This window comes from Lemur catta, chromosome 13, assembly GCF_020740605.2.
Source record: "Lemur catta isolate mLemCat1 chromosome 13, mLemCat1.pri, whole genome shotgun sequence".
Classification (NCBI taxonomy): Eukaryota; Metazoa; Chordata; class Mammalia; order Primates; family Lemuridae; genus Lemur; species Lemur catta.
The window spans coordinates 24,460,926-24,533,014 of NC_059140.1; the positions used below are offsets into that span (position 1 = coordinate 24,460,926).

Sequence of the window (72,089 nt, forward strand, 5' to 3'; positions counted from 1 at the left end):
AAAGAAACTGAAAATAACTTGTGTGAGGATGGCAGTGGTAGAAAAGTCTGGAAGGATAGCCACCAAATGTTAATATGGTTATTTCTGAGTCGTGGGTTTCACTATTCTGTTTTCAGATAACCAAAAAGGCTTATCTGAATGATTTTTAAAATGAAAATATATTTTAAAAGTGAAGACCGATGTTCATTGAAACAGTATTCACAATAGCCAAGATATAGAAACAACCTTTGTGTCCATTAATGGCTGAATGGATAAACAAAATACGATATTATACACAATGGAATATTATTGAGCCTGAAAAAACAAGGAGATTCTGCCATTTTTGACAGCCTGCATGAACCTGGGGGACATTATGCTAAGTGAAATAAGCCAGGCACAGAAAGACAAATACTGCATGACTTCAGTGATATGTGAAGCCTAAAAAAGTAAAATTCTTAGAAGCAGAGTAGCATGTGTTTGGCAGGGACTGGGGAAGGGGAAAACAGGGAGGTGTGTTCAAAGGCTACAAAGTTTCAGCTCTGCAGGATGAGTAAGTTCTGGAGATCTAATGTAAAGCTTCGTGGCTATAGTTAACGATAATGTACTATATACTTGAAATTTGCTTAGAGAATAGATCCTAATTGTTCACAAACACACAAAAAGGTAATACATGAGGTGATGGATATGTTAATTAGGTTGGTTGTGGTAATCATTTTACAATGTACACACATATTAAATCATGTCATATACCTTAAATACATGCAATTTTTATTTGTCAATTATACCTCAGTAAAGCTGGGCAGTAGACTGGGAAGCTCGGCTGAGCTTTGGGTTAGAGCACAGTGGGGGTGCAGTCGTCCCCCACGGAGAGGGTGAGGGTCGGAACACAGGGTGGCTGGAGTCGTAAGGCGGGGTCCATTTAATATCCTTCATGTCTCAGACTTGAGGGTAGATCTGGGAGTCAAATGATTTCTAACTTCATTTTTTGCTTCCAGTGTAAAATTGACGTGCTGTTTAGGCCACTGATGGTGCACTTTGCTTATTTGTCCAATAAGAATCTAGAGATGTTTTGTGTTTAAAGTTAGGCAGCTAATTCATGGAGCCAGTCTGGCTTTTGGACATCCTGCAGACAACATTACTCTCTCTGTGTACTGCCATCAACAGCCAGTGTTTGGTGCTTCAGAGGGAAAAAATATATATACTCCCTTGCTCCTTTTACTGCTTCTTTATGCTTTCAGTTTTCTTTATGCTAAATGCTTACACTAAATTTTATTCAGGAGAGTGAATGCTCAGCTCCTGTCATAGTTCAGGCTGCTTTAACAAATGACCATAGACTGAGTGGCTTAAACAACAAATACCGATTTCTCACACCTCTGTCTGGAGGCTGGAAGTTGAGATCAGGGTGCCAGCAGGGCAGGTTCCTGGTAAAGGCTTTCTTCCTGGTTTACAGAGGGCCATCTTCCCCCCCCCCCCCCAGGAAAATAAGTTGGTTCCCTAGCATTCTCCAAAGGTGGTCAATAATTTTTGTTTATTTAGCATCATTATAAACTCTTGGTTTTAACATGTTTTAACTCATTCGTGCCAATGTTTGAATTGACCCATATTTGGTCCCTGGGAGCCCCTTCCAATTGGCTTCTCTGCATTTTGTTGTCATGACCCAGTAGTTTTTATAGCTTCCTTGCCTTCTAATATGACAAGGTGTTCTGGGCTTGTCATAATCGTTTCCTGCCCAAGCTAATTAGCCATTTTCCTGAGCAGCCCAGTTTCCTTTTGGTGGGAAATTGTATTTAGAGACCACAGCTAGGATAGATCACTGATACTGCATTTATCATTCTTTCTAGGCCTTTACAGTAGACACAGCTAGGGAATGTCAGAGGGTCATCTTCTTGCTGTATCCTCGTATGGCAGAAGGAGAGCTAGCTCTCTGGCCTCTTCTTATAAGGGTACTAATCCCACTCATGAGGGCTCCAGCCTCTTGACCTAATCATCTGCTAAAGGACCCGCTTCCTAATACCACCCTATTGGATCAGGACTTCAACATGAATTTGAGACAGTAACGGGGACACAAACATTCAGTCCATAGCAGCTGCGAAAGGTTTCCTGCTCAGTTCTGATTTGTTTCTATTTCTTTGACAATTTTAACTGTGGATTGAATAGAAAAATCTGCAAAGTCCCTCCCATCATGGGAGGGACTTGCTTTCCTTGGTTGACCTGCTTTCCCTCACTGATGGGTTAAGCAGGGCACTTAGTCCAGTGGGGCTCCTCGCGTATTTTATCTGCATGTAGCCCTTGATATGCCAACTTTAGGGGTCTGATCCTTCCAAGATTATTTCCTTCCTGGGGGAAAGGAGACCTGTGATTCTTACTTTGTCCTTGATTCTGAATTTGCTTCCTGAGGACAGTGGCTCTTCTTTAAGCCTCCAAAAGGTAGCCTTCTTCTTTTAATTTGAGAATATCCTCCACTGAAAAGCACAGAGCAGGTATATTAGTCAAGGTTCTCCAGGGAAACAGAACCAGTAGGGTGTATACAAATATACACACATACACACACACTCACACACACATGTACCTTGTTACATATATAGAGAGAGAGACAGAGATTTATTTTAAGGAATTGGCTCTCTTGGTCATGGAGGCTGCAGAGCGGGCCAGCGGGCTGGAGGCCCAGGGAAGAGCCGCAGTTCAGGTCTGAAAGCAGGCTGCTGGCAGAACTGCCTCTAGCTCGGTGGAGGTCAGCCTCTGTTCTAGTCAGGCCTTCAACTGTTGGATGAGGTCAACCCACATTATGCAGGACAATCTGCTTTACTCAGAGTCCAGCGATTTACATGTTAATCTCCTCCAAAAACCACCCTCACAGAAATACCCAGGATAATGTTTAACCGAATGTCTGGGCACCCAGTCAAGTTGACACACAAAATTAACCATCGCAGCGGGTTTCCCAGAGACCAGACTGAAGGACATTAATGAGACACAAACAGGTTCTATTCTCAACGTGTTCTTTGTGGGCTTCTACAGAGGCCCAGGATTTGGGTGAGGATGGCGAGGGGTGCTAAGATGTGCATCCCTCGTGGCCCTCCAAGACCCCAGATGTATTCACAGCCCCCTAGACCAGGCTTCCTAGAGCCCACGGAAGCTGTCTAATACACTTGGCTCTGAAGTCCTGCTATCTAGAAGTGTGCTGCCACCTGCTACTGTGGGTTTCCGTGGTGACCTTTTCCACCCCCATGACGTGCACATCTGCTTCTGAGGCTCACCTGTGATCACGTGGAATGTAGGAGCGGGCTGTGGAAAGGAGTGGGTATTGTCTGAAGGAAGCTGCATTTACTTTACGGTGCTATGGGGGAAGCCACTGTACAATCTCACCCAACTCAAGGAAGCAAACACGTAGAAAGTGGTCCTTGGTCCGAGGGGTTAAACATTTTACTGGGATATCTTAACAATTGCTTTTTTTCCCACTGTGGAAAGAAGAATGAATAATCCCAGTATCGTAAACTCAAAGACTAAAAGTACCACCCCAACTTGCTCTAGAAAACAAGTTGTCCATAGAAACAAAATGACTTAATACATGGGGGAAAAGTGTATTGCAGCAAAAGAGAAGCATGTTGTGTATCAAAGACTTAGAGAATTTGATGTTTCACAAGACTGGAATATTGTCCATCTAAATACAGTATATTATCTGATAGTCTTAGAAATATCCCACAAGACCTACTTTTCTTTTTTTTTTTTTTTTGAGACATGGTCTTGCTCTGTCACCCAGGCTACAGTGCAATGGCATGATCATAGTTCACTGGAAACTCTAACTTCTAAGCTCCAGCAATCCACCTGCCTCAGCCTCCCTAGTAGTTGGGACTACAGGGACATGCCACCACACCTGGCTAATTTTTCTATTTTTCATAGAGACGGGGTCTCGCTCTTGCTCAGGCTGGTCTTGAACTCCTGGCCTCAAGCCATCCTCCACCTTGGCCTCCCAAAGTGCTGGGATTACAGGTGTGAGCCACTGCACTCAGCCAAGACATACTTTAAAAGCTACCAAGTCCTTAAGTTTTTTGCAGAAGAACACATTGCAGTTCATATGGGTATAGTTCGAGGAATTCAGTGGACTGAGCAAGGAAAGACAAAATAAAGATCTTTCTAAATGATGCTTTCATTTTAAATTTATCTAAATTTAGTTTAAGATGTCTGCTTGCAATAGGGGGAAATAAGTATTTTCCCCTGAACTAACCTGATTTAGTATTCACTTTTGACTGTCTATTTCCAGCTAAACAAATAGGAGGCAGAGACATCATGGGGAGAATAGCAAAACACAGGGAGGTTCGTGCCTGTTCTTGGGGCTTGCATAGCAATTGTAAGTGCCTCTACTTAGCATCTACTTGCCATATCACTTTTGCATTGTTTGTCTGTTTTTCTCTGTCATCAGAACTAATACAGCATCTGGCACACAGCAGATTCTCTGTGTTAGTTGAATGAATAAATGAGTGAACAACCAGGAAGAAAGCCAAGGTGCAATCAAGATACAGGATGATGCTCTGCTGAACCCTAAGAAAGAAGAGACTAGACATTCTTTACCTTTCTCCTGGCTGATCAGTTGAGGTTGTGTTGATATCCCACAGCTGCAATGCTGTAGCTTTAGTCACATGATGTCTGCTGGGTTTTCTTAAAAATTTTTTTAAAACAATTACCAAGGTAGAAGAGGACTATCTTGTGGAGAAAATTATCCAAGAAGCATTTTATTAGAAGAATATTGAGAAATAAATGAGGCTAACAATAGGTAAACATGGGTAATGTAAAACTCTATTTGACTCTATTCTTAGGATTATTTTGGTTTTGGGTGATTTCTTTGGGTTCTGGTCGATCTTTCCCAGGGAATCTTCTACCACCTTTGCAAGTATGAATCCTTTTCACAAGGCTTGGGATTTAATTTGTAAAACTTGGGGAACTAGCTCTAACTGGTCCACCCATGTTTTTGTAAATAGTTACCCAACATTTGGCATGAGAGTTTTGGCATTAGCCTGGCATGAGCCTGTCTGGCTGCTCTGGAGTCTTTGGGGCAGGATGATCTGGGATTGACAGGAAACCAACCCGGGATGGTTTTGGCCTATATAGAACCAGTCATTGCATTGAACTGGTGACCTTGGGAAATCTCTGGGCAATAGTAAGTAGCAGGATAACTTTGGTCCTATATTAATAACTGAATGTTGGCCAGGCATGGTGGGTCATGCCTGTAATCATAGCACTTTGGGAGGCCAAGGTGGGAGGATTTCTTGAGGCCAGGAGTTCAAGACCAGCCTGAACAAGAGCGAGACCCTGTCTCTACAAAAAGTAGAAAAATGAGCCAGATGTGCTGGCGGGCACCTATAGTTCCAGCTACTCAGAAGTCTGAGGCAGGAGGATCCCTTGAGCCCAGGAGTAGTTTGAGGTTGCTGTGAGCTATGATGACACCATTGCACTCTAACTGGGGTGACAGAGAGTGACCCTGTCTCAAAAAAAAAAAAAAAGAAGAATGTCAACCAGATTTCACACAATGTCTCAGTTTTAGTGCTTTAGCAGTTTTAAAAAGAGATGTTCAATGTATCCAGTGTAAAATATACCATACATAAATACTTTCTCTCCTTCACATCTCATGTTTATATGGCTTAGCACATCCAAATTATGTCCTTTGCCATCAGTCCATACTTAAAGAAGATCAACAAGATCTGTACATGCCATTGTGAGGTCCCTGAGATGAGCAGAAATGTTGATAACATGTCAGAATCCATTCCAAAACCAACTAGTATAGAATGTACCTCTTGAGTTCTGAGTTGATTAATCTAGATTGCACGTTAGAGGGTTCAGAAAGAGGTCAGAAGATAGGGCTGGGTAACATCAGCATATCATTGAAGATAAATGAATGTTGATGACAGAATGAATAGGGTAGAGAAAGGCAGATGGAAGTGCAATGGGCAACGACCAGAGGCGGGCGGGTGTATTATTCCTTTGTGGGAAGAGCCTGCCATCTAGACTTTCTTTTATGCAACAGACGTAACAGGCAGAGTCAATAGCCCTGCAGAGTAATCTCTGCTTGAATTCTGAGGAGGTACCATATTAAATTATTTATAACCAGATTTAAAAGAAAGTCCTCATAATTGAAATATGAAGTGATCATGTTAAACTTCTTATTACTCCAAAAAGGCTTGTACAGTTAAACTCTGCCTCCTTTTCCCTTTGAAATACTAGGCCTTCTACAATTGTGAAGTGATTAATACAGTTACAGAGAGGGTAACAATTAACATTTGAACAGAAATATTGTAATGTTAGTGTCATGACATCTTCCATAAAGGTCTCATGTTATATTCTTATTTTCTCTTTGAATATTTTCGTCTTACATTTTGACAAGTACTCTCACACCTACTGAAATTTAAACCCTGATGATATGCAGAATGGTTTTTTTTTTAAATTTTGGCTTAAAGATGAAATTATTTCTTGAGGACTCTACTTTTGGGAGTGCAAGTGGGTGCAATCTTTCTGGAGAGCAATTTGGGAACATGTAACAAAAGCACTAAAAATAAAGATGTAGTTTAACAAACAATTCTACTTCTTGGAATTTAACCTATGGAAATGATCAGAGATGAGGGCAAAGATTAATTGACAAGGATGCTTGTTCCAGAATTATTAATATAGGTGAAAAACTATAAACAGTACTACAAGCCCAAGAAAAGGGAAATCAATTATGATGATATCATAATTATTTATTACACAATAAGTTATGTAGTCCTTCAAAATCATATGAGAAAAATGTGCATAATATATTGTTAAATGGAAAAAATTGTAATACAGAATGTAAAGTGATCACAATTTTGTTTAAAATTATATACAGGCACAGAAAAAAGATTAAAAATATAAACATCAACATGTAAGCCGTGGCTAACTATAAATAAAGGAATAATGATGAATTACTTCCTTCTTTGGGCTCTTTAACATTTTAAAAACTTTCTATCATAAAATTAATCATTTCTTCATAATGGGGTAAATTTTATGTTAGTGCTAGGGGAGACCCACAGGAGACCAGATGACAAAGGGGTAAACAAAATTCTACACATTTTTTTCCTAATTTTGCCACTGTGATCATTACAGGTTTGTTGCCAGATGCAGAGACATGGAGTTGAGGTAGAGAGAGAGGTTTAATCATAGGTCCTCTGAGTGAGGAGACAAGAGGAAACCTCAAATCCATCTCCCCAGGAGTTTGGGGCTAGGGATTTTAAAGGATTTGGACAAGCAGGGGGCTGAGCTGTGGGGATCACTGATTGGTGGAAGAGCGCAGGGTGAAGTCATGGGATGGGGAGATGTAAAAACTGCATTCTTATGCTGATTAGGTTCCTCTGGGGGGGAGGTGTCTTCAAACTGGTTGGCATCAGCTGTTCTGCTGGAATTCAGGATCTGAAAAACATCTCAAGCAATTCTTAAACAAAAGATTTATGATTCTAAGGTCAGAGATCCTATCTATAGGAGAGATGGGGGTGCAAATGGTATCCAGGTTAGGAACCAGCAACAAGGGAGTGGGCCAAAGTGCAGCCAGATTCATGCTTAATTATAAGTACCTTTCTGTCCAGCAGCTGCCATGCAATTTTTGTCACCCCTGTGAGGATGGTTTCACTGCAAGAGGGAGAGTAGGTACACAGGAGGAATGAGATAAAGCTGAGAATAGAAAGGGGAGATCAGCAAATAGTATCAATCAGGCATTCTTGAGTAAGACCCTACCTGGGAAATCTCCAAAGACAGAGGGGAAAGTAGTCTCAGGGAATGAGTGAGCCTGATTGCTCCTGAAATACACTTAAAGAGCCCAAATGAAATGATTGAAGGATGGAGATCAGGGAATAAGTGACAAAGAAATCAAAGCAGACCTTTGGGAAGCTGTTTCCTGGGACCTGGCTGGGAGTCAGGATCGGGGAGGCCAACCCCAGGGGGCAGGTGTTAACAACTGTGAGACCTGCAGATCCAGGTGGATTGGGGTGTGGTGGGGGGGAGGATGGTGAGAAGCAGCAGGCGTGAGAACTTGCGGAGTCACAAGTGGGCTGAACACAGGGTTCCTAGAGCTTCTGGTCTTTCAGGATGAGCATGAGATTCAAACTTCTAGGTGGAATCTCCTAATTTTATAGCCTTGGGAATCTTTACAATTTTTTTTTTAAATTAATAGACCTTGTTTTTTAGGACAGTTTTAGGCTTACAGAAAAATTGAGCAAAAAGTAGAAAGAGTTCCCATATACCCTCTCACTCCCCCACCAATTTCCTCTGTTATTGATCCATTATTGTTAACTTAGTCCCATAGTATACATTAGGGTTCATTCTTTGTATTGTACATTCTGTGGGTTTTGACAAATGTATAATGACAAGCATTCACCATTCAGGTGTCATATAGAATCGTTTCACTGCCTTACAAATCCCCTGTGCTCCACCTGTTCATCTTTCCCTTCCTCTCCCCAAGCCCCTGGCAACCATGGATCTTTTTAGTGTCTCCATAGTTTTGCCTTTTCCAGAATATCATATAGTTGACATCACACTGTAAGTAGCCTTTTCAGCCTGGCTTCTTTCACTTAGCAATATCCATCTAGGTCCTTCCATGTAATTTTGTGCAATTTCTCCACCGCTTTGTTGAGGTGTAACTGTCATACAATAAACTGCACACATATCAAGTCTACAATTTGATGACTTTTCATGTAAATACACACCAGTGCAACCATGGCCACAATCAAGATAGTGAATGTATCTATCATATTCCTCGTACCCCTTGGTGATCCCTTCCTCACAGCCCTACCTTCCACCCTGTCCCTGGGCAAATACTCATTTGCTTTCTGTCGCTTGAGATCAGTTTGCTTTTTTTCAGAATTTTATACACATGGAATCATATTGTGTATGCTGTTTTTGTCTGGCTCCTTCCACTCAGCATACGCTTCCCCTGGGTACTTTAGGAGTCTAAACTTTGAGAAGCTGGCAAGTTTCAGGAAGCTAACTAATAATATGGAATCAGAAATTTGCCCTAATATCAAATACCCCCTCATGAAGCATATTAGTTGTGAAAATAGCCAAAAGTGTTCTTTTCTTCAGAGTCATGTTGCAAAGAGTCTCTATTCTCTTGAGTACAAACATGGAGCATTTTCACAATCTGATACAATGAACCTTCCAAGCACAATAAATCCCTTGGACACTGCCCTTCTCTATGACTGCCATGTTTTGATTCGACTGCCATGGTTGTTTTGATGGAGTGAGGGTTTCAGACTTCCTTTGTCCTGTACTTTGACAACTGCAAATGACAACTGCAAATGACAACTGCAAATTATGAAGAAAGCACTTCAGTATATAATTAAATGGACGGGGGTAGAAGTAGATTATGAAAATGTGTGTTCTATCATTCTAATTTGATTTAAAAAAACTAATGAAGGAATGAAATTATAAACATTCAAAGATTAATTAGAATGATTTCTTGATGGTGAGATTATGAGTGATTTAAATTTTCTTCTCTGTACCCCTCTGTGTTTTTCAGATTTTCTGAGATGAATGTGTCTCTTGTTATCAGAAATCATAAAAAATAATTTTATATTAAACCTAAATTTTGGGCTTTTGATTTGGAAGAAGTTATTTGGAATAAGTTCCCATTTCCAACTAATTTAGACCCTAAGATAACTGTCATCATTGCTTAATACTCATGTATTCATTCATTCATTTACATATTCCTCCAACAAACTTTCATTATTCAGTTACTGGTGCTAGGCACTGTGTTAGATGTCGGATAGAAAGATAAACAACACTGTAATCCTCTTTCCTTGGGAAGATCCTTCTATAGCTGAACAGTTATCTGGGTCAATTTATTGATTTGAAAGGGTCAGTCAGGGGGGTGCTTAAGACTTCAACTAGGAAGCAGGCCCTGAAAGAGGAGAAATTGCTCTTGGTTTTCAAAGATGAGGAACACATTCCAGTGACAAATATCGTTCTGCCTGATTCTGTCGGTGCTTCCATCGGAGAACTGCAAGAACCAGGAAGGGCTTGTAAGTGCTTCCATGCAGTGAGGACTGCAGTCATACCAATATGCTTGTTGATTCTGTTATTTGAGAGATTTTTAAAAGTTAACTTTTTACATTATGATAATCGTAGATTCACATGCACTTGTAAGAAACAAGGCAGATCCTGTGTACCCTTTACCCAATTTTGCCCAGTGGTGAGACTTCACAGATTTTAATACATAGAAAAATGAAGAAAAGAGAGCTTCTGCTCCTCCTCATCCTTCTCATGTAGCAGGTAACTTTCCCTTTTTTAGCACTTTAATAAAGACCTCCCTCTCTCATTAAGGAATATGAGACCTCTCTTATTAAGGGAGACCTCCCTCTCTTATTAAGGGAGGTCGTCTCCTCTTTCAAAGCATGTTTACTAGTTGAGGGATATGAGACCTCTCTTACCAGGGGACCTTAAAATATTTAAATGTTGCTTTAAAGGGTTATATGGCAATCACCTTAAATCTGGATCATTTTCTCAATTGTGGTAAGTATGTAAATACGAAGGAACAGTTTCTAATCAAATTATGGGAACTCTGTGAACAGAAGAACTTAACTTATGAACATTAAATATGTTTGTAGGGGTGTGAGGAAGACTGATGGAAGGAATATTCCCGAAGGAGATCATTCAGCAATGCAAGGTGTCAAAGGGCCCTTGACGGGCAGCAGGCAGTGAGTGCCGTCCCCAGGCACAGCTGGAGGACAAGGAAGTGTCCACGTCTCCTGCAAGAGGAGCTGTCACACCAGGAGACTCTAACAAGCTCAGCCCAGGGGGAAAACCTACGAGGGGGAGAGAGGGAAAGTTTTCCCGGAAAGATGCCAACCCACCTTCAACTCAGAAGGAAGCAAAGGGGCTCGCTGGACTCCTGTGTCAGGGATGAAGGGGCAAGTAATTTAAGAGAATAACTGGATATTTCAGTTGAAGAGTTTATCCTTAAAGGCACACTGCTTCCCTGGTCTCATTCCTAAGTTCTTTTAATAAATATTATGGAGCACTTTCTATCTGTCTCAACAGTTAAGTTGAGTTGGCAGAAAGATGAGTTATATGTGAATTTTAGACATGAGATGCTTGAGACGAAGATGAGAGAAAGAAAAACAAGTGTCCATATCAGGAGAGAGATATCTCCTATTTTACTCATGCCTGGTCGCCTACTGTGAGGACAGAGCACTGGGCTAGGAGTCATGAGACTGAGGCCGTGTTACTCACTAGCTCTGTGGTCTTGAGTAAGTTACTCTAGGCTCTGGGGGAGGCTTGGTTTCCTCAACTGAGAGTATTGGTCTAAATGATCTTTAACTTCTCATCCAGATGTAAAAATATTCCATTATTATCAGTTTCTTTCATAATTGAAGGTAAATTAAAACCTCTAGGAAATTATCTTGTTATTTTGTACTATTTTTCAGTTTGTTTTTCTTCTTACACAGGAACGCTTTTTAGAAATAAAAATTCATAACAGCAAAATTTACATTTAGTAGGGAGCTGTCTGCCATGATTTGTAAGAACATGTCTTTTCTGTTGCTTATAAAATCAAATGAAAATTTAGAGGGGCTTCCGGGGGGTCTTTGTGTATATTTGTGTACGTGTGTGTGTACTTGGTCCATTGAAAATAACTTAATTAGTGCAGATGAGATTAAATGAGAAGAGCCATTTTCAAAGAGAATGTCAGACAGACAACATGGGTAGATGCTTTTTGACAGCAGTTATAAAATAATGAGCTTGGTGTAAAACCATCAGATTCAAGTCAAGGATTTTTTGAAGAAGATTTTTTTTCTTATTTTTAGTGATAGAATTTATTTTTGGCAGCTCCTGAAGTTAATAAGAGAGGTCTCATATCTGGTTTGTCCACAGTTTCCGTGGCTTATTCAAGCTCTGTTCTCACATACATTTATTATAATTAATGGTGGAGATTTGTAGTTCCCAGGCTAACAGAATAGCATACCTACAAACAGCATCTCGTCATTTGATTAATTAAGCAGAATCTAAGAAAGAACGGTTAACTTCATTTCTGGACAAGTAATATTACATTATGGGCAAGAATATCCTCTATATGTTGGAGTTAGAAATACTGATTTCATTTCCAGAAGAAAAAAATACTATCAAAAATGCTTATAACTAGATTCTAGGATTAGATGTGTATATATGTATGAATATGTATGTGTGTGTGTATATATTAACTGATAATTCCTAGAATCAAGATTTTCTCATTGGGGAGGATTTCTCAGGATTCTAGTGGGATTTTCCCTACTTCCTGGTTGAAATAGAGGCCATATGGGCTATTGATTAAGAAGATAATGGTTTTCCGAACAATGACGTAATGAATCAGACCAATGGTTTGCCAATGCAGAAATTTGAAGCTGATGGTAGCTTTAATGAATTATTTTATGCAAATAATGATAATTACAGTCACTCTTTGCTGAGTACCTACTGTGTGCCAGGTTCTTCTAGGCAATTTATATATGGTGCCGTATTTAATCCTTACAATTAAACTTTATTAAGTAGACATTATTATCCTGGGTTTACAGATGAGGAAACAGGCTGAGAGAGGATAACCATCTTGTCCAAGGTCATAGAACTAGTAAGTCCTTTGCCTCTCCATATAAACTTTAGAATCCGTAAGTAACTTTCTGGGATTTTGATTGGGGTATGCTCTTTTTACTACTTCCAGGAAATTCTTCTATTTTCATAATGTCATCCCCACAAGTATATATTATTTACAATTTTTTTCAACTTGAAACTTTTTATTAATGAGTTTTTTGAATAAGTACTCTATGTGTGTGGTTCAAAATTCAACATGTACAAAAGTGTAGAATGAAAATAAGTCTCCTTTCCTCTTCTGTTCCCCAGCCCTTTAGGCCTCCTTCCAAGGAGCGGCATGCAACTAGTTTCTTATGTATATTCTGTATGTTTACACACACAGATAGGCAGATAGGCACAGATAAACAACCGACACAGACACACCCCCCACTCCCAGCCCTTCACACATAAATGTTAGCATAAACATAGTGAGTTCATAGTTATGTAATATGTTTTTCCCTTGACAATATATTTTGGCGATCTTTCTAGACTCAGAACAGTCCTTATTGCACAATTATAAACCCTGGTAGATCTGTTAGTACTAAATTTGTCTAGAAAAGTGTACATTTTCTGCCTGTACAACCTCTTACAAATGTATATATAGGTGGTATTCCCTCGTTTTGATCAGAAGTGGGCAGGATTGATTCTCTTCCTTCTGCAGATCTGTATTTTGAAGGAGGAATAGATCTATTACTTACCCAAGTCGGTCATTAAATTGTAGGGGTACACATAAAAAAATTCGAATTGAATACTCATGTACCAGGATGAAGGATATAAAACAAAATGATAAGAATTAGAGTGCACAGTGTGCATAACAAAGAACTGAGATGAATACAAAGATGAGTGATGCAAAATCTGAAATTAGAAAGTGTGTTTGATGCATAAACAGAGCCTTAAGGATAGACTATCAAAAATGCATGCCAGAGGGGAAAAAATGCACTCAATTGAAATGATGGAAACCACACAGTCCATCCCTAACCCTTAATTCCTCTGAAGAACAATTCACACCACCAAGAAAAGAAAAGCTCTTAGATGTAGTAGAAAGCAAAACCCTTATCAGGACAGATGCCCAGCATTTAGGAAACAATGTGGACACAGGAAAGAAAAATAATCTCTCTTCCCCATGATGTGGCAGCAGAGAATGGATTAAAAAAATGATCAGATGGAGCAGTCAGGCAGGTGGCTAAAAAACGGGGAGGATTTTCACATACAGAGGCATGAGAGAAAAGAGGAGGCAACTCAATGACAAGCAGAAGAAAGACACACATGTTTTCTCCGCATTAATCTTAGCCATGGCTCTAAAATATTCACCATCCTCTTCAATTGCTCCCCAGGCTTTGAGCCACTTCTTCCTCCTTTGAACATAAGGAAGGCAGACGCTACAGAACATCTCTTTTCATTCGGAGTCTTGCCTCAACTGTAAAAGGAGAGGGTGAAATGGAATTGCTCTCTAATAATCTAATCTCAGGTTATTTAGCTCTGTGATACACAGTAGCCTCTCTTTACTGGGTTTCAGGACATTCTGTGTAATAGTCCTTGATGTGATGGCTCGCATTGGTCTCAATACACCCACGAGATACCTCTTCCTGGATTCTCCCATTCAGTTTCCAACAAAGACTTTCACTTTTGTAAATAAGGCAATGGTTAATTACAGTCCTGCTTATGATCTGAGGTCTTCTTAGCTTATGCCAACTCATTGGGGAGTCTTCTTGAATTCTTCCCTAAGCCTTGTCTTGCAAACAGCTTGGCTGGGCGTTTATTACCTTTGCACATACACAGAAATATATGTGTGCTTGTGTGTGTGTGTGTGTGTGTGTGTGTGTGTGTGTGTGTGTGTGTGTATTTGCCTCATTTCTCAAAGGATTTGCGACAAGCTAGACAAATACATAAATTTGCAAAAGGATAAAATAAGAATCCCAGAACCCAGAAACATAAGGGAAGAAAAATATCAAACTAGATACTGCATGAATCGGTTGCTTGATGTGGAGCCTGCAAATTTAGCTCTAAGCTTCCTAACTGAGAGAAAGAAACGCCACCCTAAGATTCATATGGTCTCAAAGTCCAGGACAAGCTGCTTGCTGTGAGGAAACACAGCTTTCCTGGACACTGAGCCCTGAAAGAAATCTCTCCTTGGATCTTCATAAAAATCACACTGTGAGATGTATTCGATGCTATAAAAAATACCTTACAACTTTCACATGATGTTTTCTCATCATATGCCTTAATGTTGGCCGATGGCTTGACACCAAAAGGTAATTTAGTTTAATGCAGGGCTAGAAGGAGCCCAACCCTTATTCTCAACTTCAATCAGTCTCCTCTATCAGAATGAGGATTTCTTAATTCTATTCTGATCTGCTTAGGGCTTCCATGTAGGGTAGCAATATTAAAATAATTCATTTAAATTAGAAATACTGAAATTTCAAGCAGCGGTTCCTTGTAATGTACACGAGCTAACAAAAGGCAAGGGAAGCAAGCTGAGCACAGTTACCTGGCCAAGAGGAGGGCATAAAAAATGTAAGTTGCCAGCAGCACCTCAGTGGGAGGCCCTGTGGTGACTCCCCCGGAGAAGGTGGTAAGTTTGGCAACTCAGCGTAGTGAAAAGAACATGACTTTAGAGTCTGGAAAACACAGCTCTGTTGGCAGGGTTTGTTACCCGAGGTCTGGCAGCCTCTGTTTCCTCTTCTGTAAAATTGGGATAATAACTTGTGAATAAATAACTAGAAACATTACGTACCAACCCCCAACCTAGTGCCTGGAGCCCAGCAGTGATTTAACACATTAGGCTGCTTTGTTACCTTTTTTTTTTTCTTTTGTTGAGACAGAGTCTTGCTCTGTCGCCCCAGGTAGAGTGTAGTGGCACCGTTGTAGCTCACTGCGACCTCAAACTCCTGGGCTCAAGTGATCCTCCTGCCTCAGCCTCCTGAGTAAAGTAGCTGGGACTACGAGCACGTACCACAACACCAAGCTAATTTTTCTATTTTTACTAGAGACAAGGTCTTGTTCTTGCTCAGGCTGGTCTTGAACTCCTGAGCTCAAGCAATCCTCCCACCTTGGCCTCCCAGAATGCTAGGATTATAGGCGTGAGCCACCATGCCCAGCCCATATTATCCTGGATGGAGCTTGAGCCCCTCCTTCGAATTGAGGTACCACAAGAATGGAAAACAAGCATTACATGTACTCACCATCAAATTGCTACTAACTGATCAACACTAAGGTGCTCACATGGTTGTAATATTCACTGGGTGCCGGTCAGGTGTGGGGGGGGTGGGGGTGGGTAAACTCACAACTAATGGAGATGGAGCGCACTGTATGGGGGCAGGGCATGCTTGTGGCCCTGGCCTGGGCGAGGCAAAGGCATTGTATGTAACCAAAATGTTTGTACCCCCATGATATTCTGAAATATTAATAAAAAAGAAAAACGAGGACTCAAGTAACACATAGAAACTAAAAAGGACCACAAAACCCAATGACACTGAGCAAATCACAACATATACATAACTTGCAGTTCTAGTCTTCAAAATCCAAAGTAAATTTCTTTATCTTTTCAAAAATCATTCAATCACTTCTTAGCAATTCTGGTCTTGGTCAAATCATCAATAGTCTTTGCCCTTTCTCACCTATCAATGATTAGTATTATTATTCTCCGGCTCATTTTGTTTTCTCTGCTCACTTTCAAGGTGTGGGACCTCAAACTAGGTGTTTCTGTGAGAAAAAGAGTGACTTGCTTTTATCAGGAATGACTTTGAATTTGGGGAGGACACTACAGATGAAGGTTCGTTTATTCAACAAATGTTTTTAAATTGCTTACTATGTGCCAGATGCTATATTTGTGCCTATAGGGTTGCAGCCTCATTTAAGCCTTTTCCATTAAATATTTAAGCCTTTTCTTCTAAGCCCAGGTAAGTACAGGAGAGCTCTGGAGCTCTGCCATTCCAGGAGAAAGGCAGTAAACTGCGTAAGTTCCTCTCCTGTGGACAAGCAGACTGGTGCTAATGGCCATGACACCCTTTGGAAGCACCAATGGTGCCCAGCGTATCTAAGATCTCTCCTAGATTGTACCTGTGCTGAAGTTTCAAGGGCAAGATCACAGATGCATTTGAGAAGCTAACAAAAGCTATGAATCTTCGTCATAGAGAAAGACCCATACTAAATTTCCCATACAATTTCAGGATGTTCAGTGACCCCCCTGAAGTCCATCCTGTGCCTCCATCCCTCAGAGTGAGAGACCTTTGTTTGAGTGGTGTGCCCCAGGGTCCTCCCATGGGCTTTGACTCCATCATTTTCATCAATTACTAGGGTTATGAAGACAGTAAAGGCAGGCCAACCAAATGTGTGGTTAAGACAAAGGCAGGAACGAGAAATCACACTGTTTGGCACATCAATTTAATATGACAACATTTAATAGAGGCAAAAGTAAACTCCTGCATTTATGCCCTGTTATGAGCTGAACTATGCCCCCCAAATTCAAATGTGGAAGTCCTAACCCCCAGCATCCCAGAATGTGACTGTATTTGGAGATAGGGCCTTTAAAGAGGTGATTAAGCCAAAATGAGGCTGTTAGGGTAGGCCCTAACCCTACCTGACTGTTGTCCTTGTAGGAAGAGGAAATTTGGACACACAAGAAGACATCAGGTGCACAGGTGCACGGAGAACAGACCCTGTGAGGAGGCAGTGAGAGGCTGGCCCCCCTGCAAGCCAGGGAGGGTGACCTCAGAAGAATCCAACCCCGCCCACACCTGGACCTTGGACTTTCAGCCTCCAGAACTGTGAGAAAGTAAATTTCTGTTGTTTAAGTCATCCAGTCTACAGTATTTTGTTATGGCAGCCCTAGCAAACTAATACAGAGCCCCAAAAGCGATTCCTTAAGAACAGAAGAGGGGATGGGGGCAGAAGTGGCATCTGACTTTAGAGCAGCCATGGGAAAGCCATATGGAAATGACATAAACACTTAAGCTGGACGCTTTTTTTCCCTCCATCCTTCCATCCTCTCCTCCTCCCTTCCCTTACCCTCTCCTCCCCTCTCTCCTCCTTACCCCTCAAAAAAAAAAAAAAAAAAAAAAGGCTTAAGTTGATTTTAAATGCAGCAGAATTGAAATATTTCCTGACTCTCCCTAAAGAGGCCCTCCTTACAGAGCCCCTGTCTTTGAGAGCAGCTGTCTGGGAGGCCGTGGACTTGCTTTTGCCCACGGACTGTGAGCAGAGGGAGTGAGGTGAACCACTTCCAAGCAGTGGCCCATCTGTCCTCTTCCTGCTACAAAACAAAGATGCCCCTTCACCCTGACTCCTGTCGTGAGCACAGTGGTGTAGATACGTGTGGTGGACACAGAGCGTGTGCAAGCAATAAACATTTCTTTCATAAGCCAGTGAGATTTTGAGCTCTTAACTGCAGCGTGACTTAGACAGCCGATGGATACAAAATTGATGGAGTATTGTAACTGTCAAGCACAGCTCACAAGGCAAGTTTTTCCCCAGTCATCTTTGCTTAGATCATACCAGGAATAATGAATGAAGCTATGGGAAGCATGCATTAAAAGGTCAGATAGAAAACTGGGTTGTGCAGAAAAAGAGAGACCAGGCTGATGGGGGTATTTAAAACTAAGTCCTACGGAGGAAAATTAGAAGGAACTGAAGATATTTAGACTGAAAAAAAAAAAGAGAGAGAAGAAAGGGAGAAATGTCCACAGAAAATGGACTGTACCTATTCTAGGGGGGCCTGAAGGGATTATGAAGGGGTTTTGATGGAAGTATTGGTGGATGAAATTTTTATTAAAAAGCATATGTATTTAAATTTACATTTAAATTATACTTAATATTAAATACTTGTTAAAAAGGAAGAATTTTCCCTCTAGTGAGAACCTCCTCACTAGAGAGGTTTAAGCAGACACTGGTGATATCTTGTCAGAAATATTGGGGAAGGAGTTTGTGGGTGCTGGTGACGTGGGGTCAGGGGTGCAGTGTGGGCTGGGGCCGGTGTCTTCCAAACATTTCTAGCAGTTTAACTAAATCCTACATGGAACTCCCAGTGTAACAGTGATATTTCTTAGTCTAAATTTATTTTACATATTTAAATTCATAGCATTAAATTTGCATAAAGCCAATCACTATAATAATGATGCTCTTCCGATGAACACAAAAATTAGAATTAAGGATATTTATTCCTCAACTATTGCCAAGTAACCTCTACTTGCCAAGCCTTGTTCCAAGCGCCGGGAAAACACAGCGCTGTTAAGCTTGTTGCTCTCCTGGAACTTATGCTCAAGTTGAGACAGACTTTCAGTAAGTAAACCAGTAAGTAGGATGATTTTAAAAAGTGGTAAGTGCTATGAAGAAAATAAAATAATGCGGTGTGGTAGAGAGCAGGTGGCCAGGTGTAGACATGTTACAATGTCAGGGAAGTCCTCTCTCAGGAGGGGAAGATTCTGAGCAAGAACATTCCAGGCAGAGGGAACAGCAGGACAAAGGCCAAGGTGGAAATGAAGGGGGAACATTTGAGAAACAGAGGATTGTTGTGTTCTGTCACTGCTGAACAAAAGAAAGGGAGGGGGGCTAGGGACAGACCATGGAGGATCTTATGATATCTATGGTAAAAGATTTTTATAAAAATTTTCAGCCCCAGACCAACATGCGATCCATGTGCACATGACTAGTTTTTAGTCTGTGCCACATGGTCATCGCCATGCAAGTTTGGCACCTCCTCAACTGGCCTCTACCCTCTTGAATGAGAAGAAGGATCATGTGCTTGAATGTTGTGCCAATGTCAAACTGCTATGAGAGTTTCCCAGTGCTGACCCTTAATTTCTGATCTTACTGTTCTTTATTTTTGAGCCAGAGTCTTGCTCTGTTCCGCAGGTTAGAGTGCCATGGTGTCAGTCTAGCTCACAGCAATCTCACCTCAAACTCCTGGGCTCAAGCAATCCTCCTGCCTCAGCCTCCTGAGTAGCTGGGACAACAGCTGCACACCACCATGCCTGGATAATTTTTTCTATTTTTGGGAGAGATGAGGTCTTGCTGTTATTCAGGCTGGTCTCCATCTCCTGACCTCAAGCAATCCTCCTGCCTCGGCCTCCCAGAGTGCTAGGATTACAGGTGAGAGCCACCTCACCTAGCCTGTCTAGAGATTTTATAACAAATGCTGATGTCTGGAGCACTCTCTGTGATTCTGATTAAATGGAGCTGGGGTACAGGCCGGTATTGGTGTGGAGTTAGACATAAGAACTGCTGTTTGATTAGTCACAACAACTTACTATCATGGGGATAGCACAGAAGTAATGGGGTGGGAATACATATATGATTTTTTTTACCTTAGGAATTTTCTTTGAAACATAAAAATATGTGTGTGTCTTTATGTCCAGGTATATTCTTGGAAACTGGCTGAAGCAGTTTCACATGCTTATGGCACTAAGTTCTGTTTCCGCCATGAAACAGGCACTAAGACAGTCCTGTTTCCACTGTGAAAGAATAAATGGATACTCTGACAGGTGGCACTTCCCTTGCTGCCCCCAGAAGCACTGGGGAAGCATTACTCTCTAGACTGAAGCTTGATAATGCTGAACTTTAATATAAATCAAAATGTTTGCATGCAAATTGTCCCTCTGCCTCCCATTCAATCAGATAATGACAATTGTGAATTTCTGGTGGCATGCTACTTTGTGTAATTATTAAGAAAAGAATCTACTGCATCAATGTGTTGAATAGGAGAAGAGTAAGTTATTATTTGGAGGAAAGAGGATCCCTAATCGTGGAACAAAGCAATTCCTTGTACACCAGTCCTAAATAAATGTTTCTTTATTTTTGAAGCAGTATGACCTCATGTGGTTGTCTTCCTCGCACACACGTCAGTGAACAGTCATGAGTGCATTGTCGTTAGCAACGTGAGCTTGTCTGTAAAGGGCCTTTGACTAAGAGCTCACTGCATCTATTGACTCTGCGGGATGTCTGAGGTCACAAGTTTGGCTGGAGCACATGAGCCCAAATGAAGATGTTTTTGCCCTCCTGAAACAAAGCCAGAAACTTTATCTCCTTCATTGTGCACTTTGGGTCATGTGCTAACGATGAGGATTTCTCTAATACTAATCCCCCTAATGAAGGCTTCTCCCAGCCCTTACACAAACCCCACAGGGCCCCGTGGCTTGGCAAGCCAGGCAGAATAAAGGCAGCACGGCGTTTGGCTTTTGAACTGAGTTCAAGGCAATTAAAGTCAAGAGCTGGGGAGGAAAGGAGGAGGTTTAGAAATACCAGCCTAAGTAGTGTGACTGGGTGCTCTGTAAATTAACTCAATTAGACAAAGCCTGATTTAACGGGGGAAGATGCTGAGAAGTGCTACCCTCATTAAATTTGGTTGTTAGAGGCGCTTCTAATGAAATTAACTTTGTGTTAGTTGTTTGAATCCCATAAAAGAGTGTGTGCATGTGCATGCACATACGTGCACACGTGTAGGTTCTGTGATTTTTGTTGGTAATTTTTTAAGAGGAGAGGGACAGAATGCAAAAAAATATATAGTTGGAAAGAAAGAACTGAGGGAATATTCAAGAGCTCAAGAGTGGAAGACAAGGAGAAAGGCAGGAGAGAGACAAGGGGTGGAAAGAGAGAGAGAGAGAGAGAGATCTCCCAATAACAAAGCCATGAGCCCCCTTTGCTGGGGGGTTCTGTTCAGCTGCCTGGGCTGCGGGATCCTGCCTGGAGCCTGGGCTCAGTTCCCTCGCGTCTGCATGACGGTGGACAGCCTGCTGAACAAGGAGTGCTGCCCACCGCTGGGTGTGGACCTGGCCAATGTCTGCGGCTCTCAGGAAGGCCGGGGTCAGTGCACAGAGGTGCAAGCCGACACCAGGCCCTGGAGTGGTCCTTACATCCTGCGAAACCAGGATGACCGTGAGCAGTGGCCAAGAAAATTCTTCAACCGGACCTGCAAGTGCACAGGTGAGGCCCCGTGGGCAGACCCAGCCCACACTGCATGCTAGATGGGGAGGGCCCTGTGGGAAAGGAGCCCCTTCTGAGGAGGAGATGAGACTACTGGGTGTTGGTAAGAAGCATAGTCAGGGAGGCTGCTCTTGGGTACATTCCTCGCATCCTGTAGTGCATCTAGTTACGAAAACTAAATAAATATTACATGGGCCAAGCCTGGTTATATGAATGCATGCCAACGTACATAGGCTTGTTTGTTGGAAGGGGAAGTTAAAGAGCTTGAGAGGCAGCTTTGAAATCCAGAGCAAGTCCTTTCAAGATGGATTTGGTGCCCCCCCTGAAATGGGTTTGCACTTGTTGAAGAGAGGGCGGGTGAGGCTAGGCATTTGGAAGGCAGGACTTGAAGGCAGGTGTTCTGCAGTCCTGGTCTCAGCATTTCTAATGGTTTGAACAGATCTCAAGCAGGATGCACCTTTCTCGTTAAAGCTATGACTGGGCTGTAACTTTGCCAAAGTTGGAGAGATGCGGCAAGACAGAACTTTCTCAAGGAGCTGGGAAATGGGGGGTTGTTCTTAGATAACAATGGCTTTCTTTCACTCTTATCTGAATTTGAACCGGGCTTTACAAAATGTCCCTCCTGTAGACCCGGGTCTCTCTTATTCCCTGTTTCTTTGAAATCTCTGTGCATTTCATGTTCCTCCGGCTCTTCTGGGCCTGCTCAAATCCTCTTCAGTCACATTTCACTTTGGCTTTCAGCAGCCATGCACAGCAGGGCTGAACTCTCAAAGGCTGTCCAGGCATTTGAAACACAAAAAATATAAGCGGCAACTTTAGCAGAGCCCTTGGACGCTGTTCAGTGGTGGCCGACTGCATGAGACTTTGTCCTTTTGAAAATCTTTTTTACTTCTGTTCTCATATGATGCTGGAACATAGGAGAATACATATTGAGCTACGCAAGGCCATGAAGAGGTCTTACTAAGGGAATATACAAAGCCCTGTGATGTTGATGAAGGAATGACATTAGACTTATTTCTTTAAATATTCTGGCTAAATAATCATTTTGTAGTCATATTTTTAATTCTGTGATGCAAAGGAAATCTTACATCCTAGTTTTGCCCTGGGTATTAATGATGACAGTTTTTAATAGCATATGGAAAATTTGATTCTGTTGACATTGTCTCTTTAATAAATTCTCATAGTTCTTCAGTTTAATGTGGAACAGGTGGTTTCACATTACCTGTGTACCTGTGGGGTTGGAAACCACAATAACACAGCAACTTCTTTGTCCAAAACCGAAAAGTACTTCTAGAACAATTGTTTCTATGTCAATCATTGATAAATTGCCACTACTTTCAAAAGAAGGAAATCTCCATTTTATAGAATCCTGGGGCAGAAGATTTTGGGAAATCAGATTAATTGTTGATTCTTCTTATCACCATCTTCTTTATATTTTTGACCTGGGTAGCAAGTTTTTTTTTTTTTTAAAGGCGGGGATAGAAAGAATAGAGAACACTAGGGTAGAAGAAACCATTGCTATTTCACTTTGCTGAAGAAATATTTATAAATATTGCTCCAGAAGTGATAGGAACTTAGGATCACAGACATCTACTTTCAAAACATGAAAAGAGATCCCCTGCTCTAAGAATGCATTGGGCCAGAAATACGGTATGTCCTGTAAGTCCAGGCTGTAAGGAAATCACACATCCAAAGACCAGTCCAAGGAAGCAGGGCTTCCTCAAGTCATATGGTCTTCGTCTGCAGCCATTGTCAAGGCTGTGACTGCCCCTGTACCCCAATCCCAGGCTGTGGCTCACTTTCTTTCCATGATTTTCTGATCTTTAATCTCCCAAAGACCCTCCTGTCTGGTAGCCTCATGATTCCTTTGCAAATGGAGTCCCCAGGACACTCTTGGGTCATCCAAAATGTCTTAAGGAAGAGATGTAGATTAGCTTCTGGCAACCAGACTATTGATGACCCTGAATTTTGTTAATTCATTGGAAAATAAACACTCCATGGTTTCCACAATCATGAAGCTGGTGAAAGGATTTTAGCGTAATAAATAGAAACAAACAAAAACTCTGAGATTTTAAAAAAGAAGAAAAAGCCCTAAATTCTCAAATTCGCTACAGACAGTTTCTCTAGTCTCTGTAGGGATACACTGAAACAAAAGTTACGAACTTAGTTGTCAGGAAGAGTTGAATTTTAAGAGACTTTGACGTTAGCCATTCACCTTGTAAATCTTACCTGCCAGTTGGCATTTATGAGAATACACAATTGGCAGCTGTGTCTTTGGGCTTTTGAAAAACTTGTGCACCAAATAGTTTTTGAACAGTTGGCTGAGAACTTCTTGTTTGTACAAGTGACTAAGTACCTCCATTTTCCAATCTCTGAAATGGGGATAATGATGAAACCACACTTGTAAAGTCCTTTTGAGCTCTGTAGATGAAAGGACCTATGCAAGTATAAAGTATTGTTATTAAAATAATAGAATCCCTAATTAAAAGGAATAGGCTATTTAGACTTCCTTGTAAATTCACTAATCGGTGGTCTTTAAGATTATTTAGTCTAATGGCTCTCTGAGATTTAGCTGATGCAGTTCATGTAGGAACGTGTGGTATTTAGACGTTCTCACTCTCTTTCCAGTCCTAAGTAGGTATAGGACTTTGACTCTTCAAATTTAATTTTTGCTCAAGGACACATTCAATGGCAGATGGATTGATACCATCTAGGGAGCCTTTTTCCTCTCTCTCCATTTCTGAATAAGATAACACAATTCTTTCTAAACTGTTCTCTTCTTATATATCTTTTTACTATTGGTTGATTCAGGGAAAAAATTAGCTGATATTAAATTAATGTTAAGATGCCATTCAGAAATCTAAATTAGAAATAAATATTTTGTGCAATAGGCTTTCATGTTGTTACACTTTTCAGTTGTCTTTGGCATTTTAACAGATTCTTTAGGTTGGGTTTGAAAGCTCAGAAATGAAAGGGACCTGACTGCAGAGCTTTGGCATATTTTCTCTAAGACATGGTGGAAAAGGAATTTTTTAATTGAATACATTTCTGGGTCATAGGTGAGCTCATATTCAGACACATGCTTTCTTATTAGTACTTGTACATTGCTTTTTGGGGGCAACTCTGGTTATATGAAAGTTCCTTGTTCACCATAGTTGTGAAGCATCTCTGATCTTCTGAGTCAGGATTAATCATTTTGTCATTTTTTGTCCCACAGAGCTTGGTTTATTCCTGTTTTCACTTCTCCCACTTATTCAACTGTTGGACTTGTGTTGATATTTCATTGTGCATGTGTCCTTCATTTACAATAGACAAAGGCATTGTGCCTTATTTATATGGATGCTTCCTGACATACGGTGGGGCTACATACTGATAAACTCACCGTAAACTGAAAATATCATAAGTCGAAAATGCATTTAAAACACCTAACCTATCAGACATCATAGCTTAGACTAGCCTACCTTAAATGCACTCAGAATATTCATATTAGCCTACAGTCAGGCAAAATAATTTCACACAAAGTCTATTGTATAATAAAGTGTTGAATATCTCATGTACTTTATTGAATACTATACTGAAAGTGAAAAATAGAATGACCATATGGGTATTTGGAGTACAGTTGCTACTGACTGCATCTCTCTTTTGTACTATTGTAAAGTTAAAAATCATAAGTTGAACCATCATGAGTTAGGGATCGTCTGTATTTGTATCTCCTGATGTTTAATGCCTTTTATTCAATTATTCATTGATTCCTTCATCACTTACCCAACCAACATATACAGAGAGGGGGAAAAAACTGACATGATTCTTCAGGTATGTAAGGTGTAGTGATAAGGAAGACAGATATGCAAACAAATAATTGCTGTACTATCTGATAAGTGGTATCTAATGATACTAGAAATAACACTTAACATAGGACTTACTATGTATCAAACACTGTTGTTCTAAGTGCTCCATATTAACGTGCTTGTGTTTCATGAGAACTCTATGAAATGGAACTCTTATCCCAGCATGACAGGCTCTGAGAGGTTAAATCCAAAGTTACCAGGTATGGCAACCTGTCTGAATATATAATACAAAAAGTTATGGAAGCTTAAAGGAAGGCATATTGTTTTTTTTAAAATAGGCTTTAATTTTTAGAGCAGTTTTAGGTTGATGGCAAAGTTGACTCAAAAGTACAGAGATTCCCTGTATACCCCTGCCTTCACCCACTCCTAGCCTCCCCCACAATCAAGAGTTGTAGTTTTGGCTGCCCTTTAGGTAGTAAAGGTTTAATAAATTATTGACTGAATAACTAAGTGAGAGATACAGTTAGTTATTGATAGTATTGTTTCTATCAACCAAAAAGAATTTTGGTAAAGAAAATAGAATAGTCTTAAAATTCATGGCAGAAGTTATGAATTACTCAATTTCAACAATCAGAATTCAAAATTCCAAAATAAGTTTTATGCCTTTAAATGTATGAATGTATCAAATTCATTGTCACAAAATGTAGATGTATTATTTTAAAAAATTAATGTACTTTACTTTTTAGAGCAGTTTTACATTCACAGGGAAATTGAGCAGAAAGTATGGAGAGTCCCCATGTGTCCCCTGCCCCTCCCCAACTCCACTGTCCTCCAGGGACATCCCCCACCACAGTGGCACGTTAGCTGCAATGAACCTACGCTGGCATATTATTATCACCCAAATTTCTTAGTATTTGAAACAAGAAGTTCCTCTCCTATTGTAGAGAGATGACTATACATTCACCTCCAATCAGCTGGCTATAGATAAGCAGCTGGAAGTTGGATTGAAATTTAATTTGGGTAGTTACTATTATTCAGACACAGCATTTTGTTCAATCACTTTTCAACAAATGCTCTATTCCTATAAAAGCTACCAGAGTAGGTGATATGTTTTCATAAAGCTGTTTTTAAAATAGATATTATAGAATTTTAGTAAGGTAGTCCCAGGGAAAATAGACTGCAAGTTCCATAAAACCTGAGGCATCTTGCATAGCATCCAACGTTACAGTAGCTTCTCAATAAATATCTGTTAAATACATAACTTCTGTTTAGTAGTTTCACTCCAGCAATCAACATAGATTTTAATATTTAACTCAAACTATTCAAAAACATGATTTTCAGTGTTGGGAAGGGTAGAATTTTTCCTTTTTAAGTATTTTTTACTTATGTTCTCATATGGTGCTGAAACAGGAAAATACAGATAATTGAGCTATGGGAAGGGTAGGTAGAATATTCTGTATATTATAAAGAACATAGAACCCAAATAAGCAATTATAATTTTTAAAAAAAAATTCTCCCTACTTATATTTTTAAGGAAATTTTCTTTAATCATCAAAAAATCCATTAGGTTAATAGAAAGCCTGTGCATTTTCTTTACAGAGTATAAACAGTAATCATTTTCTTTTCATGCTATTAGAAAATTTTCTTTTCCTTGAGAGATCCAAATAACACTCTTTCCTATGGTCATAGCACTTTTTACTCACCTCTATTTTGGTACTAATAGTTTTATCAAAATTATTTACAGGAGCTGCTTTTGCTGCTAATCCACAAGGAAACACAGAGAAAAATGTATGTTTATTGCTTCATCTACTACATGCTTTAACTTCCTTCAATCAACAAACATCCATTTTGTACAAGGCAAAGCACAGGCCTAGGCACTGCTTGGAGCAGAAACAAACGTAGAGATGTTGACAATCCATGTGATAAATGCGATGAAAGGAGAATTACAGGTACAAGGAAGCACAGTGTGGGAGCATTTTGATTGTGGTATCAAGAATGACCCTACAGCGGGGAGTGGTGGATTACACCTGTCTTCCCAGCACTTTGGGAGGCTGAGGTGGGAGGATTGCTTGAGGCCAGGAGTTTGAGACCAGCCTGGGCAGCACAGCCAGACCCTGTCTCTGCAACAAATAAAAAAATGAGCAGGGTATGGTTCTGTAGGCCCAGCTACTTGGGAGGCTGAGGTAGGAGGATTGCTGGAACCCAGCAGTTTAAGGTTGCAGTGAGCTGTGGTTGCACCACTGTGCTCCAGCCTGGGCAACAGAGACTTACCATATCTATAAAAAAAAAAAGAATGACCTTATAGAGAACCCCACTGTCCACTATGAAGCTTAAAGGGGGTGTAGGTCACCTGGCAAAGAGGAATTTAGGGAGACAGCGAGAGAAATGGGTTCCCGACAAAGGGAAAAGCAAGTGCATAGGCCTAGGGGCATGAGGCAGACTTAGGAGGAGGAGGAGAAGATTAAATGAGCTGGTGGTCACCTGTTAAATGCTTTACATAACCTCTTTAATCTTAACCTTCTAGGAAATGTGTTATTACCTCTTTTGTTTCAATCTTTTGCTCCCATCATATTTAAACTTTCACTCTCTGACTTATCACCACCCAAGGAAGGGGGGTGCTGGGTGTACCCAAAGCGCCATCTGGAAGGTTGAGAAGGGAAAAGTCAAGGGCGAGCGAAAAGGATTTGAACTTCAGATGCTAATCAGAGAGATGCTTGACTCGGTATTACTGGTACTGTACTCACTCCCCGGGCTTTGATAGAGCGGGACGTCCCTGAAGTGGACAGGAAACCCCGCAGTGATTTGCACTTGCTGACATCGCGGCAGCTAAGTCACCTTTGCGGCCTGCCAGCCTCCATCGATTTTGTCTTAACGCCTGTCTCCTTTGTGAAATAAACCAGCTTTTTAAACGTGAGATTCCATCTAAATCCCTGGAAATCAGCTCCTTTATTTATTAATTTAGCTTGGTGTATATTCTCTTCCCTCTCTAAATCAGTGACAGTCCTTTTGTGTGTGCCGCAGAAACAGCAGGGCTGCGCAGCTCGGCCACCCCAGGCTGCCCCTCAGCCCGGGGCTGGGGCCTAGAGAGGAAGAGGGAAGGGACACCCCTGCCATCCCGAGAGGAAGGCGAGCCCGTGCGTGAGTCCGCTGGGGCTGCCCTAACTAAGTACCGCAGGCCAGGTGGCTTCAACACCCAAGATTCATCCTTTCCCAGTTCTGGAGGCTGGGATCAGGGTGTCGGCAGAGTTGTTTTCTTCTGAGTCCTCTCTCCTCGGCTTGCAGATGGACATCTTCCCCCGTGTCCTCACATGGTCTTCCCTCTGGAACTGTGTCCGAATTTCCCCTTCTTTTACGGACACCAGTCATACTGGATTAGGGCCCACCCTAATGACCTCATTTACTCTTTGTTACCTCTTTCAAGACCCTGTTTCCAAATACTGTCACATACTGGGCTACTGGGGTTTAGCGCTTTGGGAGGACACAGTTCAGCGCATTACAGCACGTAACGCACTTGGTATCCTGTTTCGGTGCCAGGGATGTCTGTAGGAAACTCTCTAGGACTTAGTCCCCTTGGAGACACACACATTCGAGAGAGCAAGGACAGGACACTGACTTTCTCTGTAAGCACCTTCATCTTCTCTTCTATTCAACCCCAGACTACAAATCAGAAATTTCTTCCAGATGCCATGAACCCACTTGCTCTGCCGTCTTTTCCTGTTTTGTAAACTAGGAAACTTTGCTGGCTATAATTGTGGAGACTGCAAGTTTGGCTGGACCGGTCCCAAGTGCGATCGGAAGAAACCACCAGTCGTCCGGCAGAATATCCACGCCTTGACTCCGCGGGAGAGAGAGCGGTTCCTGGGCGCCTTAGACCTTGCCAAGAAGAGCTCACACCCCGACTACGTGATCACCACGCAGCACTGGCTGGGCCTGCTCGGGCCCAGTGGGACCCAGCCGCAGATCGCCAACTGCAGCATTTACGATTTTTTTGTGTGGCTCCATTATTATTCTGTTAGAGATACATTATTAGGTGGGTTTTTTCCCCCTTGGCTCAAGGTATATTATGACAGGTTTGTGATTGGGTGGGGGGAGGGCATGGTGATGGGAAGTAATTTCATGCAAGTTAATTAGGAAGAGAGAACCTCAAGGCAGGGTTAGGTGTATGAAAGTCGTGGAATTATCAAATACTGCCTGCAGTTAGAACAGAGTAGTTTCTTCCTGTACATTGACTGCAGACACTTTAAATGTTCTCTCCTTTACTTTATGTTCTTGGTTCAAAGTCTAAACTGTTCTCTATGAAGCTATTAATCATCAAAGGCATGAGTTGGTGAAGTGGAGGTGAATTCCTTTTGATTCCAGAAGAAAACATTTGTAAATCTGGCTGGGGAAGCCCTCTCTGACCTTTTCTTCGAATTAGAGGAATTAACTGAACATGTGCCAAAGCACATGAAGCTTCTTTGTGCAGAATTAGAGTGTTCATGTTGGAAGTGTGTATCTCATTAAACTCACATGATAGATAAACTTTAGATAGACTTTAGGTAGTCTACCACTTGTTAGACTTTCAGAAAATCATTCATTATATCATCAAGGAATAGTATAAGCGGAGTCACATAGAGTTTCTCCCGCTTAGCCCTTTGAACCGAAGTTTTGTTGGATTCTTGAGAAGATGATGCCCTGCCCTTCCAGGTCCTAAAATTGGGGCCTGAGTAGGACTTGGAACGGGGAGTTGTCTGTTATAAACTTCATTGATCTAATAGGCTCAGCTTTGTCCTTTTTAGTTATTTTTCAGTCATGGGAAAGCAATAGATACCAGCTTATTCCAGGAGGGCCTGAATTCATTCTAGATTCTTCTCCTAGCCATCCTAAATGCATGTAGTTATACCTGCAAATGTCCCCACTTTTGGGGTCCTTCATTGGGATCAGGATGGCTGAGGACATTGAACTCACTTTGAATAGTGGGATTCTCATTTGGAATTTTTTGTCCTTGTGTTAATCACTTGTTCCTTATCACTCGATGTCCCCTCATCCTTATGTTTTGAGAACTTGAAACTTTGCTCTGGATTAAATATTAAAAAAGGACTGTGTAGCCAACATCAACGACAGCCGTTCTTTTCTCAGTGTGAGCCTTTTAAAACTTGCCTCACAGGTAAGCATCTGTCTTTCTTTACCGATAGATAAGGAGGCTTTTCTGGCTATAAACCTTTATAGTTTTCCTGTCATCATTCAGAGGAATTTTTGCTTTATGAGAGGGTAGTCTCTCAAGAGGAAAAGAAAACTATAGTTTCTGGTCATACCTAGGAATTAAATTTATATTCATGTCTGTTCAGTTCTCTGAAGTTATTATAGGTACTTTGAAAAAGAACTCAGGTTAGCCGGAGTTGCTACATAGCCATCAAAAGCTGTTATGAAAGCGGGAAGAAGGATGGAGCGGGCAGTAAAGAGATCATTAAATCGTCCAAAGCTTTTTGCTAAAATTGGCAGTTCCAGTGGCCGGCCAGAATGGTTTAAATGTATTTTTCCCTCTTTTGGTGTCAGTGACCAGGTTTATCAGCTTGTCAGTAGTTATAACTGATTGACGGATGAAGCAAAATCCGTGGAAGTTCATTTTGGTTATATAAATGCCACCATAGGACAAAGTGTGGTTGCTATATTATTAATCAATCCCCCCTTACAAATTTATATATTTGTAAGGAGGAGGTTAGAAAATGTCTTTTAAAAATATATTTCATTTAGGTCTTAATGACCTATTCTTTTGGATAGTCTATTTCATCTTAATGAGTTTTTGCTTAAAACAATTAAGGGGCTCTTAACACAGAAAGTGACCTGAATTTCCTAGATTTCTGCTGGAAATCAAACTTTTGCAAGATGAAGGAGAGTTTATGCTAAAAGTGCAAGTTGCTTCTGAAATTCCTCTGTCATTGTTATTGCTTTTGGAGAGATAGATAACAAAATTTTTTTCTTAGTAAACATCACAGACTTATTGGCTCTGTAGATGTATCCCAGGTAAGGTTTAACATTTAAGAAATTCTATTCTGTGGCCTCTAATATGCCTCCCAATTGTTTCAGGACCAGGGCATCCCTACAAGGCTATAGATTTCTCACACCAAGGACCTGCTTTTGTTACCTGGCACCGGTACCATTTGTTGTGGCTGGAAAGAGATCTCCAGGTTGGTCAGAACCATATAGTTAGTACTTTTAAGCTAAAAAATATTTTGCTGTATATATTTAAGGTGTACAACATGATGTTTTGATATACTTATCTTGATATACATACACATAGTGAAGCGATTACTGCAGTCAAACAAATGAACATACCCAGCATCACATATAGTCATCTTTTTGCTGTGTGTGGTAAGAGTACCAAAAGTCTACTCTTTTGGCAAATTACCAGTATAGGATACAGTATTACTAACTGTAGTCCCCATGTAGTACATTAGATCTCTAGACTTATTCATTTACATAATGCAACTTTGTACCTTTTGGCCTACTTACCCCTTCCTACCATTTCTCCCTGCCCCTGGTAACCACCGCCATTTTACTCTCTGTTTCTATGTATTTGTTTTCTTTTTTTTAAGATTCCATATACAAGTGAGATCATGCAGGAATTTTCTCTCCATGTCTTGCTTATTTCACTTAGCATCATGCCTTCAAGATTCATCCATGTTGCCATGAATGGCAGGATCTCCTTTTTAAAGGCTGGATAATATTCCATTGCATACAGCATTGGAATATTTCCCCCAATTTCTTCATTTATCCATCTGGTACTTTTAATCTTGCTATACATTTGGCGGAGACCCGGATCAGTCTTGGCCTCATATACTTTCTTCTTGTATCTGATGGCTTGAGTTAAATGACTGGGTCTGCACTTTGCTTTTAGCGACTCATTGGCAATGAGTCCTTTGCTTTGCCCTACTGGGACTTTGCCACCGGGAGGAACGAGTGTGACGTGTGTACAGACCAGCTATTTGGGGCAGCAAGAGAAGATGATCCGACTCTGATTAGTCAGAACTCAAGATTCTCCAGCTGGGAAATTGTCTGTGACAGGTAAGGACATTTGTGTCCCCGCAATGGTATCCAGAGACTGTCTTTTCTGATGTCTGGGAGGTGGAGAAGTCACTTTATAGTTCTGTTTCTAATGCATGTGGGGTTCTGTTTTCATGTTTCTGAAAACGATTTTCCTGTGGGAGGTGGAATTTTTAAAATTCTAAGCTTTAACAAAAGAAATAGATGTATCAAAATCACATTTGTGACTTGAATATGCTTGGCCATCATTTTGAGATCAACCGTTTTAAAATTAGGAGTAGTTCCTGCATTCAGCCAACATTTGCTAGGCACCAGTCACATTCTAGGTGATGGAATACTGTGAGGATACGAAGATGAATAAAATAGAGCCTCCATTTTGAATATCACTGGGTATTAACAAAGAGAGAGTTCTTGCAAACATATTACAATTCAATGTGAGGCGTGCTGTATAGATCTGTGTGCAAAGACAAGAGAGTCAGGGCATGTCCACAAGAGGCAGAGACAGTGGTTCTGAGATGGAAAGGGCCTCAGACCTCAGTCAAGTGCAGGGGAGGATGAGGAGAGTGAGAGAGAGGTGGGTGAGTCTTTGGTGGCAGGAACATCACGTATGAAGCTGGAAAAGTCTCTGGAAACAGCCTGGTATGGCTGGACCACAGGACGCTGGTTAGTTGAGGCAGACAGGGGAATGGGACTGGGGAAGGGTGGTCTCTGAACCACAAAAGACCACATGAGTAGGTAGGTGGTCTGCAGCCCATAAAGAATTCTGTCTTCAAAGACACCTTGAATTTATTTCTCTTTCCTGGCACACATCTCAGAGAAAGGTTCCCCAGGAGGCTCCCCTGCCTTCCTTTATTTCATTTTTTCCCTCTAAAATCCCTGCATTTTTGACCCCACTACTCTGCCTCCCCTCCTGGGTCCTTAGAGTGGCTTTGGGCACAGAGCCTCGCTCACCCCTAGGGTTCACTGCCAGCACTTGAACCTGGGTGGGCTCGTGTTTCGAGGGGCATGGGCCCAGCTAGCCGGGCATCGCCCTCCACATCCTCACATTCCCTGCAGCCCTGGGAGCGGCGCTCCACGCATAGGGATGTCAGCCGTGCTTTCTCCGTGACTTAGTTTAATTCCATAAAGCGCCATTTCCCATCGCGCCTCGGGATAGGAATAGGCCGTATGAGAAAAGAGTTTTCTGTGATCAAATAAATTTAGAGATGACTGAGTTTTAAAGGATTTAAAAAATTTTTAGAATGCGTTTGAGCCTTCCGTAGATAAACACATTATTCTTCTTCAAGAGGAGCCTAAACTTACCTGACCCTGGAAGTCTTATTTCACAGCCCGTGTCCCTGGACACACTTTGGGAACCGCTGCCTTGGAGGCCTTTTCTTGCTTAGTGTCAAGTCCCGGCCCCTTTTGTCCTGCGGGTCTGTCGATTCTGTTCTCACGTATCCACTCTATTCCATCCCCCATTAAAACTCACACAGTAACATCTGTAAAATTTTATCTCTGCCAATGAAATAATGCTCTGGCAGTGAAGTCCAGGCCACAACAGGCATGTAGGATATAATGTTTTATGGATATGGGACCTTCTCAGCTCTGTGCTTACCACGTGACTATTGATACCCTACTGCCTTGGACCAGTTTCCAACACAGTGTTTCTTCTAATACCTCCCCTCTGTACGGTTCCATCTGCTTTTGCTCTGACCTCCTCTGTTTGCCTAAAATACTTTCCTAGCTTTACAGACCACTTCCGCCAAAACTGGCTTAGCTCCGCGTACCATGGGCCACCCTATTTTCTCTTCTGTTACTCACCATTCAAATGCACACAGTCGGCGCCACTATCTTGCCTTGTACACCTCCTCAGTGTCTTTCTAGTGGGATGGTAATTATTGTTTATATTTATGCCTGTATTCATATTTGGTGCACCTATATTTTTGAAATGTCTTGATCCATCATGACTTTCGGGGGTTGTACTTTTACCACATGTTTTTGCCCCTTGTAAGGTAACTGTCATAAAGTTTTACCATGGCTATGACCTTGATGGATTTGCTCGATCCAAATTTAGTATCCCATCTGCTATACTATTATTGTTAATCTCTTACGAATCTTAGCTTGGATGACTACAACCGCCATGTCACCCTGTGCAATGGAACCTACGAAGGTTTGCTGAGAAGAAATCAAGTGGGAAGAAACAGTGAGAAATTGCCAACCTTAAAAGACATACAAGATTGTCTGTCTCTCCAGAAGTTTGACAATCCTCCTTTCTTCCAGAACTCTACCTTCAGCTTTAGGTGGGTCCCCTGAGCTCTGCAGGACTGGCATTTAGAATACTTATAGATTTTCACGCCAATAGTTGTAACAGACTGGAAGGAAATCCAGGTCTTGTGAGGAATATACAAAGCTAAATAATGGAACGAGGCTTGATAAGAGAGGTTAGCAAGGAATTAGTGTTAGGAAAATCATTATCCATCTACTATAACTAACCATGTAATTTTAATATCTTCTAACCCAGCTGTTCAAAACCATCCTCTGTATCTCTAATTTCTGTACATATATAGGTGCAATCTGTGGAACCAGGGTACTGTATTAAATATAGCAGTTTTTAAATACCCATGCTTTTTCTTTGTCTTTTCTATTTTTTTAAATGTTGGCATTAGAAATTTATCAGCCATAGATCTTAATACTGGGGTCTGAGATCTCAGAGGATTATTGTGAACTAAAGCCAACTCAAATTATAGCACAGCAGTGATGTTACAATACTTAAAATTTAAAGACCAACTATTAATTTTCTACCACCAAAAAGACTTTATGAATGATGACAAATATGTATGTAAAAAAGATTTTAAACAAAGATGGATAGGGCTTCCAAGAAGGAGTGGTAGATAGATTCACGGTCTTCTTCAAAACTGGATTTTCTCTCTGTGTATAAATTATGTAATTTTATGGAGCTAGGGGCAGGATAGGCTGAACACAAATGTAGAGGTTGTGCTAAGTATAGCTGGGCTCAGAGTTTGTCCTGGGACTGGACACAGCCCTCAGAGCAGTGTCAAAGGTAGGTAAAGGAGAAAATTTAAGATTGTTTTGAAAAGCAGTATGCATTAGTTTTTTGTTATACAAAGACGCTATTAAAACAGATTGCATTCCCTATAGATTTAAGCTAGGGGAGTAGTTCTTAAAATATGGTGCCGAGACCACCATAATTGACATTTGAGATTTGATTAGAAATGCAAATTATGAAGACCCAGCCTGCACCTACTGAATCAGACACTCTGGGAGTGGGGCATGAAATATCTGTTTTTCTTCAGTGATTCTGAAATTGGAGGATCACCAAGTTAGAGTATGGATAATTAGAATTTCCTGAAAATGGGGAGGGAGAAAGAAAGAAGGATAAGGGAAGCTTGGGGATATGTTTAGAATGCTGTATACGCTTCAGTCAAGCTGAAGGTCTGTTTAGTTGAGAAATAGGAATATAAGATTATATGTTAAATCAAAAACCATTTATTGATCACAGACCATGTACTGGGCATGGTTCTGAGCCCTGGCAACAAAAAATTCCGAGGAAAACACAGACCCTGCCCTCTAAGGACATAAAATACAGATATGAAGGTAAATAGTTGTCATACTGTAAACAAAAGAGATATAATTCAACTGAGCAGGTACAGAAATAGCGTTGATTAAAAGTTCCTCCCCCTTGAGTGGGTGTGGTGGCTCACGCTTGTAATTCTAGCCCTTTGAGAGGCAGGAGGATGGCCTGAGCCCAGGAGTTTGAGGTTGCAGTGAGCTGTGATTGTGCCACTGCACTCCAGCTTGCTGCGTGACAGAGTGAAACTCACAAGGTCTCTTTAAAGAAGAATTTCCCTCCCCTTATAGAGGATTATCATTAAAAGTTGCATCTGATTCTTACTTTATTAGCTATGACAGAGCTTCCCATATCCTTACCCAATCTCAAACTGGAAGACTATCATCTGGGCTGGAAATAAAAAAAGACCTTTATTTATCTTTGCCTGTTGTTACTGACATCTTGGTTTTTCCCAGGAATGCCCTGGAAGGTTTCGATAAAGCAGATGGGACCTTGAACTCTCAAGTGAGGAGCCTTCATAATTTGGTTCATTCCTTCCTGAACGGGACAAGCGCTTTGCCACATTCAGCTGCCAATGATCCCATCTTTGTGGTATGTTCAAAGATTCAGAGTAGATGAAAAATTTTCTACATACTATGTCAGATTTATCTGTTTTTCAGTAAGATTAAGGTTTGGTGGTGCTTTCTTCTCTGTGTAAACAGTGCAATGTATGCAAATGTAACTTAATTTTAATCTACGCTGTAGAAACGGTTAGATAGCATTTGAAGCCCCTAATCAGAAACCTGTGCTTCAAGGATGGTTAGCTTTTGGATGACCTTAGATAGAAGTTTACAATCCAGAGGAGGATTCATAAATTAGCATAATGATAAATGATTTTTCACTGGCGAAATGAATGGTGTTGTAGTGCATTAACTCATAAAAACCATGGTCAATGTTACCTGTAGGAAAGAAAGTTTCTATTAGCCAGAAAAGGGGAAGAGTGGGCCGGGCGTGGTGGCTCACACCTGTAATTGTCGCACTTTGAGAGACTGAGGGGGGCGGATCGCTTGAGGCCAAGGAGTTCGAGACCAGCCTCAGCAAGAGCGAGACCTTGTCTCTATTAAAAATAGAAAAAATTAGCCAGCTATGGTGTCGTGTGCCTGTAGTCTTAACTGCTAGGGAGGCAGGAGAATAGCTTGAGCCCAGGAGTTGAAGGTTGCAGTGAGCTGTGATGATGCCATTGCACTCCAGCCAGGGCAACAGGGCGAGACCTTGTCTCAAAGAAACAAAAAACAAAAAAGAAAAAAAAAAAAAGAAAAAGAAAGAAAGAAAGGGAAAGAAGAAATAGAAGGAGTGTTGGACAGACAAAAATGACAAATACTTTCAATAATGGCATTGACACAAAAACTCACATTTGATGCCATTTAATTTGTTAGTCAGATTCATGCCTCTGAGATGAAATACAGCCATTAGAGGAAGTTGCTATTGACTCAGGAAGAACCTCATGGTTGTTTAAAATTCAGTGTGATGCATTCCCTTGGTAGATTTGAGTCTGATTTCTGTCTCACTTTAAAACAAAAGAAAAAAACTGAACAAAACTTGACAATGAAATTGTCAATTTTAGAATTCTGAGCTGTATTAGTTTTAAAATATGTTCACCAGGGACTCTTCTAAGACAAACAAAACGAGGAAGCGCAAGTCGGGGCTGCGTCATTCAGCTACCCCATCAATGACCTCCAGCCAGAGCCTGCTAGGAACACAGCTGCAGCAGAACACGGTGGGGTCATTACTCCTCGTGGGGAGAATGGAGGACCATGGAGGGTCTCAGTCAGTGGGTGCTGGAAAGAACTGAAAGGATTTGGGCTTGTGCTGGATGATTTGGGGGAGGATTTTAGGAAGCTTTGCTCTGGATCAGAGGCCGTCAGGAGCAGGGTTAACTATGATCATGTATCTCAACACGGTAATTCACATCCATAGGTAGGGGAGGCTAGACTGAGGCTAAAGCTGTAACTGGTGAAACAGAAGCAGTTGCTCAAATTAGCCAAGAAAGACGATGTCAAGCCTTTTGTGGCTTGGCCAATGCTCATAGTTTGTCTGTGCTCATACCTGTAATCATAGCACTTTGAGAGGCCAAGGCAGGAGGATTGCTTGAGGCCAAGGAGTTCGAGATCAGCCTCAGCAAGAGCAAGACCCCGTCTCTATTAAAAATAGAAAAAATTATCCAGCTATGGTGGTGTGGGCCTGTAGTCCCAGCTGCTAGGGAGGCTGAGGCAGGAGGATCGCTTGAACCCAGGAGTTTAAGGTTGCAGTGAGCTATGATGACAATGACATCAATGACAATGACAAATACCTTCAACAACTTTTTACAGGCATGGTTATTAAATTCTCTCTCTTTTGTGTCCTGATCCATCACGATCACAGAGTGGCCTCGTCTGATATTGATGTTCTGTGAAATTCTTTATGTCCAACAGGAGGACGGGTTAATATGAAACAGTACCAGGCCAGCTCCCTGATGTCAGCTCACGGGGCTGCTTATTTTCTTCTTTAAGTACAGCTCACTGGAGTTGGCTTAGGAGGTTTAAACAACATAAATATTCCTGTTCTAGAAGTTGAGTCCCAGCACCATGTCTGCTTTAGAGACACTTGATTCATTGTCATCTATTTTGACACGGTCTGTCTTCATAGTTATATGTCTAGATAGATGGTTTTGGAGCAATTACAAGAAGAAATTTTACCTCTTTTCCTTTTGCTAGTATTATTTTGCTAGTATTTTGAGTTTATATTTTTATCTTCTTAGATTGTACTGTAGTCAAAAATGCTATTTTTTTCCCCAGAAATTTCCTCACCTTAATGTTAATCTTAGCAATGTGTCTTAGTCTGCTCAAGCTGCCATAACAAAATGCCACAGACTGGGTGGCTTAAAGAACAGGAATTTATAGCTCACAGTTCTGGAGGCTAGGAAGTCTAAGATCAAGGTGCGGCTGGCTTGGTTCCTGGTGGGGGCTCTTTCCCTGGGTCTTCCAGCTGTGTCCTCACAGGTGGAGAGAGAGAGGGAGTAAACACTCTCTGCTGTCTCTTCCTTTTTTGTTTTAAAGACACAGGGTTTCTCACTCTGTCACTCAGGATGGAGTGCAGTGGTCTGATAATAGCTCACTGCAGCCTTGAACTCCCAAGCTCAAGCGATCCTCCTGCCTCAGCCTCCTGAGTAGCTGGGAATACAGGCACGCGCCACCATACACGGCTAATTTTTCTTATTTTTTTGCAGAGACAGGGTCTCACTATGTTTCCCAGGTTGGTCTTGAACTCCTGGGCTCAAGTGATCCTCCCTCCTCCACCTCCCAAAGTGCTGGGATTGTGGGCGAGAGCCACCGGACCCGGCCTGCTGTCTCTTCTTATAAGGACACTAATTCTTTCATGGGACCCACCCTTATGACCTCGTTAAACCTTCATTACCTCCTTAGAGGCCCTATAGCCAAATACAGTCACTTTGGGGGGCTAGGGCTTCATCATATGAATTCAGGGGGAACACAGTTCAGCCCATACATAGCACAATGCGTGCTCAAACCGTCAGTTTCTGGCGGTTTGTTTTTCTGGACTCCTGGGAGGCTGCATGACATGGTAAAAGAGTACGGAATTACGAGTCAAATCAGTTTTATTTGGTACTGACTTGTGCAATATTTGGAATGTAATTGAACTACGCAGGGCCTCTCTTTCCCACTCTGTGAAGTCCAGGTCTCATGACCTGATCTGGCGGTGAGAGTGCTGTGCTCATTAAAGTGACTCTTTAGTAGATTAGGGCAATATGAAGTTGCTCTAGAAACGGTCAAGTACATTGTGAATGCTGTCATAAAAATAATGCTGTGTTTTATGGTAGTCAGTGGGAAAGAATTAGAGAACCGTGTGTTGGGTTTGAATTTCCAAACCTTAATTAAGTTTCCTTCTCTGGTTCTCCAAAGCAGACAGTTGTGTCCTAAGGCAATTTGCTAACAAGCACAAAGGCAGAGTTATTTCAAAGATGATTTATTATTTTTACTCAACCCTGGGTACAAAAGAAGGAGCTATGAAGAGGGAGAATAAAAGTGTAGCTTCCGATGACGCTGAGCCTGTCTGGTGGTGGGAAGAATGGTGTGAAGTAGCGTTCTGGGGCTCCCAGATACATCAAAGCGTGGTCTGGTGAGATGCAAGAAATCCTGAGATGGAAGCAGCTGGTAGAGCTATTCCTTCCTTCGAAAAAAATGTGTCTCCCCTCATGTTTGTCTGGTAGCAATAAATAAGGGGGTTGTCAGAAGTATGCACTGATGGTCCCAGCCTCTGACAAGGTGGGAGCTTATCTGTGAGTTTGCTATCTTTGCTATTCTCTGGGACCCTGCATTGTTCAGTGGTTTTAACTTGGTATTTCAGATCACTTTTCTTGCTACGACCTCAGCCTTCAGTTTATGCCAAGCATTTCTGGTGTCTGCTTTCTTTGCTATATATCTGTACATCTGTTTATCCGTACCATACATCTCTAATTAAATTTTTAGTAAAACATACATTGCCAAATATATGATTTATACACACAATCCATAGTCATAAAGAAAAATGTCAAAATGCTTCTTATCCAGTACTCCAAAATATTATAAGTAGAACAGTGGAATCCTCTGATAAATTGAGGATTATACCCTAAACCTTTCTTTCCCACTAAAGTTGACGTTAGTAATTTGATTTTCAGCATCTCAAGTCTCCAGGATTGGTAAATCTTGTCTCCTTCTTTTTAGGAAGCCCACCAAGTGTGCAGGGGCTGGCAATATTTTTCTATAAATGGCCAGATAGCAAATATTTTTAGGCTTTGCAGACCAGATGGTCTCTGTTGCAACTACTTGACTCTGCTGCTGTAGCATGAAAGCAGCCATAGAAAATACATAAGCTATTTATTGAGTGTGGTGTTCCAATAAAACTTTATTTACAAAAACAGGCTATGGGCCTGATTTGCCCCTCAGGCCTTAGTTTGCCAACCCCTGTTCTAAAGGATGAATGTCTTTTCTTTGTAGTAGGGATATGATATGTCTTTAGGCACTTTTCTCTTCCTGTTCTAGGTGGAAGCCCACATTGCACCTTTATGGATGAGAAACTCCATGACTTACATGTGGTTCAGAGATGTTAGATGTTTAATTGTCTTTGTCTTTATTACTTTTAATGTCTTTAATATTTAAAATTTTGTTTTTCTTTGGTAGTATGTGTCATGTGCATATAAATAAACAAAAAGCCATGGCCTTTCTTTGAAGACACAGAAGGAATAATGTTTTGGCACGAGTTCCAGAACTCACCATTACTTTAGGCTATTTTCAAAGAGTTTTATGTTGAAGCCAATTTGGCCTTAAATGATTTTTCACATATTGAGATCCAGGTTAAAGCATTTCAGTTAACAGAGTTATAGCTTCTGGAATTTCAAATTCACAAGGCAGTTCATGCAAATATATTGCACATGACATTTATTAAAATTATTTTTTGTGAAATCTCTTCAAGCAATAGAGGTATAAAGTTGTATGTGATCACAATAATGAGCAAAAGCAGGCAGAACATTAAAATACAGGAAAAACTCCCAACCAATCTCTGAAATTCTAATAATTCCTAAGGTAATTGGAGCAAATGCACACATTTATCATGGGAAATAAGATTAGGCCACAGAAATGCTAAGTGCTGTCTTCAGTATTAAATTTAGATATAATTCAGAAATGAAAAAAAAAAAACTCAACAGACTGTAAAGTTAAATAGTTGAGTTAACTGCCAGGAAAGAAACTATGTTAGACACTAGGAATTTTCTTCCTGATTCCTAAAGATACTATTCTTAAGAATATATTTGGATGTTATCTTTTTAGAAAGTACATTTGGTGAGTTCTAAGTTCCTTCAGTTCCTCAGTGGCTGGGGATGGTCCATAAGTTGCACAGTTAATACTGAACAGCCTGTGTTTGGTTTCTACTTTGAACATTGAAATTCTAAATGGAATAAGACATAGAGGTAGCCTGATTACCAGTAGTATTTTTTAACAATGCTAATTGATTGGATAAGATAGGTCCATCACTTTAGGAATATGTAGCAAGAGAAAATGAATTTCTAAAAACAAATTTCTAATGAACTACACAGTTCCCTTCTGATGCTACCGTTTTAGGCTACAATAGAGTTAGTGAAATTGAAAGGTCACAATAACAAGTATAAAATACTGCTGAGTTAGTATGAATTTAGTTGAGATTTTTAAAAAGAAGTATAGGACATTGCTTTTTTCCCCCCAAGAGTGAAGCACTTAAAAATGGATCCATTTTATTCTTCTTTAAATAAGAAAAATCATATTTAGGCTAATATTTTTAGAAATCAAAATAAAATTATTTTTATGTCAAATTTTTATGTTTAATGATTTAATGGCTTTTATATTATTTATAATTACAGAATATTGGTGAAAAAGTTTTTAAAATGCTTATAATTCCATTTCTATTTTTCTGCTTATTTCTTTCATATTCTCATATGCTTTATACAGTTACAATTACAGTCATCCTTCAGTGTTCTGAGGGTTAGTTCCAGGACCCCCACCTCCTCAGGATACCAAAATCTGCAGGTGTTGAAGTCCCTTATATTTGCATATAAACTATGCTCATCCTCCCATATGCTTTAAATCATCTCTAGATTACTTATAATACCTAATACAGTGTAAATGCTATGTAAATAGTTGTTATTCTGTATTTTTTATTTGTATCATTTTTTTATTATTGTATTGCTTTTTTAATTTTTTTAAAAAAATATTTTAACCTGCCATTGTGGAACCCATGGATATAGAGGGCCATCTGTATAATGCACACCTTACCTATAGTATCCAATTCTCACTTAATTTACTTAATTTTTAGATTGTTGCATAGTTTTCTAAATCTTTTAATCTTAAAATAGATAATACAAAACCAGGCTCAGTGGCTCATACCTGTAATCCTAGCACTCTGGGAGGCTGAGGTGGGAGGATCGCTTGAGCTCAGGAGTTCGAGACCAGCCTGAGTCTATTTTCTATTTTTCTAAAAATAGAAAAATTAGCTGGATGTGGTGGCACACGCCTGTAATGCCAGCTACTCGGGAGGCTGAGGCACGAGGATCACTTGAGCCCAGGAGTTTGAGGTTCCAGTGAGCTAGGCTGATGCCACGGCACTCTAGCCCAGGTGACAGAGGGAGACTCTGTCTCAAAAAAAAAAAAAAAAAAAAATACACATAAGAGGTCCAAAATGTAAAAGGTACAAAATAAAGTCCCTGTATCACTACCATCTCCCAGCTTGCAAGTACAATACTTATTGATTGATTACTTTCTTCTGCAAGGGTTACATTAAAAAATGTTTACTTTGAAAGCCCATGTAATCACATTGTCTTGAATATTGCCCCAAAGTTGAAATCTAGTATTTTTTCCTTCCTGTACCTATTCTTATTTTGTTGAAATAAGCTAGAAGAGGTTTGTGTACCAAAATTAGGAACCTAATTTCTGAACCACTCAGTTTCTAATACCAAAATATAGTTATGTATCTCTAGAGCAGATAAAGGGTAACAATGTACCTTTACTTAACTTTTGCTTTTATTTCTCATCCTCAAATGACATTTGGCCTTTACAGAGATATTAACTGAGCTTATTTTCAATTTGTGTGCAACAAAGATGCAATTAGTTTCTGAAGAGCAACTCAAAGTATCTTGCTGAGAAATAATGTCCACAACTTTAACAAAAATACCTATTCTATAGATTGTACTACTTCTCTTTCTAGCCTGTAAATATGTTATTGCTTGCAGCAGTTTTGTTTATTGTATTCTTTTCATCTTCTCAGCACATACCAGCCGTTTAAAAAATTACCTTCTGTAAATTAGGTACTCTGTATATAGTTCCTACTAGAACATTTATTGTATTAATAAAATGTTTTATAGCCCTTCTGAGAGCTATACTGTCTCATTATTTTCCCCTATTCTTTTATTTCTCCAGTTTATGAATTGTTTGGAGTCTTTTCTTCTCCTTAATTATTTACACTTTGTACAGGGTGAATTCTTGTACTTTCCAAAAGTTATTTGCCTTGTGTAGCACTAAATCTTCATCTTTCTTAAGTCCTGGGAGTCTCCTATCTCTTGTTCGAATCACAATTTGATCTCTGACTTGAATTTAGACAGTATATAAAAGTTCATGATCAGTGTAGGACTCATAGGTCAAACTCTATACTTTTTCCCTATTGTTAAGATTTGGGGATATGGCTTCAAAGTCAATTTTTCTTGTTCTAGTTGGCCCTGAGAGTTGTGTTAATAATCGTACTACAGCGTGGTGGTTAGAGAAAGCAAAGTATGTAGACTAAGAACTCTGACTTTAAAACCAGACTTCCTGGGTTCAAATTCTTGCTCTACTATATATTAGCTGTGTGATCTTGGGCAAGTCACTTAACACTTCTGGGCCTTATAGTCCCCATCTGTAAAGCGGGATAATAATGTTGTAGATTGAATTTGTCCCCCCAGATCCATATGTTGAATTCCTAACCACTAACACCTCAAAATGTGACCTTGGTGGAAATAGGGTAGTTGCAGATGGAATTAGTTCAATTGAGATGAGATCAAACTGGAGTAGGGTGGGTCCAGCATGAGTGGTGTCCTTACAGAAAGTGAAAACTCAGACACAGGCACACGTGTGAGGATGAAGACAGAGATTTATAAGCCAACGATTTTCAAAGGTTGCCAGCAAATTACCAGAAACAAGAGAGACATGGAACAGATTCTCCCTAACAGTACTTAGAAGGAACCAACCCTACTGACATCTTGGTCTTGGACTTCTAGCCTCCTAAAAGCGAGACAACTGTCTCCAACTGTGAGATAGTAAGTATCTATTGTTTAAGCCACCTCTGTCTGTGGTGTTCTGTTGCAGTAGTCTGAGCAAACTAACACAGTATTTACCAAATCAGGTTGCTTTGAGGATTCAATGTGTTATTATTGGTAAAGTGTTTAGAATAGTATTGACATAGAGCAAGCACTGATAAATATGAATCTATGTCTTAAGCGCTAGCTGTGTGCCACATACCTTCCAAAATGCCTAGCTTTACATGGGTTATATGTATAAAGTGTGTGATTTCAGACATACTGCTAGGCCCCACATACCTGAGGGGCTTGACTTTCCTCACTTAAAGCCAAGATTTTAGAATTCGAAAGTTTTTTATCTCTCCAAAAGCCCAGGTCTTATCATTTGATGCTTTGTCTTTTTAGATGATTACCTCTGCCATGAACTTTAAAAATCCATTCAGGAAAAAAAATCCTATCCATAAGTCACTTGATTCCTTTTTCTATCCTGCATGTAGCCTCAGGAGCCAACACAGGTAGAAAGCTCTCCCTGCTGCCTGGAATAGGGCAACTAAGTACAAGTAAAGAGGGAAGGAACCTTGGGTGAGATTTGAAAATAGGTACTAAGATAAACAAGAGTAATACGAGGCAGAAGGGCAATTCAGTTAGAGACTGAGAAGTACGAAAAGCAAAGCATTCAGACTGGGGGCAATCAGGGACACTGTCACAGGACAGGGACCACAAGGAGTCTGATGCCAGAAAACAGAAGGAAAAGCACTGCAGACTGAGGAAACAGCTTCAGCTAGAAATGGTTCTGTTAGGTTGAATTGTACCAAGAAAAAAAAAAGGCCTGAAGAGTTATTCTACCAATTCATTAGGAAAGGATTTTTCTTTCTTTTCTTTCTTTCTTTTTTTTTTTTTAGCAGAATCAGTTGATTAAGTGTGTATGGGAAAGCAAGTGAATAAGGGTAAACCATTTATGCAAATAAAACTACTTTAGGCCAATCTCAGTGGCTCACGCCTATAATCCTAGTGCTTTGGGAGGCCAAGGCAGTAAGCTCGCTGGAGTCCAGAGTTTGAGGCTGCCCTCCAGCCTGGACAATAGTGAGAGACTCTGTCTCTAAAAAAATAAAATTAAATAAATAAAAACTAGTTTGCATGCCCCTGTGTCATCAGCCAACAAATACTTATTAAGCATTGACTCTGCCCAGGTTGCATGCTAAGCCTGAGACTTCAGTCTCTATATTTGACCTTAAGGAGTTAGGGGTCTTGTTAGGGAAAATAGATACAACAATAACGACATAGTATAATTTGATCAGTGCTGTAAATAGGGTAGAGGGTACAGTGGTGAAAGGAGGAATGAATTTATTGAACAAGTATTTATTGAAAGGAGTACCTCCCTGCCTCCATCTGAGAGACCCTGAGGCGACAAGCCCTGGTGACCTGGGGGGAAGGAAGGCAGACCCTCTCCCTGGCCTCCCTTGAACTTCCAGTCTGGGAAGCTCTAATGGCCAGACATAAAGGCTGGACTGAACTCTCACTTTTATATCCTATTGCAAAATCAGAGCTATAAATGTGGAAATTTTGCTGTTAATATTTTAATATATGTAATAATTACTGTATTTTAAAAGGACTTTAACAGCTTCCTTGAGAAAATTAAAATGAGCAGTATGCATATTACATTTTTAGACTTTCTTTTGCTGGCATAACACCAAGAATTCAACCGAGAGGGTTATAAAATGAATACATAGAAGGAGGGTTCTGGTGAGAAAAATTTGAAACTCCAATTTGGAGATTTTCTTTTCTTTTTTACTGTCCATTTATATTATAATCCTGGTACTGATTGAATGACACTTATGTGAAATGCTTGGGACTAGATGTGTTTTGGATTTTTTCAGATTTTGGAATATTTGCATTATACCATTTCAGCATCTTTAATATGAAAACCCAAAATCCAAAATGCTCCAATGAGCTTTTCCTTTGAAGGTCATGTCAGTGCTCAAAAAGTTTTGGAGTTCGGGGCTTCCAATTTCGGATTTTTACATTAAGAATACTCAACTTGTAAATACATCTTCTTCTTTCTCTGCTGTTAAACCAAAGCATCTGAATGTTGACTGGAATAGATATCTTATCATACTTGCCTTTTTCTGAATTTGATAATGAACACGTACATGTTGAAGGCCTCAAATGTTCCCAAATCGATGTTGTATCCACAACGTGAACTTTCATTTGTTCACTTCTCCTGCTTGGAGAGATATGTCCGTACATCCTTGAAAAGTTAATTAAAAATACCAGTGTATATGCCATTAAGGTTGGATTGGGTATGCAGAAGATCTTCACGTGAAGAACTCCGTTCTATTTCAGAGAACGCTCCAGTCAGGCTGGTCTGATTAGAACAGACTGATCAATGTTAAACACCACGTTTGACCCTCTTGCAGGTGCTTCATGCCTTTACTGATGCCGTCTTTGATGAGTGGATGAAAAGATTCAATCCTCCTGCCGATGCCTGGCCTCAGGAGCTGGCACCCATCGGTCACAACAGGATGTACAACATGGTTCCTTTCTTCCCTCCGGTGACAAATGAGGAACTCTTTTTAACCGCAGACCAGCTTGGCTACAGCTATGCCATCGATCTGTCAGGTAACTAACACGTCTTCTAAATGGGTGATTCATTCATCTTCTAAAGGAGCTTTCTTGCTTTCTTTCTTTTTAATGTAAACCAAGACCTTTAACTGAAGCATTCAGGTCTAGTTAAGTTTATTGGCCATTTTCTAGAATATGTGTTTTTAGCAAAATGAGCCTTTACACTATCAATTAAACATTGGGAAAAGAATAGTTAGCTGATTGTTGCTTTAGAAAACTGAAAGTGATTGAGAGACCTTATTCCACAGGAGAACTATTTAATCCTACACTTGATTTGATGATTCTTTCTGAATTAATCAAAAACGGCCCTATTGTGGTTTGAAAATAAGTAACCACACGTGGACAGGAAGTAGCTGCACTTAGAGACCATTCCTTGAAGGCAGGGCTGGGCTCAGGTGAGGCAAGTACAGCATTTGCCTTGAGCACAAAATTCAAAGGAGGCCAGAAAACTCAGTAATCGAAGAAAGTAATAAAATAATGCAGTATTTTCAAAAAATCAAAATTAATGAAAAAATTCGTGATGGATAATACACCATCAAAGTTTTAAATAAAGTCAGACTGTTGTTGTTTGTTTTATACACTTACATTATTTTGTAACTGGGTCAATTATTTCCAATTTTCCTATCCCACCCCTGCTGGGGAGGTTTATGAGAGTTGACATTGGTTTGGCCACAGATGGGGTGACATGTGACTCTATGTATATGTTTTTTGAGTTAATTTTTTTTAAGTCATGCTTTTAAATTGTAGGTCTTTTATTGACTTTTCCCACTTGGTTCAAAATATGGGAGGATATTTTGTTTAAGTATATATGGGGTAATATATGGGGTACACACATTTTTCTTGTTGGCCCAGGCCCCAACATGGCTCCAGGTGCCATTTAAAGAATCTTAGGGCAGGTTGAGAAAAGAAAAGTAAAACAATAAAGAAAATCTGAATTTTTCAAGAAGCTAAAAAACACACAGCTATCTATCTGCTGGTGGTTTTTCCCCATTTGTGCCTATTTTATCTCCCCTACGTCTCAGCCTATAAAGTAATTGAAATGGTTTCTGAGCTCAGTCTATCTCTTTCTGGTGACTCTCAAACCTGGTTGTGGTGGAAGGTTTGGGCAGAGCGTTACTGTGAATTAAGGTCATATCTGTGAGAGAGCGTAAGAACTCAGGGTCTCAAATGCTGGCAGAAAGCCCAATGAGATACCACCTCACACCCATTGGGATGGCTACTGCAAAAACAAAACAAAACAAAACAAAAACCCCAGAAAATAACAAGTGTTGCTGAGGATGTGGAGAAATCAGAATCCTTGTGCCTTGCTGGGTGGGAATGTAAACTGGTGCAGCCACTATGGAAAACAGTATGGGGATTCCTCAAAAAATTAAATGTAGAATTACCATATGATCCAGCAATTACACTTCTGGGTATATACCCAAAAGAATTGAAAGCAGGATCTCGAAGAGGTATTTGCACACCCATGTTCATAGCAGCATTATTCACATAGCCAAAAGATAGAAGCAACCCAAGTGTCCATCAATGGATGAATGGATAAACAAAATATGGTATATACCTACAATGGAATATTATTCACCCTTAAAAAGGAAGGAGATTCTGAAACATGCTACAACAAGGATGAAACTCGAGGACATTAGGCTAAATGAAATAAGCCAGACATAAAAGGATAATGTAGCATGATTCCACTTATACGAGAATAGAGGATAGTCAAATTCATAGAGACAGAAAAATGGTGGTGACCGAGGATTGCAGGGAGGGGAGAATAGGGAGGTACCATTTAGTGGGCACAATGTTTCAGTTTTGCAAGATGAAAAAGTTTGAGGATGGTGGTGATGGTCGCACAACAATGTGAATGTAGTTAATGCCACTGCATTATATGCTTAAAAATGGTTAAGATGGTAAATTTATATTACATGCATGTTACCACAACTTTTTAAAAAGTAATTTTTGAAAAAGCTAGGCAGAGTATTTGGATAATAACAAAAGGTGGTCATTTTTCGTTGCTGAGCAAAGAAATGGAAGAATAAAAAATCTGTATTTTAAGAAGATGAAATTGGCAACAGGTGCTGCTGGGTTGTAGCAGGAAGAGACAAATTAAAATCCCCTTGGAGGAATCCCATCAGGATGAGACAGGGCCCTCTATGAGAGTAGAGGAAAAGGAACCAGAAAAAGAGTCTTAATATAATTATTTTTAAGAGACAAGACTTGCTCTGTCACCCAGGCTGGAGTGCAGTGACACAGTCACACCTCACTGCAGCCTCAAACTCCAGGGCTCAAGTGATCCTTCTGCTTCAGCCTCCTAAGTAGCTGGGACTACAGGCACGTGCCACCATGAGCGGCTAATTTAAAAAATTTTTTAGAGATGGGGTCTTACTATGTTGCCCAGGCTGGTCTACAACTCCTGGGCTCAAGCAGTCTTCCTGTCTTGGCTTCCCAAAGTGCTGGGATTACAGGCACAAGCAGCTATACCTGGCCAAAAGAGAGAATTTTAATACTTTGATGAGTGTAGGGTATAGAACAAATTCAGAGGAACTGAATTTAAAAACAGCTAGCTAAGAAAAAGATAATTTTTAAAGAAATGAAAAATAGGCATATCTTAAAAATGAAATCCATTAATTTTGTGAAAGTGTGTTTTTAAAATATATTTGAGTAGAGGACTGGCTTTATTATGTGGAGATCCAGATTTTATTCACAACTATTTAAATGGGTGCAAATATCAACTGCTTCTATTGTTGAATGTCTCCTGTTACAATAGCCAGTCGGATCCCTCTCACACATTTATCATCCTATAAAAAAGGCAGAGACAATAGCAGAATTTCTCTACCTGAGGGTTGTATATTTTGCAGTTCCCCAGATACCATTTTAGCATGCACTTCTATAAATGAGTTTCTAACTCACAAAAGTAGCTATATACTTCCTTGGAGGGTTTAGTCTGCATAAGCATTTGTTGTAACAAATTTTAAAAATGCAATAAGCTGTATTTAAATAATGGAATGCCATTTCCAACTTGCTCAAGAAAAACAATTGTGGATATGATAAATAGTGAGAAAGGGGAAGATAAATTTTATTCTAGCAAGAGTAGTTTTGCTTTATCAACAAAAAAGCACGTACGAGGCAAATAAGTTTATTCTTTTCTTTCGAGGAGGATTCAGCTGGTGAAAATTCTGACTATAGACCCTTCTCTTCTGCTTTCATTTTAGCTGAAGAAATTCCGGGTTGGACCACAACCTTCTCAGTGGTTATGGGGATACTGGTGGCTTTGGCTGGTCTTTTTGTGCTGCTGGTTTTCCTTCAATACAGAAGACTTCGAAAAGGATATACACCCCTGATGGAGACACATTTAAGCAACAAGAGATACACGGAAGAAGCCTAGTGTGTTTCTGCCTTACATAGAGAAGCTGGCCAAGCCATAGGTCTGACCTTGACAATAAACAAAGTAATCCTCACCGTTCTTTTAGTTGAATGTCTTTGGCAGGGTCCTCTTATTGTAACCATGATCCCAAATACAGAAGATGCTTAGCTGTAATTTCTGCTTTGCTTGTTTGTTTAACAAACATAAGCTAAAGTGCATGGGGCTACCTCTATCATCAAATAAAGATAGAGTTGACAATTTATGGTATCTGGTAATAATTCCCCATATCCATTCAGCCTCCTCCTGTTCTGAAAGCTCCAAAAAAAAAAAAAAAATTAAGTGGATTCATTTAAATTTGTAAGTCTGTAACTTGAGACCTTGACAAGACCATGATCCAGTTCCTAGCACTTGTGTCTTCATTTGTAATCTCGTAGGGGTGGTGGTGGCAGGAGCTAGATGACTCTCCAAGGTCACTTTTAGCTATAAACATTCATGCTTCCAGGTGTCCTCCTGATCATCTTCCACTTCTTTTTCCTCTTTTCTCTGTTTTTTTACCCTCTAGCTTTGACGATAAACATAAGCCTTTTTTGCATATAGGATGGGGCATGATTAAATGAAGGATCAATGCAGCTCCATTGTGTAAATTAGACTTCACAGATTTTTTTAAAAAAATCTGCAGTTCTTAACAGTTAGACCTATTACAAGATTCAATAGTTGGAAAAACATTGATCCTTTAGTGATAAACAGAGAAAATAATAAAATTATAGAGCTTAATTAATATACTGTTCTAAATCTATCAACAAATATAGAATCCCTCTGTTCAGGGAAGGCTGGCTGGAGAAGGCTGGGGAGACTATAATCCTGAACGTGAGACAATTTGATAAGAGTCGCATTACTCTGCGGTCTCATTCGGCTGATCCTGAACCCCCGATTCCTTTGCTAGGTAGCCTCAGATGAAAAATTATTCCCATGTAATGCACTTGGCTTATTTTTAAGAGTCAACTTTAGAATCATTAATGCTGCACTGTACTGACAGTTACTTAGGAATGCTAATCAATGAAGTCTTATCATTGGAAAGCAAACCGTCTGTACAAAATATGACAGTTCAGAATTAAATGGTGATGTTCTGCTAAGCAATCATTCGATCATGAGAAATAAGAATGAGGCAATCTGTATTATGATGTTCAGACTTATCTTGATGGGCCTCACTTCTGAGAAGTCAATGGTTATTGAGATTTCAAGGCAAATTTCATCTGCTCATATCTGATATCTGTGCATCTAGAAGGTGGCCTGTCTGTGGGCTTGTGTCTGCCCCTCTTACTGGAATGGATGTGTGTAAAGTGTGTTAAGAAGGCTCTGGAGCTGCCTTCTGCATGCCAGGGGACTAGACGGTGCAAGGTTCACCAAGAACTGGTGTTATCCCCTTGAATAGGACTGCTAAAGCCAGGGAAGTGGACAAAGCCCAGTGGGAACTGAATTTGAGGTTGAGTGTCATAAAGTTACAGGTGTACACGACAGTAGGCTCAGCACAGCAATGAGAATCATGATTGCCCGGAGTCCTTCATGGAGTGAAGCCCTGCTTGGGCTTTTTAGACACAGCTACATGCATAGATCTCAATTTCTGCCATGAATAGTATTCACGGAAAATACAACAGTGCATAATTAACACACTCCCCTCTGGAAGGTTTATGCTCTGAGCTCAGGGTTGTTGGAGAACACGTTTTTAAATCCTGCTTTTAAACCAAAAGAGAAACATATTAAAATGAAGATATAATTGTGCATGGTACATATGTTCCTGAAAAGTTACGTATAAATCAATTATATGTTAAAAGCACCAGGGGAAATTATTTTTTATAGGTGAACTATTATGAATAATTCTATAAAGCAAATAACCACCTCTAGCTTATCTTTCAAGTATATCAGAATTTTTATGCATCATACTCTCATAAGATTTGGCTAAAATAAGATTTATATGAGGTAGAAATAAATAGTAATCATGTACATTTAGCTACTTTTATCTATAGTGTGTGCAACTTTTTATAAGCATTATGTTTTATAATATCTTCCTAAGAGAAATAATTTTCTAATTATGTAGTTCATATAAGAGGAATACAATTTTCTAGCATTTTCTAACCTCACAATAAATCAATTATGAATGCCTTTTAACAAATCTAAAAGTATGATAAACCTGCAGAATAAAAAGTTGGTATTTACTTACATTGAATTTTATGCAAATAAACTCAGAAAATGTCACTGAGCATTGCAGGGCCATATTTCTCGATGATAGGGAAAAAAATTCAACCTTGAAGAAAATGAACAGATCACTTTGTATGCTTATATCTTCAGTATTAAAAAATTATATGTATATGAATTATGATTTGAATAGAAATGCGTGTATAAAGCTAAAATTCAGAAATGAAATACAATAACATCTTTCTTTTATGAATTAAATTCCCTTCTAATTCTAAAATTCTTTGATATTCATTTGTATCTTGCTTAGAATTTAACATTGCTAATTATAAGACTTCTAATGAATACTTTTAATCTCACATTAATGAAGTAGAAATAAGTAAAATAAAAATAAATGTTTTGCAGATTATTGTTCATCTTTTGGGGTTATTGTTTTTTAATTCGTACTTTTCAGTTCCCATCTTTTGAGCACTCAACAAATCTATATAAATATATACACGTAAAATGCATAATAACTATTTGACTTCTGAAAATAACTTCTTAAACTGATATTCTACTTTCTGATGTCCCTAAGCAATTGCTACTTCCTGAATCTCTATTGTACAGGTTGGAAAAGGAGATGCCAGCCTTTCACAGGTAAAGTTACCTGTGATATCTCCACAGTCTAATGACTGATCCTGGGGTCGAAGTGGGGCTATGTCAAGTCACTGACCAGAGAGGAGGGGTACTAACTTGGTGATCATCCAGGTAATCCTTCAAGGTCAGTCAACTTACTGGAGAACTCAGAAAGAGGAAGTTAGAGCCAAGGAAGTAATGGTTACGTGGTGTTTACTTCCACGTTTAGACTTGAAGTTAGAGGTCAGTTGTACATCCCTGTCTACAGCTCAACTGTCATTATATTAATATCAAAGGACCTTACTTTAAGTACTCAGAAAGTGGTGGTGGTTAGTTGATATAGGTGCATAAAATAGCCAATTCACTCCCAGCGTGAGGTCGTTGCTTTCTCCAAGGTAAGGACAAAAATCCAAGGTTTTTAACCCTTTCTATTTCTATAGTCCCTTGCTTATACTGAGTACTTTATAAATATTCTTTGAATGAATAAATGACTGAATAAACTAATCTCAAAGTAGAACTTTTCATTCAAGGTCTCTGGCATCTGTTTTAACATGTGCTGCATACAATAGACAAGAGTGGACTCTTGTTCTCAGCCATGAAATTAGCAGCAACCTATCCTTCAGATTTTGAGTTGTACAAGTGCTAGGTGGAATGTTACTCTAGGCAATCTAACACAAGGGGACACTCTTCAGCCGTATTTTCTTTCTAGATGCATCTTCTTTCCACTATCAGTAGGCCTTAATTCTACCGTGTATAAGGGCTAGATAGAAAGTTAAGATTTCCCCCACCTCTCCTCTAATTCCTCACACATGTCATTTTAGGGCCCGCCACGGTTTGACATCCTGAAAACTTTCAGTTAAAGCAGTTAGTAGGCAAATTATTTAGTTGGGCAAACCGGTACCTCTCTCACCCTGATGGCTCAAGCAGCATTGCTTTAGAAAGTCTCCAAAGATGACTCAGTGCTTTGACTTTAGCTGTAACAGCAGTTCAAGCTGAAAATAACCCCTGTGAATTTAATTTTGCTTTGGCAGGTAAGTTTAATGAAATCTTGAAAACAACACACAAGAGAATCATGAGCTAGAGGATAAGTTTAAAGTTTTCTGAAACATGACAAAACAAAGCAAACAAAAACATAAGGCCAGGCTCTATATATTTTCACCAGGACTACATCTCCTTGGTAAAAACCATTAATCCACCATGTTATTTGCCACATCGACTGAAGTCAGACTTTTTAGATGGAATATGACTGAATTTGGTCCTTCTATCTTTTTAGCCATTCTCTGCTCCTTTGGCAGTTTATAAACATCAGCTAAAACCATCCCAGTGCCTTGCAAGTGTAATTGTTCTGGTTGAAAATAATGCTAAGTAGAAATGCTTGAGCTTGGCCTTCTTTATTATAATAATAGAGATTTCACTGCCAGAGTTACACATCCTGATTACTCATTCACTTGGTACGTTATCGAACATTTCTGAATTTGCAATTAGCACAATGACCATCTTGATTACCACTGGAGTGGAATTAGTCTTACAATAAAGCAAAACCTGCCCTCTTGTGTTTTATTAGAAAATTGCACAAAGTCCTCACAGCTAGTTTCCTCTACCATGCTTAATTGCCTGGCCACAAGGAAAAAAAATGCTAGAAGATTTGCCATGAATTCAGAAATCAGAACAGATAAAGCACAACAGTTAGAAGGAAATAATTTCCTGCACAGGGCCTCACAATTTCCTTTTTAAATCTGTTTTGAAATGTTAAATGTTTACCAGCAAGCCATAAAAGTTTGGGGGAACAATTTAGGCCACCGGGCAAAACTCTTTTAGCCTTGGCAAATACATACAGAATTATTATTTAGTTAAATATTATTTACATGATCACACTGCAGCTGGAGATTGGGGTAGCTTCTTTTTCTCTTAAAAACTGTTATTAAGAGGAAAAATTGGGGGCAAGTTTTTAATTTTAATTTAATTTAATTTATTTATTTTTTATTTTTCTGAGACAGAGTCTCAGTCTGTTGCCCAGGCTAGAGTGCCGTGGCATCAGCCTAGCTCACAGCAACCTCAAACTCCTGGGTTCAAGCAATCCTCCTGCCTCAGTCTCCCGAGTAGCTGGGATTACAGGAGCACGCCACAATGCCAGGCTAATTTTTTCTATATATTTTTAGTTGTCCAGATAATTTCTTTCTAATATTTTAGTAGAGACGGGGTCTCGCTCTTGCTCAGGCTGGTCTCGAACTCCTGAGCTCAAATGATCCACCTGTCTTGACCTCCCAGAGTGCTAGGATTACAGACGTGAGCCACCGCTCCCAGCTGAGGGAAAGTTTTTAAAACAAATATCGGATCAGTATATTAAAACAGATATAAATACTTGAATTCAAGTATGGACGTGAGCAGTGTCTGAAAATGTCTTTTACTGTGGAAAACTCACTTTTTAAAACTGCACTATTGACATAATGGTGATAAGAGCAATTTAAATAATTTTTTTTTTTTTTGTATTTTTCAGAGACAGGATCTTGTTCTGTCACCCTGTCACCCACGCTAGAGTGCAGTGGTGTGAGCATAGCTCACTGCAGCCTTGACTTCCTGGGCTCAAGCACTCCTCCTGCTTCAGCCTCCCAGGTAGCTAGGATTATAGGCATATGCCACCATGCCTGGTTAATTTTTTAAATTGTTTTGTAGAGACAGGAGTCTTACTATGTTGCCCAGGCTAGTCTTGAACTCCTGGCCTCAAGCAATCCTCCCACCTTCAGCCCAAAGTGCTTGGATTACAGGCATGAGCCACTGTACACAGTCCAAAGCAAATATTTATTGGGAGCCCACAGTAGCTTTATATTAGGTGATTGAAAAAAGGACTCCAGTGATAAAGAAAACATGGTCTCTAGGTTTGTACAGCTTTCCCTTCTAGTACATAGGCACAGGTAAAAATTAATGGGAAAACAGAGGTAGATCATTTATTTGCTTATTCTGGGACTTTTTGTTTAAGTGAGGAAATTGGGACTCTAATTTTCCAGCTGGATCCACTTGCTATTCTCCTTCTCTGGATGAATATTCCAGACCGGATGATAGTAGCTGTTTTTATGGAGAGTAAGGAAAAGGGAAAACATAAGTGGAGAAATTGAAGAGTCAGATTGGCAACACTTCACATGTTCTCAGGAGATGCAGTCTTCCCCCGAGCACCACCAATACCCTGCTCCCCATTGATACCCATGCAACTACATGGCACACTTGGCTGAAGACTTAATTTCCAACGCAGCAAAATTTTTATTGTCATTTCTACTTAAAGTTTCATTTCCAATATTTTTATTTGCTTCTTCAAATAGCAGGTGTGGTCTTGATTATTGCCAGTAATCAGTTTTTCTTTAAAAAAAAAAAACTTTATATTTTAAGTCATGCATTTCACGTCAAGGAGGGATGCTCAGCTGAAGCATGTGTGTGTTGGTGCAAGTCGTTCGCCCTGTTTATGCAACCAAACAATCGGCCCTGAAAACAGAAATGTCACCTCCATCGTCACCCGTGCAGTTAGCGAGCATTCCTTTTCCTCTTCCTCAGCTGTGGCAGGCACACAACTCTCAGCCGTTCCTAGCTTGAAAATTCATATTTGAGCAGCACATTTTCTTTTCATCTCAGGCATATTACAATTCCGAGGCTTGTAACATTTTTATAGACCCAAGGTCGTTTTCTTTCCTCCCGTATCTCTCCTCGGTGACGTCCTCTTATCAAGATGCAGGCTTCTTTGTGTTTTTAACATTTTTGCTGGAGATACTCCCGCCTCTTTGATCCTGTGCCGACTCTAAATCGTTTGCTGTCAGCTGCGCCGAGCGCAGATCTGGCGCGTGTCGGGCGCGCTCAGTCCGCCCGGCGCTTGACAGCGTTATCGGGCCTCTCTGGCAATCAAAGAGCTCCCGTGACCCAGCGACATGCAAATTTGTGCCTTTTCTGCTTCAGTCTGTCACAGCCCACATTTGGCAGCTTAGCCGCACAAAAGCAGGCCCTGATAAAATCATTCTGAAGTTTGACGCTGGGAGTAATGGATGTAAATTCGTTGTTTTCGAGCAACAGCTACTCAGAACATCCAATTACCTCGAACTCGCAGTGCGGCTAGATAGATGGCTGCCTTGGAGTCGGTTTTCCCCTCGCCGGGAGATGATGCAACTGAGTGGCTTTTATCGCAGAGCAATCTGCTCACCTTTGTTGTAGCTGTCAGAAGGTAAAAGCCCTGGTGCTCTCTGGGTTTACTGAGGCTTCTCAGTACAGACCTAACTGTGTAACTATGCGTAGTCACAGCAGAGGACAATGACTCCTCTAGGGCGGCAGCTCATTTCCCACTTATAGCTGTCAACTCCCAGCCCCCCCCAACTTGTTCCCTTCCTCTGAATACTAAAAATGCCATTAGAAAATATCAGTTAAAAAGCCCACTCCCCGCCCCCCCCCCCCCCCCCCCCCCCCGCCATTCAAACCTCCAATAAGTGATTTGACCTTGATTATCTCCCTGTATGAAATCTCTGGAAGTCTAAGATAAGGGTTCTCGGCTCCCGTGAATAACACCACATTTCCCGAGTCCAGGCACAAGCTATTAATAGTTAGTTTTCAATACAATCTCAATATAATTCCCTCTTGGTGCTGGCACTGGCTCAGTGGTTAGGGAGGGCTCTCATGGGCCATTTTCAAGGCAATGGAACACGTTGAGGATGAAATATGATAAATAAACAGAACATAAAATTTGCTCTTTGAATCATTTTTAAGTGTACAATTGAGAGGCATTAAGTATGTTTACAATGTTGTACAACCATCACCAGAACTTTTACAACGTCCCAGACATAAACTCTGCACTCATCAAACATAACTCCCCTTTCCTCCTCCCCCAGCCTCAGCAACCTCTAGCGAGGCTTTGGGAAGTTCCTTCCACCTCCATCCTGAGACCCTCAGCTCTGAGATCTGGGTGGGAACCTAATTGTCTTAAACCAATTACTCTATTCCATACCCTTGGCCACAGTGTCTTAGTCATGAATATAAAACTGAAAGCCCAAAACTGGAAAGGGATCTTTGCTGAGGGTTCTGGGAAATAAAGCCAAAAGACCTGGTCTCACTCCTGAGTCATACAGTACAAAGATGTGAGGTCTGGAATTACAGCAGCTATTTTATCTGCTTGAGAGAGAGTTTGAAGCAGCCATTTTTTTTTTTTTTTTTTTCAATTTAGACCAGTTTGAGTTGGGTTCTTTTGCAATATAAAGAATCCTAACTGATAAACTCATCTTCAAAGAATTTTAAAAGAAAGCAAGGAAACAGAGGCATTGGCCTGCTTATTTAATTCAAGACACCATAATCCATGTCTTCAACTGAGTAAAAAAAGTTTTTTCTTTGTTCTTTAAAGATTTCAAGAGAAACGGAGCAATATATCAAGACATAGTGAAGGACACCTTTAAGTATAGAGGAACAGTAGCATGTAGTAGTTCAGCATGTGGCCTCTGGAGGCAGACAGAGAACAGGCATTTAAATTCTAGCTCAATCATTTATTTGCCATGTAATCTTTTTTTAACTTGTAACTGCTCTGGGCTTTAGTTTTCTTGTTTTCAAAAGGATATTAATAATGCTTCTCTTATTCACACACACACATACACACACAGACATAGGCTATTGTAAGAATGCATTGAATTAATATAAGTAACTTCTTCAGAACAGTGCTTATAGATTAGCCTGGGTGATTTAAACAACAGAAACTTATGTCTCACAGTTTGGAGGCTGGAAATCCAAGATCAAGGAGCTGGTAGACCTCTCTCTGTACTTTCAGATAACCCCCTTTTGCTGTTTCTTTGCAGTCTTTCCTCTGTGTGTGTACACATGCCTGGTGTCCCTTTGTGTGTTGAAATGTCCTTTTCTTATAAGGACACCAGTCAGATTGGATTAGAATCTGCTCTAACAGCTTCATTTTAACTTAATCACCTTTTTAAAGACCCTGTCTCCAAATATGGTTACATTCTGGCGTACTGGGGATTGGGACTTTAACATGTAAATTTTGGGAGACACAATTTAGCTTATGACAGCCTGGAACAGACAAATCGCTCAATAATGGTTGATATTATTTGTCAAATCTTTTTAGAATGCCTGGTATGTGAAACCAGTGCTGCAGGTTAAATTTCACTGATCGAGACTGGGAATCCTGGCTCCAGAACGTCAGCTCTGCAGAGCATGTAAAGATACCTGAACAACGGAGCAGGGCGTAGCTCCATGAGATTGTTGCTCTTTTAATCGTGATGGAAGCCCCTGCGTGATTTCTTCGTGCTCAGGTGGATCACTGAGGCACAGGGTGGTTTCAGTTGGCATGAAGCCCTCTCACACCACTGAGTGAGGAGCAAGGGGAAGGAAGGGAGCGACAGAGAGAAGGCACTTCAAGGAGAGCCTACCCTCCTGCTCAGCCCCAAAGGGCACCGTTGCCTTTTCCACTTGGTGGAGAGAGAACTGGAATGTAAATGGTGTGTGAAATGTTAAATGTGAGTGAACTTTAAGCAATTGGCATGATGCTTCTGCTTCATTACCAATTTCATTTTTTGTGCTAGTGAAGCCGCAGAAAATATTCCCAGTTTCCAATTCTTGCTAAGAGGTGAAAGACTTGAATGGCGACCCAGGTGGATTTACCACTGACATTGGATGTTCAGGGCCTGCCCTTTTCTTGGTTTGCATTTTTGATGTAGTTTTGGGGTGGGAGAGAAGCAGAAGGGGTTTGGGGAATCCGGAGGGAAAGAGTCGACTAGCTCCCCACCTCTCTGCCTGGAGCCTGAGCTATTTACTACCTTACAGAACAGGCAAGAGAAGCGAAGCGCCTTCTCCCCACTTAGCACACACCCAGATCCTTTAAAGCTTTGATTTGTAATTTTAACTTTGCAGAGGTCGTTTTTATCGATGCATATTTGGTTTGTTGTCTTTCACACATTTGCCTGTTGTTTTAGAACACATTCTTCCAGAAATTACACACTGACACTCTCAGCCTGCCTTACAAACTGCACATTGGATTTGCATATATATCACTGAACCCATGAAATTGTGAGCTCTCCTGCACCAGGTGCTGCCTGCCAGGCAACAGCTTGGTTTCGACAGAATTGTTAGGTTTTTCTCCCCCGCAGTATTTGGGCGCCTATGTGCCTATTTAATGTTTACCCCTTAATATTTTAGAAAAGTGAATGGAAAATGAAGCAAAAAAGAAGAAAGATGAATACTAGTGATGAGTTTCACAAACTTTGGGACAAAGATGGAAACCCAAACCCATTGGGGTAGATTTAGCCCCAGTGGAATGTAAACTAGTTAACTGTGGGTTTAACTAGGAAAGCAAAGAATAAAGAGAATAATACAAAATCCTGAAAACATATCATCAGAAATAATATCAAAATGGTGAGGTGTAATTAGGAACTTTAGGATTTTTTTTTTTAACTCTCTGGGAATGTATATTTATTTTCACACTTTTCTTTCCAACATCTTTGGATATTTACTAGCATCAGAATTATTAATAGAATCGACTGCTGTCAGGCACATGGTATTTGGCTGAGGCTAATTTTAATCTACAATCTCAGTCTGGAGTATTCTTTTCATTAGGCTGTAAAATATCAGAAGAATGTCTATTTATTTAAACTGTTAAACCTAAGAAAAATAAGCTACATTCTTCCCCTTGGAGATTATATACTCACGAAACAAAATTTAAAGAAACAAAGGCAGAAATAATTTGGCCGTTTTGTTGGTTATTACTGTTACCAATTCAACACCTAACGAATGGAAATCACATTCCTAACCCTAATTATAGAGGTTTTTCCAAAGGTAACAGGCATGACTGAGATTGCGAACTGGGGGGGGGGTCCAGATCTGATCACATCTCTTTTTTCCAATTAATTGCAATTCCAATTAATATGACCCACTTGCTATATTAGTGAGAAATCTAGAATTTCTTTCTTAGCTTTTCCTTCTTGAGTTTCTCAAAATTGCCTGGGGCTTGTGTAGTCCTCAGTCTGACTTCCACCTTAGGAGAAAAGCACTGGTGATTTATTAACCCACTCTTGCTGTTACTTCTCATTATCCCATCATCTGGATTTTGAAAACTAGTTTTTTTTTTTGAGACAGAGTCTCACTCTGTTTCCCGGGCTAGAGTGAGTGCCGTGGCGTCAGCCTAGCTCACAGCAACCTCAAACTCCTGGGCTCAAGCGATCCTCCTGCCTCAGCCTCCCGAGTAGCTGGGACTACAGGCATGCGCCACCATGCCCGGCTAATTTATTCTGTGTATATTTTTAGTTGTCCATATAATTTCTTTTTATTTTTAGTAGAGACGGGGTCTCGGTCTTGCTCATGTTGGTCTCGAACTCCTGAGCTCAAACGATCCACCCGCCTCGGCCTCCCAGAGTGCTAGGATTACAGGCGTGAGCCACCACGCCCAGCCTGAAAACTGGTTGTAAACAGTTTAGCAGGTCACGCTGGTGCACTTGTTCTGAAAGGATGCACGCACAGTTGTCTACTGTAACCCTCTGAAGGGTGCTGTCCCCCCCCTTTGTGCGAGCTGTGGCCTTCCCAGATGGCACCTGTGCCACATTCAGGCATCAGTTGCCTCAGGAACATGGTGTTTGGCATCTCTTTCCTGCAGAGAAAGGACGGTGTTTTCCCTTAGGGCCTGGCAGCTTTTCTTGCATACATTTTAGAACTCAAAATGCCTGATTACAATTTTTCCGGGGTCAATGGCATTACCTGTTCTTATTTCCAAGAGAAGCCAAGCAAGGTCTTTCATGGGACCCTGCATCCATTCCCAAAGAAACCTCCTTTCAGTGACTCACCTTTCCTAGGATGTCCCAAGTGACATTCGGGTATCCTTTTCTTTGGAGCCAAAAAAAAAAGAAAGAAATCAACTCAACCCAACAAAATAAATTAAATCTCTGATGGAACATCTGGTTTTATAACTCAACCCAAATTTCGGATCCTGAATCTGATCCAGGAGTGTTACATCCTTCTGAACTCCATAAATATTGGTTATTGACTTTCTAGCAAAATGTCTTTGAATCCCACAGGCTTTTTTTCCTGATGGGTCACTTATGCCATTTTTTCGATTTCTCATTTTCAGTGAAATGAGAAATATTCAGTGTGAAATGGAAATATTTCACAGGGATGGGATAAAAAGTATTTTATTTTCTCGTTTCTAGCTTCTTGCTTGCTTTTTTCATCCTGTTCAACAGAAGCAGAAGTGAACCACCTAAGTTTGTCCCTATGTAGACTATAGGCTATTTTGTGACCCCTTCTGTTCCTATCTGTTCCTTTTCTTTCTCCCAGTTTTTTAATCAGAAGGGAATAATTGTTAGTTATGAAAAGTAAAAGACATAACTCTTATTCCCTGTGTTAGTAGGTATGAGTAATTTAGTTAGTGATCTATAGTCAACCACTTTATATGGTACATAGATGCCTCTGCTCTTGGGCATAGTAGGCATAAGAAATAGTTTTTTTATTAATAGCTCATATTTATATCAGAATAAGAACTAACTCTCACCAGATTTTCAGTAGGAGGAAGTCAGATTACATAATAAATGGAGCTTGGATAAATGGCTAGCCATTTGGAAAATTATAAAGTTGGCTTCCTAACTTTATTCCTTTCACCAAAATAAATTGCAGATGGATTAAAATTTAAATTTAAGACATGAAATTATGAGAGTGCTAGAAGAGAAATGTTAATATCTTTATAATGTAATGATAGGAAAGAAATGTTTCTAAGTACCACACCAAATTTAGAAATCACAAAGTAAAAGATCAACAGAGTTGACACCATTCAAGTGTTAAATATTTATGTTTTGAGCATTGATCATGTGTCAGATGCTATTCTAGAAGCTTGGGATATAACAGTGAACAAAACAGGAAAAATCTATTTCTTTATGTTTACGACTTCTTGGACTCAGGAGGACAGGTGAGACAGACAGTTAACAAACAAACAAGTGAAATATATGATATGCAATGTGCTGAGAAATTCTTCACACTGCCTCCCACAGCAACAGCAGTCATCCTGCTGCTCCCCACTGAACCTCTCGGGCCACGCCCCATCGCTCTCCTCACTCCTTTACAAGTCATTGTAAAGCCAAAACCATACAATGACTTAAAGGGCCCACATGATCTGCCCCTTTCCTTCCCTCTCTGAATTAATTCCTAAGACTCTTCTTGTCTTTGCACATTCTGTGCCAGCCACTCCAGTTTTCTAGCTCTTCCTCAATAGCATGTTCTGTCCCAGGGCCTTTGCACATGCTGTTCCCACTCTGGAATACTTTCCTCCATGATATGTGCATGGCTTGCTCCCTTTCTTCTTCCATGCTTATGCCCCAAAGTCACCTGCTTGGTGGAGTCTTCCCTGAACACCCTACAAAAAGTTTCAACTCCTCACCTTGGCACTGTATATCCCTCTCTCTGATTATTTTTCCTTCTTAGCACTTAACATTATCTAACATCCTATCCCTTTTCTTATTCACTTTGTTTATTGTCTGTCTCCCACACTATAAAGTAAGCAATGTGAAGACATGGCTGTTTGTTCATTTCCAGTGCCCACAACAGTGCCTGGCATATAGAAGTCATTTATATATTGGTTGAATCATTGAATGAATAAATAATGACAGTTTTGATTATTTTAATTAGTGACCTTTAGGGAATTAAAGGTATAAATTGGCACTCAGGAGGAAGTTCAGAGCTGGAACTGCTAGTTTGGAAACTCATTTGCAGGAAGCGATCACCAAACCGTTAAAATAAAAGCGATGAGATCAGCAACATGGTCCTACAGATCAGGAGGACGGGAAGGATTAAACGGCAAGGAGGTAGGAAAAGGAGTGCGGAGAGGGTCAAAACTGTGGGCTTGGAGGGAAGAGACTGTGGAGACCTAATCCCAAGTTTTCCGTGTGCCGGCAGAGTGATCTTAAGTAGCCAGGTTGACCTATCCGAGCTCCATTTTGTCCATCTGTAAAATTGGGGGGAGGGATGTTGAGATCAAATGATCGTCAAGACTCCCTCAAGCTCAAGGGGAGAAACTGCCTAATGCAACACAAAGAACACTGAGCTAAGATGCAGAAATCTGGCTCTAAATCCTCCCCTCACCACCTGCAGTCTCAGTTTTTGGCAATGGCTTCTTCCTGTTTTCTGAAGTTTAAACTTTCATTCTCACCTATGGAGTTCAACTAACAGCACCACAGACAAAATCTACCCTCCCTCATTCTTGGAGGTACTCAGGTGGCTGCTTCTAAAACAGGCTCCTTTCCTTCTTCCTTCTCTTGTTCTGTTTACCACCCTGCCCTGACTTCAATCTTCCTGCCTTGAGCAGTTTTCTACTTTATACACCAGAAATCCCCTCTTTTCTTCAAATCACTCCCTGCAGGCATCATCGATTTTGAAACCAATACTCATCTCTTTCTAAAGATGCGTGTGTTTTTCAGAGCTGAGCCGGTCTGTGTGGCCTCTCCCTCAGATCCAGATCTCAGGGTTTTCCTTTTCTGTACGTGAGATCATCTCAGTGACTTCCTGCGATTTGCTCAGCCAGCTCTAAGCGAAGGTCCGGAGCTTCCGTTTTGATAACTGGCATCTACCCAAGCTGGCTGACCACATCCACTATTGCAAGGGTTCATTGTTTTCCAGGAAATGAGTCCTTGTTTTCAAGATTGCCCTGTCTAGGTTAGTGAGTGTTTTCCGTAAATAACTCTAGAGGCCACACATGAGTCTGGGTGCCAGGCCAGTTTTATGGGTGTGTATCCTGTGTGGTTGCACAGGGTCCCGTGCTCAGAAGGGCCCTGGGTTCACTTCGATGCTCTGTTGTCACCGTCTTGAAACTCTTGATAATTTTTCCTTTGAATTTGTGCTTTGTATATGAAGTCTGATAGGACAATGTAACATGTATATGAGCAGAGAATAGATGTATAATATGCATCTGCTGTTCCTTGTCACCTCTTTCACATGTAGTATTTGTGATGCTCCATGAACACAGAATTCCAGTGGGAGTTCAGCAAGACTCAAAGTGAGTACCAGTAAGCCACAGCTATGACTAAGTGCAGGTGTCGATGCATGGAAGGGCTGAGCTTCCATTGGAAAGACGACTTGCATCAAAGGCAGAAAGAAGGCAACTGTGTTCTAAGTAAGGCAAATGACCAAGGAATCCTATCATATTTTTCCTTAGGTGTATTACTTCCCTATTAGTTAACCACCTACTCTGAAAATGATGATGTTAAAAAAGAAAAAGGGAAAATAGAACAACTCATATTATAGTTTCTTTCCTTTCAGTTCTTCCTTACTCATCAATAAGCTGAAGATAGAGAGTGTTGGTATCTCAGATGGAAAATGACCAGGTAAAAAGAAAAGAAAAAAAAAAAAGAAAAAAAAAAGAGAGTGTTGGTAGAATCTGTGTATCAAGACGTGAAATGAAAACCCTTGGGTTAGTTTTGTTCAGTGTTTTTACTGTTCTGGTAAGAACAGAATCCATATGCCTGTACAAACTATGAAATACAGATTGTGAGATTTCAATGATCTCCACATATGAGTTAAATGCTGTAAAACTGGCAGTGCACAATATAAAGATGAAGAATAAAATTTGTGCTAATATTTTAACTTTTTTTTCTTTTTTTTTTTTTTTACTTAGAACAGCATTAAATAGCAAATTAAAAAAAAAAAAGCCACCATGACAAATTGAGGGACTATGAAAGAAAGGAAAAAAGGTTTACACTGTAGTACCTATACCTATACTTTTTGTCTGCACGAGGTACCCACATTTTCATTTTCAGTGGCCCTGGGAAACTACGCAGCCTTGCCTGCTGGGTATGGACTGACGTCAGAGTGGAATCCGCTCTATTCTACTAAAGCTTATACAACATCAGTGGACTTCCCCAGGCCACCGGAAGTCTAGAAGAAGGCTCCCAAGTATTCCTCATGATAGTTCATTTTACTCCCTCTCTGTCCTTAGGGTGGAGTTATAGGCAGGCCACAACAGTGATTTTCCCAGCCCCAGGGTTGTGGGCAGGGCCAATGCTGGTCAAAACCCCAGGAGCTGGGCTCCTCTGGGCTCTAGCAGTCTCACCTGTTGACATCGAAAGCCACACATGTAGAGGGGAAGGCTGGAAACCATTGCCTTGGGGAGTAGTTGAGATCAGAAGACCTTTTAAAAAAATCTATAATCTAAGATGCTAAAGAGGAAACTAGAGAGACACCTCTATTAAAATGGATGCGACTTAACCTCAAGACCATTGCAACTGTTATCAGTCTTGGTTAGAGTCAGCTGAGTAGCAAAGAACAGGAGGCAACTAACTTTGATGATACAGTTGGTTCCTCATTATTCACGGTAGTTAAGTTTTATGAAGTTGCAGTGAAGACTGACTCATTGTGCCTAGGGGACATACAGGGCTAGGTTCCTGCAAGCCTCTGGTCATAACATTTTCACTAAGGGATCAGCACATAACTTTGTTTCATGTGTGTTTCGATTTAAAGACAACATTCAACTTGCCTCTAAGGACACCATAACGTGCCTACACAAAGCTTACCTAACACATGTATTTTCTCTGTAAAGCACATTGCAGACTCCTTAAATTTAGAAACACTACATAGCACTTTAGGACTACACTTGGGGCCCATTGTAAATTGCAATATCGACACGAAGCACAAAAATGCAAAAACACCATGACACTAAATAGACCGTGACAAGGAGACTAGGATTAGTATGAGAGTTGAAATAAGAAGGCAGAGCATCACTCTGTTGAGCCTCAGCTGGGATGTGTGCACCAGATGACAAATTTTTCACAGCTCTGTACATATGCATATCTGCAAATGGCTGTAAAAGTGCTGCAAATTTTGGAAAATAGGTGAATTTGCAAATATGGAATCCACAAATAATGGATTACAAAAACATCAGCACTGTACTGAATTCTAGTATTTAATGTAGTGTTTCAAACCACCAGATTTTGGCCTCTTCTTTGAGTAAAATGTTAAATGAAAATAAAATGGTAAAGAACATAAAGTAAGTTGGTGACATGCATGCTTATTCTATCTAGTTTTTATAAGAATATGCGAGGGAGGAAAAAGTTTTTCCTCTACCCTCTTAGTTCTAGTGGCTGGAGCCTGTTAATTAAACTGACAAAAGACAGGTTAACAGAAAGAGCAAAACAATGTCTTTACACATGCAATGCACATATATGCAGGAGAATCCACTGATGAGTAACTCAAAGGGGTAGTTAGAATTTGGAGCTTATATACCATCCTAATGAAGGGTGATAAATTGTGGAGAAGTGACTAGATAAAGGAAAGGGGGGTTGGGCCTGTTAGGGAAAGTAAATTGTGGGAAGGTGACTAGGAAACGTACAGTAGATAAGAGTTGTTTTAGGCCAGGCGTGGTGGCTCATGCTTTTAAACCTATCACTCTGGGAGGCCGAGGCAGGAGGATTGCTTGAGCTCAGGAGTTCGAGACCAGCCTGAGCAAAAGGACTCCATCTCTATTAAAAATAGAAAAAAAAATTAGCCGGTGTGGTGGCGCACTCCTGTAGTCCCAGCTACTTGGGAGGCTGAGGCAGGAGGATTGCTGGAGCCCTGGAGTTTGAGGTTGCGGTGAGCTAGGCTGATGCCACTGCACTCCAGCCTGGGCAACATAGCAAGACTCTGTTTCAAAAAAAAAAAAAAAAAGAGTTGTTTGTTAAGGTTGCTATGCAGATAAGAGTAATCTCCTCTTTCCAGTAAGGAAGAGGGGAACACTTTTACAAATGGAAATTTATATCATCTTTACAATGAAAAATTTTTGCCCTGGTTTTAGGCTGAAAGGGAGAGGGCAGAGATTTCCTCTTATGTCTGCTGTTTCTCAATTGTCTTCAGCTCAAAATAATCCTTATGCTGAAGTGGCTACATTGGGGTGGCATATTCTGATCCCTTTCAGATAAAATTGATAATTACCATGGCAGAGTAGATAAAGGTTTTTATTGTTGCTGTTGTTGCTAATATAGCTATTGTTAACAAGTCATTCAACAAAATGAAGTCAACCAAGGCATGCGTAAATTTTTTGTGGAGGTAAGTATAGTGTATATTAATAACAGTATCAAAGACTGTTCCAGAGTTAATTCCTACTGTTGGTCTCAGGTCTGACTAAACACAGCAGGAAAAACTCCTAGGTCAGTGGTCTGAACAGATAGCAAGTTTAAGTGAGATTCTAGACTCTCAGGATTTGCTAGTAAGGGGTTTGTAGAGAGTCTAAGTCCTAGTTTGAAAATGGGAATTAAAAAGTAGGTTAAGGGCTTAGATGCTCATCTTTATGGTGATTTTATTTTATTTTTAATTTTTTTAGAGACAGGGTCTCACTCTGTGGCCCAAGGTGGATTGCAGTGGCAATGATCATAGCTCGCTGCATCCTTGAACTCCTGACCTCGAGTGATTCTTCTGCCTCAGCCTCCCAAAGTTCTGGGATTACAGGTATGAGCCACTGTACCTGGCAAGTGGTGATTTAAAAAAGGGAGTTGCAAACTGCTTTGGGGGGAAACAGAAGTTTGGGTCTCAGACCTGTTTTCCTTACCAGATGGCATACTGAGTGCATGCCTTGGCATTGCAGAGGAATTCCTTTGGGCGGAGCTGGCTCATGCTTCTTAGCCACAGCCAGCACCTTCCCTATTGCCTTTCACCTTGCAGTTCCTATAAGTGCATTATCTGCTTGGTCAAGGAGGCAGTTTGCAGGCCACCCCAAGAAGCCACTGGGCTAAGTAATAACAGGGCAGAAGCAAGGGCCCCTTGCCCTAGCACTGGCCCCTTTGTCACTCCTTCCTCCCCTCTCCAGGCCACAGGAAAGAATTTGCTGTGTTTTTTGATGCATCGCTCACAGCCTTGACCCTCCCTTTGAATTTGGGTTTTTCCACATTTGGATCTTCCTATTCTAAAATAAGAAAAGACTTCTTTCTTTTTTTTTTTTTTTTTGAGACAGAGTCTCGCTCTGTTGCCCGGGCTAGAGTGAGTGCCGTGGCGTCAGCCTAGCTCACAGCAACCTCAAACTCCTGGGCTTAAGCGATCCTCCTGCCTCAGCCTCCCGAGTAGCTGGGACTACAGGCATGTGCCACCATGCCTGGCTAATTTTTTCTATATATATTTTTAGTTGGCCAGATAATTTCTTTCTATTTTTTTTTTTTTTATTAGAGACAGGGTCTCACTCTTGCTCAGGCTGGTCTCGAACTCCTGACCTCGAGCGATCCACCCGCCTCGGCCTCCCAGAGTGCTAGGATTACAGGCGTGAGCCACCACGCCCGGCCAGAACAGACTTCTTAATAACAGCAATAAGGCACATTCAGGGAAATATCAGATGCCTGAGGGTGTAGGGGTACTTAACTCTTTTCCCTTTTTTTTGTGCTTTACAACTGTGATTAAGTCAGCACAGACCACCCGTCACCATTTCTTATTGTTTAATTAAGAAACATCTCAGGATTTTCTCCCTATTAGTTTCAGGCAGATTAGGAAGAAAAAATATTTTAACAGATGCTAAAGAGTCTTTCCAACGATTTGAAGATTAGGAGAATGCCTTTTATAGAGCTCCCAAAGTGTTCCCTGGCTGCTTCTGCCAGAGTTGAAAAGAATTTAGTGGCTGAGTACTTAATGGAAAGCCAAGATACTCTGACAAAGAACTCCTGGGCAACTATTACTCTGGCTCCAAAGAGTTATTGCAAATTAAATTTTATTCTTGTCCTTTATGATCTATATCAGGCAGTAGGTATTCTTGTCTTACACTGTTGTTAATAAAAACACCCATTCGTTAATACATGTGTACCAGCAGGAAATATGAAATGGTGTGCTCCAGTCGAAAAGCCAGATACCGTATTGTCAACTTTGTAGGCAAAAGGCAGGGCAAACGCAATTTGACTTTGGGGACAGGGTAATTACTGTCTCCATCTGGCAACACATTCTCTATCTGAACTCAAACCTCTTATGTGTTTTAAGTGTTTATGGGGCATCTTGCTAGGCAACCTACTAAAGGATTACTTTTTAAACATTACCTTGAAAGCTTTTCAAGATTGCCTTTGTCTAATAACACAATATCACACCTGGCGTGATTGCCACCGCCGTAAAGCAAAATCTTTTAATAGTGTTTATTAAGTACTTTCCAAAGATGCATAATCACCAACATGAGTTTGTGTTAATAGAGAGTCATTAGTCAGCTCAGTCTTCAATATTTGTGGGAAAGGCAGGCTCAGCAAGAAGCACGTAATGTATGTAAAGCGAACACAAAACACAACATCCCAGCAGTCTGACTCCCTTCCCTGATGGATGGGAACACTGCGTTTCACAGTCTTGCTGCTTGGTAATTTCTGAACACTGTCTCTAAAATATTTGGCATGAAATATCATGAGCTAAACAACTATGAGGAACACAGCCGCTAACAGGAGCCTTATGGGGAGAAGTGGTATTTACTTTAATGACCATGGCTTAGGAAATTGCCATATTCCATACTGGGTTAATAAAGGCTTAGGGCGAAGTGGAGAGTGAACGGCAGCAGGGCTGGCGGAGAGTGTGGAGAAAATGTCAAGCACCCTCTTCTCACTGTCACCGGCACATCAGAACTCCCTCCTGCCCTCTGCTCCTTCCCCGCAGCCTCCCGGCCCGAGCAGGCTGGGCAAGAAGAGAATTGTGATTAGGGTAATTCAGCAGCTGGGAAGATATTTCCTGACAGTTCTGTAGATAATGGAGTGCTGTACACGGGGTAATAAACAGAGAGAGTATGATTATAAAGCTATAATTCAGTCAAGAGGTTACATGATCTCGTAAACAGCACAAAGCCACTGCGGTTTGTCTTGGTATCAAGATCTTAAGATGGAACGAGAACTCTGCTACTCAATATTTCGCCTTGTTTGTTTCTTTGGAGTATCAGGGAGTACGTGTGTGTGTGGGAGGGCGAACAGGTCTCCATTTGATCAATTATTCTAACCCACATATATTTATGTGCATATGCATATGGCTTTATGCATACGCTCCCACAGCCATGCATTCTCCTCAGACTCCAGGGCACGTACAGGAAACACAATCTTTAAAAGCTTGGCAGAGTAAAAGCATATATAAAAATGAGATGATCACTGGTTATTTTTCATGCGCTTTGCTTGCAGGGGAGCCCATACTAGATCATTCCTTCCAAAAGGTAGTCTCTCTCCTTCCTTTATTCTGCTGCGTAGCAGGGAGTACTTTGTTGCACCTCTGCAAGCAACCACACTGCGTTTCCAGCCCTGGTGGGTTCCTCTCTGCTCATTTCTAGCTATGTAGGACCTTGGGTGAGTCAGTTAGCTTATCTGTGCTTCAATTTCCTCACCTGTCTAATCAGGACAACAATAGTACTTACTTTTTTTTTTTTTTTTTTTTTACAGAATGTTTCATTCTTTGAATAAGATGAATCAATACACAATAATGGCATAGAATAGTTCCTAGGCATTGTTGTCACTGGTGTTTTGCTTTTGTTATTATATTTTAGTAGGTGTTATTATTTTCTCCTTGAGCACAGAGAGTATGTCTTGATCAATTAAGTATCTTCCAAAACATGTATCGCAGTGCAGGGCACTGAGGAATAAATATATGAGTTGCATTTAGATCTCTGGCTAGATTTCGTACGCCCATTCTAATATTTTAAATTCCACTAAAAATCTTCATTTCTGTTTTGTAGACAAT

The 72,089-nt window shown here is 40.4% G+C and overlaps 1 protein-coding gene across 1 annotated transcript; it reads left to right on the forward strand.

The window, feature by feature from the left end:
• The first annotated feature begins 21,191 nt into the window (after positions 1–21,191).
• Positions 21,192–50,672, forward strand: DCT (dopachrome tautomerase). The gene is made up of 8 exons (XM_045566729.1): positions 21,192–21,486; positions 29,005–29,304; positions 31,341–31,441; positions 32,152–32,318; positions 34,400–34,579; positions 36,324–36,459; positions 47,092–47,288; positions 50,474–50,672. The coding sequence occupies exons 1-8, from the start codon at positions 21,192–21,194 to the stop codon at positions 50,670–50,672; spliced, it is 1,575 nt and encodes a 524-aa protein (XP_045422685.1).
• The last annotated feature ends 21,417 nt before the right edge of the window (positions 50,673–72,089 follow it).

What these genes read in the sequence shown, in the direction of transcription:
- DCT (XM_045566729.1), top strand. Translation starts at nt 21,192, where the DNA reads ATGAGCCCCCTTTGCTGGGGGGTTCTGTTCAGCTGCCTGGGCTGCGGG. An exon ending in CCGGACCTGCAAGTGCACAG is followed by an intron (nt 21,487 to 29,004) that starts GTGAGGCCCCGT and finishes TTTGTAAACTAG; the next exon opens with GAAACTTTGCTGGCTATAAT. An exon ending in TGGGAAATTGTCTGTGACAG is followed by an intron (nt 32,319 to 34,399) that starts GTAAGGACATTT and finishes TACGAATCTTAG; the next exon opens with CTTGGATGACTACAACCGCC.